Consider the following 72,089-nt stretch of genomic DNA (forward strand, 5'->3'; position numbering starts at 1 on the left):
GCTTACAACAATCATTTGCTTTATGGTTTACATTTCTGTTGTAAATGAATGTCAGTAACAGTGCCAACATTCATAAAGAGTACATCTCCTGCGATGCCATGAAATGTGCAATGTTTCTCAATTTATTAAAAGCATAGCATTTTAACAAACTCACAATTGGTTTACATGCAAACTTTACAAAATATCACAACTGAAAACACCAAATTGTGTTAGGGTGTACATTTGCCTTTATTCGGTTAAACTCTTTCTTTCATACACTAATCAGAACACTGTGCAGTCTTCTTCATTCTGGACTTTGTGGTTTAATGTTTAGGACTAGAATTATTTTTAAAGTCTCAGTAATGACTGGAATTACAAAATTGTAATCAGTGAGAAAGGATGCAGCCTGTTTAGACTGAAAAAATATATAAATGTGGTGGCCACATGTACTCTCATCTTTCTATGCAAAGGTTATGATGAAAGGTTCCGTGCTAAAAAGTTATAGAGATACAAGGGTATATACCAGCCTTCAAGTAGTGAATAGCTCCCACATTCAATAAATGCAAGGTCCTCCATAGTTATAAAATTTCAGGTGCTGCAGCTTGCACAAATGTTCCATATTTACATCAACATATATTCTTGAATGCTTATTTGTTGTACATCAAAAATCTCCATTTAAGATGTATTTGATATATGTTTGGGGTAACTGAGAGAAAATTATGAACTGTAGTTTATGCTCCAAGGAAAACAGCTCCAGCCTAGTCAGCATCTCCCTATAGCTTAAACCCTCCAACCCTGACAACATCCTCGTAAATCTTTTCTGAACCCTTCCATGTTTCACAACTTCTATCCTACAGCAGGGAGGCCAGAATTGAATGCAGTATTCCAAAATATTAGTTTGATAGTGATAGGTTGATATTTTGTGCTGCTGATGGGAGACTTTATTGAATTAGATTCTAGTTTGTATTTTGGTTTTAATCGTTTCATCATTTTGCAGATAATTATTGACTCGGCACTGTTGTAATAGTGGTTTCTTGACAGTGGTCCATCTGGTTAGTTTCACATATATTATGGAGTGTGTAATCTAATTCTCATAATGTCATTGATGGTAGATCTATTAGATTTTTGCAGGAGTCATGTTCAATTGTTTTTGTTCAAATTGTTGGATTTGACTGTTATGGTTAGGCTTTCTTCCAACACTTTAGTTTTGAAGTTATCACATAGAGTGGTTTTCATAAGCGGTTCAAGTGCTTTGAGCTCCTCCCAGGTCTGGTGGGACGATTTGCATGATCCTTTAATCCTGAGAGCTATGTTGGAGGAGGAAAGGTTTGGTTAGTGCCACCCAAGTCAGTGATGGTGAAAAGTAGGGACCAGACTAAACACGAGCATGGAAGAGGGAAGAAGGAGGAAGCAAAGAAGAGGAGGAGTTGACGAGGGATGGAAAAGAGGAGATGCAGGGGAGGGAGAGGACAGGTGAAGTAAAAGGAAGACTTCTATTCATATCATGCTTTTTGAAACCATTGGACATTTCAAAGAATTTTATAGCCAATGAGATGCTTCTAAAGTGCAATCACTCCTGTAATACAAGAAATGTAGCACAGCGAGATTCCACCAACTGCAGTCTGATAATGACCAGATTATCATTTTTTGTGATGTTGATTGAAGGATAAAAATTGACCAGGACACCAAGAATAATTCAACTGCCAATTTTCAAACTAATGTCATGGGATCTTTTCTTTTCATTTGATAGAGCAAATAAGTTTAATGACTTATCTAATGTACCACCTCCAACAGTGCAACATCCCCACAGTATGAGTCTTGCATTTCATTCTTAATCTCTAGAGTGGGATTTAAACCTGAAATCTTGTAATTCAGAGGTAGGAGTGCGACCAACTCAGCTATGTATCCTATGCCAGCATGAGGATCGAAGATGGAGGGAATAGGAAAAGAGCATGGGAAGAAGAAGCGAGCATCAAGAAGAGGAGGGAATGGGAGTGGGTGATGGGATGTACTAATGAGCAAGGTAATGAGAAAACCTAGGGGCTTTGTGCAATTGATTGTAAATAATCAGCATGAATTAGCTGGTTTTGATATTCAATAAACATCATGCCCCCATTTTATTGGAAAATCTTTAGTCTCTTATTTAGGAAATGGACAGTGAATGGAATGCAGTCTGATGGGGAAACTTTTGAAATAAAATGCTGCACAAATAGCTAAACTTTTAAAAATAATGCTGGATGATCTTAACACTGAAATAAAGAGGTCAAAAATGCTGCAGGAATAGCCTAAATCAAATAAGACAAACTGCCATTGGTGTGATATGATCTTAATGTTAGATTATTATGAGAAGGTAAGCTGTGTCATCAAGTGTTTTCTTGGTCCTCAAGGGGGACTAATGCAGTCCGTGTCTAATGGACTCAAGTATCTGGCTTAGGTCACAAAAGGATGTAACTTTCACATCCGTGGCTCATACTATCATTGATTTAGATCAGTGGGAGTTAACCCCCATAAAGGTAAGATGCTCATGCCTCTTTCAGAAGGAATTGATGCTGCTGAATCTGAGAAAGAATTGAAAGCAGACTTGAATTTGAAACAAGCATCTTTAGTATATGGGCCTCCAGGGAACTTTAATATGAATCTGAGGCAGTAATTCAATCTCAGGTTCTGTCCAGTTTCATAACTTACTTGAGCTTTGCTGCTGCAGTTTCTGCTGTCATTGTAGCTGCTCAAAGTTCAATCATGTAACTCACTATCAGCTACGTATAATTATACAGACAAAAAAGGCCATTCATAAGTTAGAAAATATTCTTAATGTTAGCAATTAAAGTAACTTTAATCAAGACTGTGATAGTAATTCATCAAATACAAATTATCATTTTTGTTCTGGTTTTAAATATTTTTCAGAACATTTATCATGAGAAATAGATGTGATATTCTAAATAGTATATTTGATAACTGTCCTGGGAAATCCAAAACCATTTTTCTGCACCTTGTCCAACAATTTCCTCATCTTTTCCTGAAGGTTCTGGCTATTTTTAGGGTTCTAGAACATGGGTTCCACTAATATAACTTGATATGTAAGCCTCACTGATGTGTATTGAACAGATTTTCCCAACAATTAAGTTTTTCTGACTAATCTTGGTCCCATTCCCTCCCCACAGTAGAGAAGTCCTCATTGAGCTGGTCGTAGTTGACGTGTTGCTTTGTCCATGCTATGACATATCAATACTAAAAAGTATTTCTACACAAAAAGTACCAGGTGTGATTATTATGAAAAATGGTACAACTAAAGTTTAGTGAGCTGATGATTGAAATGATTTTTGTTTTGTTACATGTCACACCATTGATGCCTTTGAACACAGCTAGGGGCATCTGATTGATAAACAAGCTGTTTTGTTGTGTGTTTATGATCTAGCTCTGTTTAGTCTCCCAAAATAATGCTGCTAGGGACCATGGAGCTTTCTGTAGGACCTCTTGATTTATAGCTTGATCTACAGACATGTTCGCTTCCAACTCTTCCAGATGTTCCAGCTTTTCAGGTTCAAACCCCTGCTTCCTTTTAGCTCATTCTTTTTCATTATGTAACCCTGACATCATTACATCATTATCATCATGGTGGATGATTGTTCCTCCCATTACACTTGCCATTCATCATAACAACACAGGGACATGTAGTGGGGTAGAGACCACACTGGGTTAGTAGTACAGTGGCCCAGGCCAATGGTCAGGGGGCATGGGTTCTAATATCGTCCTCACCACTGATGGATATTAAATTTAGTTAATAATAATCAGGAATTAAGAAACATAGTATTACAGAAAACAGGTACAGGAGTAGGCCATTTGGCCTTTTGTGCCTGCATCACCATTCAATATGATTATGGTCGATCATACAATTACAGTATCCTACTCCCACTTTCTCTCCATACCCCTTGATCTCTTTTAGCCACAAGGGCCAAGACCAGCTCCCTCTTGAATATATTTAACAAAATCAAAAACAGGCCATTGTTAATGGTAGTCATGAAACTAACAATTATAATTAAAGTCCATATGGTTCACTAAAGCCCTGAATGATCTTTAATGTCCTCCTATCCTTACCTCACCAGACCTACCTGTGATTTTCGATTCATAGTAAATTGGTTGACTCATATCTACCCTGTAAATTAGCTTGACAAGCCTTTCAGTTCAAGGGCATTTTTAGGCTTGGGAATCATATTCTGGCCTTCTGAGCAACACTCACCTCCCATGAAGTAACAAATAAAACAAAACGCAAATAAATACTTAAAGGCAGAGGCTGTGTTGTGAACGGGTTCTGTCCTGGAGTCCGTTCGCAAGTCAATTTGTACACAAGTCAGAATACAATGTAGGACAATGTAAAGCAGCTGGTTGTCAGCACAGGAAATATTTATATGTCAGGTCTTTAAAATTACATCCCTATAGGAGATCAGTTTTGTAAGTATGAGCATTTGTAAGTTGGACATTCATAAATCGGGAACTCCCTGTACAGTTGCATACAAAGGCAATTCCAGATAATCTGACTGCACTGTAAGTAAAAATCCACCTCTTTATTTACAAAAGAGTTGAAGAAAATCACTTTGGTTGAGCATGGTTGGGGTAAATACATTCCATTCCTTTAATTCTATAATTTTGCTGTTTACGTCATGCCCTGATGTGAAAAGTTGAAAGAGCAAGTACATTACCCAAAAAAAAACTCTATGTGAGGCGGATGAACTGACATGGTTCATTGAATCAGTAATGAATAGTTCCTGCAGTAGGTTTTTCGCTGGACTACCAAATTCGTGCTGGTGAATGGAAAAAGTCTGGGAGCAATATGGAACTAATGGGTACAATCAGAAAAAAATGTGAAACAGCAAATTCCACAAAGAGTTTTGCAAAGTTACTGTTTCCATAATAAGAAACCCATGGAATGCACACTGCCATTGTGGTTTGGTCAGTAATTTGATGAGCAAAGATTCAGGAAAGAGGAAGTGAGTGTTTTGTCACAAGATGTGGTTATGATCTTTAAAAAGTAAATCGCATCATTCCATTCAAAATCCTTGACTTTTGAGTGAATATGGAACTTGCTCCTCAGTTTTTCCTTTTCCTCCCCTTCTTTGCTAAAGATTTTGGTATAATGTACAAACACTAGGAGCTTGCCTAAGGGGTGAATCAAGAGAAATAGAAAGATCAGAAATCCAGGGTAAAGGAGCAGGGGGTAGGTGCAGTGTCCTCTATTCCTGATGAAGGGCTTTTGCCCGAAAAATCGATTTTCCTGCTCCCCGAATGTTGCCTGACCTGCTGTGCTTTTCCAGCACCACTCTCATCTCGACTCTGGTTTCAGCATCTGCAGTCTTTGTTTTTACTGCAGTGACCGAAAGCCTGCAAATATGGACTTTGTGAAAGTCCTGTTAACAATTTTTGATTTTACATCTTTTTCTGGCCATAGCCTGATTAAGAAGTGGCTTGTTTTTTGTTTACCTTGGAGACTAAGTGTCAGCTCTCTGACACCCCCTTCACCCTTGTCCATTACCCACCATCAATCATCAGGCCAATGTTTCCCAGTCACCGGCCTCCTCTTCTTGAGAGCTTCCCTGCGTTGCCGCCAACTTCCTGTCCCCCACCACAAATGTGCTGCTTTGAACCACTTCCGAAGATCTACAAACAGGATTGCCTCAGTAGAAGCATCATTTTCCTTCTGTTCTTGATCCATAGAACTGATTGTTCCTGTCTGAACACTTTTATACCTCACTTTTCTAATTTTTTCCCACTTATATCCCTGAATTTTCCAATATATTTTGTTACTTTAAAGGATTCCAATTGACTGCACCTAACCATCTCCATTTCACCAAAGACACCAAATCTCTCTGTAGCTCATTCCCCAGCAGAAGGAAGATCTCCCCACTTTACCTTGAATGGGTGTCTAACCATCCCCCTTCATACTCCTTTCATTTACTGAACATTGAACATTCTTTCCTTTCTCTGAATGAAGGATGTTCTGTGAAACCTGTATGGGTCCAAGGTATGCCTTTGCTGCCACCCTGAATTGCCTTTGAGAAGCTGATGGTGAGCTGCCTTCTTGCAGGAGCAGCGACATCCACAGTGCCACTGGGAGTGGATCTCCAGGATTTTGATCCTGCAACAGTCAAGGAATGCCAATATAGCTGCAACACCTCGTCTATCTTTTAGCTTCTCCATCCAAAGTGCCAAGTGGACCATCAGGTGCAAACTGAGCTTCTTTCAATTTTGTTTCGTGCATTCTCTGCTCACAATTAAGCCTCTTTCACATTGAGATGAAACGCTGATTAAGTGATCACCTTTTGGAATACCTCTGTTCAGTCTTTATGTAAGACTCTTAAGTTGCTTATAATTTTAATTTTCTACCCTCCATCCATTCTGTGCTTTCTGTGCTCAGCCTCTGACAATGAAGCTCAATGGAATCTCAAGAAACAGCACCTCTCCTTTTAGTTCTGCACTTTACAACATTCCAAATGCACAATGACTTCAATAATTTTTTTATGAATGCATGATTTTACTGTCATGCGTATTTTACAGTAAGAAAAACAGTAAAATATAGTGAAAAACTTCTCCACTGTTGCCACAATCCAGTGTCATTTTTAATAGTTTAAGAATAAGAAAATAAAAGAACGATATTACTTAAAGAGAGTCCACCAGCCCTGAGCCAGCTTATCAGCAACAACACCTGCTCTAGGATCCTGCCTCCTCTGCCTCACTGTCCTCTACACTGGACCCAACCAATGTTGAAATTGCCACTTTTCAGGCGCCATGTTTTGCTGCTGGATCATTGTCCACAGCCACTGCCTCGATGCCACCTCTGCCAATTCACCAGTGTCAGATCACATCTCTTGCCACTGGGCCCACCTCAATGTGGCTGTGATGCCCTTCTGCCCCAGTTACAGGTAGCTCTCTTGTACCATCTCAAGGGCAATCATGGATGGATAATAAAAGCTGGCCTTCGTTCTTTGAAAAATATTTTGTAACCTCTTCCCATATTTTTCAGATGGTTGAAGTTGGTAATGATTCTGCCCATTTACCCCTCCTTTGGGCAAATCCTTTTTGATTATCTTTCCTTATCCCAGTACCATCCCCTTTCATTTCATACCATCATACACTTTGCAGTTTAATCTCTCATGTCTTTCTTCTGTCAGAGAGGTCAAAGAAAGTGGATTTTGTAGGGTGGGTGGGCATGAATGACTTTGGTGTGCACTGATGTTCTGATGCAGCAGCCCCTCCAACCCCCAAGATGACAAATCCTGGTGGCAGAGGTCTCAGGTAAAGTCATTTGCATCCTCATCAGGTAACTGCTGTGTCTACCGGTTATCACAACACCCTCTTGGGTATATTTTCAGTTTTGGTGCTTCTTCAGGATAAACAATTCACTTCTAAGTCCATGCTATATTCCTGCAGGGTAGCTGGGAACTGTGTTGCTATCAAACACCAAGCACAGAGTATGTAAAATGAAACTATTTTCCACATTTGTCACCTGAGTTACCTGTTATTTAGTCATTATAAAGTTGTCCTGTGTTTCCCATGGGGTGAAATAGTGCAGAACAATGAAGAGCTGGGAATGATTACAAGGCAGTAATCTAATCAAGAGGTTCAGGTGACCTCCTGAGAAACAGGGATTCAATTACAACCTTGGAATCTGCTTTCATTTATAAAGTATATAGTTTTAATATTACACGGGGTTTTAATTATGTTTTTGACAGCTTTTGTGCCAGCAGAGGATCTTACTTCAGATGCCAACCATCAGTGAAAGGTATATTTCTCAGGAAAGAAAATCAGCCATTATGATATTCATGAGGTTTACTGAAAGATAAACTGTAAGAGGAAGTTCTCTATATACAGTTGTGGAAAATTTATCAGCTCACCAAAGCAAAGAGATTAAACCCTTAGATTGATCTGGTGATGCTATTAGTATAAGAAACATATGAATTGTTTGTCTGTTTCCCCGATGGGTTAGTTAGTGCAGCTGTTGTCCGATAGTTACGAGGCAAATGGAACAAGTCCAGAGTCAATCTTCATTTTTCTGAACCATGTCTTTTCCATGAATTGATGAGCTCAAACTTGAGAGGACAAGTAAAAGAATATATACATCAGTGAGAATGTAACTCACCCTGCCCTGTCTCCTCTGATTTCACTACTCTCTGTCCTTCCTCGCCTTCTAACTCCATTTGAGCTCTTGCATTCAAATTCAAGCCAGTGCTTTGAGATTACCATCTATACAAGTCAAAGGCTGATGTTGTTAGGGTAACATATGAACAAGGTTGGATAATGTTAGCCATTGTTTGATGGAATGGAGCATAAAGATAGGAGAGTCTTACTACAACTGTACAATGCAGTAATGAGACCACATCTAGAATACCATGCATTTCTGACTTACTTATTTAAGGAGGAATCCACTTGCATTAGAGACAGTTCTGCAAAGGTTCATTTGGCTGATTCCTGGAAGGAAGGCATTGTTTTATGAGGAAAAATCGAACAATCCGTATTCATTAGAGTCTAGAAGAGTGAAAGGGTACTGTTGTTGAAACATCAGGATGCCAAGGGGCTTGACAGGATGAATGCTGACAAGATATTCACCCACATGAGGGTATAGAGTCATAGGGTCATAGAGATGTACAAGTATCTAAAATCAGGAGACACAGTTTCAAAATTAGGGGTCTCCCATTTAAAATGGTGATTGAAATAACTCCACAAGGCCAGTATGACAGCACCAAGTCACCCTTTATTTACATGGCACTGATCCAGCTAGCTCAGAGCCAGTTCATAGAGAGCAGAACCCCACACACTCCTGTTTATATCTGTCAGCCAGTGTTCCCTGATTGGACCATATTAACACCCCAATCAGGGAACTCAAATTCTATGAGGTCCACCTTGCTGACTTCGTTACAATCCCTCAAGTGATGAGGAGGAATTTCTTCTGTTAGAGTGTCATTGAATTTTGGAATTCCCTTCCCTAGACAGCAATGGACTTTGGGTCATTTAACATGTTCAAGATTGAGTTAGTCAGAATTTTAATTGACAAGGGAATGAAGCATCATGGAGGGGAGCAGGAACAACAGTGAAGTCAAGGCCATAAATCAAATTAGCCATGATCATACTGAATGGCCACCATATGGCCTACTTCAACGTCATGTTCTTATAATCACAAAGCCTCTCTAATTTTCATTGGTCATATATAAAGCTGATAAATATAATTGGTGACAAAGCTGTCACTGAACCCATCATTGTATTTATTGTATTCTCTCTAACACCATTTGCTTTACATCTGCCTCAAGTCACTTGAAATTGAGATTTTGGTTTTCCAACTGCTTCACCTTTGAACTTCCACAAACAACTGTTGATTTCAACCTCTCTATATCCAAATTGTAACGCCTGTAATCTCTCCGAACCTGGTTATCTCTGCTGAAATAGCTCAATTACCTCTTCTCTGTGTACAACAAGTTCAGATTTGAATCCCTGCTGGTGGTTTAATCATCCAACATCAAGCCTGGTTGGACCACTGCATGGGAATACTATTGCCACCCAGTTCCTTCTATGGTATATACTATCCTAACTCAGACATACGTCATTGTTTCTTCCTTATTTCTGGATAAAAGTCCAGGAAGTCCCTATCTAAAAGCATTGTTGGAGCACTTGATTACAGCACACAGACTGCAGAGTATTAACAGTATTGTCAGATAACAATAAGTACTGACCTTGTCAGTAAGACTGACACTGCAAGAATGAAGAAAAGCAAATGACCAGTTTCTCATGAATTCTCTTCCTCATTTGAACTTGATGTGGAGGAGCCGATGTTGGACTGAGGTGAACAAATTTAAAAGTCACACAACACCAGGTTTTAATCCAGCAGGTTTATTTGGAAGTACTAGCGTTCGGAGCACTGCTCCTTCATCAGGTAGCTGATGAAAAAGCAACGCTCCGAAAGCTAGTGCTTCCAAATAAACCTGTTGAACAATAACCTGATGTTGCATAATTTGAACTTGTTAAGGCCTCCAAACAGAATATTCAATCTCACCTCTTTTCATGGACTAAATATTAACAATTGCCAACACTATAATCTCCTTTCTGTCCTGTTACCCTGATGTGCTTACGCAAGGTATGATTTGTGCGGTTGACATGCAAAACAATACTTTTCAGTGTATCTTAGTACATGTAACAATCATAAGTCAAATAAAATCAAATCCAAACAAATGTGGAATGCAGCAAGATGGGGATGACCTTGATTTGGAACAGAAAGTTTTAACCATCCAGGAAATGTCTATTTGAATAGGTCATGTGCACTCTGTGAATTTTGCAAGATTTATTCATTTCGGTTTTTAAAACATTAGTTCACGAGTTGCAGGCATTGCTGGCTGGCCCAGCATTTATCACCCATTCATAGTTGCCTTTGAGAAGCTAGTGGGAAGCTACCTTTTGGAATGCTGCAGTCCATTTGCTGCAGGTAGACCCACAATGGTGTAAGGGAGTAAGTTCCATGATTTTGATCCAGTGACACTGAAGGAAGGGTAACATAGTTCCAAGTCAAGAATTAGGCTGCAAACATCAGCAGTGTGGATTCATTATGTGTACTGATATTGCCAGGTTGGTTATACTGTGACCACGTCTTAGGAAGTGATGTTACACCACTACAAATCATTGGTCAGACTCACATTTGGAGTATTGGGTTCAGTTCTAGGCACTTCATTTAAGGAAAGACATTAAAGCCCAAGAGACAGTTTGAAAGAGATTTACCGGAATGATACCAGGAATGAGGGATGTTAGATTCAAGGAAAAGTATGATAAATTGGGCGTATTCTCCTTGAAGCAGAGAAGATTAAGAAATGACCTTATTGAGGTGCTCAAAATTATTTTAAAAATTTGACAGGCTAAAGAAGGATATTCTGCTTCCACTAATTGGTATGTCAGTAACTACGGACCACAATTTCAAGATTGTCAGGAAAAGAACTCGGAGTGAGATGAGGAGAAACATCTGTATTTGGAGAGTTGTTAGACTTTGGAATGTGCTGCCTGGGAGAGTGGGGGAGACAGATTCTATAGGACGTTTCAAGTTGAAAGTGATGAATTTAGAGGGCTACACAGTTAGCTTTGGATAATGGGACTAGCTTGGTTAGCTGTTCAGGAGTCAGCACAGGCTCAATAGACTGAATGGCTTCCTCTATAATGTAAAATTCTATAAGAATCAATTAGTATCGGAGAAAGTACAACTTAAGTTTGGAAAAATGATACCTGGACTTCAGGGGTTAAGTTATGAGGAGAGATTATGCAAATTAGGCCTGTTTTCTCCAGAATTTAAAAGGTTAAGATGTGACAGAAGTCTTCAAGGGACTAATAGGAAATGACAGGGGATATAAAGATAAATTGTTTACATTGGCTGGAGATTCTAGGACTGGCTGGTATTGTCTAAATATTCGGGCCAGACAGTTTAGGAGAGGTGTTAGTAAGCATGTCTGCACACAAGGGCTGGCAGATGTTTCGAACTCTCTCCCACAAAGGGCAGTTGATGCTGGATCAATTGTTAGTTTTAAATCTGAGATAAATAATTTTTTTGTGAAACAAAGGTATAAAGGGATATAGGCCATAGGCAGGTCTATAGAGTTAGGCCACAGTTCAGCCAAGGTCTCAATGAAAAGCAGAACAGGCATGAATGGCTGAATGACCTTCTCTTATTCCTATGTTCCTCCGTTCCTCTAATTTAGAATTGCAACCAGCTCGCAGCACCCCAGGAAAGAAACATTAGCATTCTTAGTGCAGACTCATCAGAATCATACCAAAACTAGAGGGGTTAGATTATGTGTACAGTTATCACAGGTCAATGCGACAAAGCTTAAACTTGCTGGAGATACTAGAAAGCTTCCTGATGAAGGGTTGGCCCTGAAATGTCAACTCTCTTGCTCCTCGGATGCTGCCTGACCTGCTGTACTTTTTCCATCGCCACACTTTATCGATATTAGAAAGCATTAACATGCAACTCTAACTCAACATGTGTTGGACCACTGAAGGAAGACACAAAGAAAACCTGAAGAGAGGATATGATATTACAAAAGAAATATGTTAGAAGCATGTAGATTGCAGCTCAAAATAGGCACAAGGTGAAATGAGCTTAATTCTGTCACTGAGTACAGTGGTAACTGTAGACTCTAGAAGAAGGAAGCATTGCAAACCTCAATTTATCCTGGTCGTGAGTGAGTTAAACATTTTTCTTACTGATGACCTTTTTGTCTTCCTGCTGACAATCTTACAATGCAAATTGGGGATCCAAAGTGGTTCAGCATAACCAGTCACCTCAAACTAGTGAGAAGATTTGACATAGACTGCCTAGAGATTTAGTTAAACTTAACTGGATTTCCTTCCTGCTTTAAAATTGGTTTCTCATGAGAGATAAGCAGAGAATGTCCCTTTGATAAAACAAATAGATAACGTGTGGAATGGTAATGCTGATGCAAGCAGGTTATTTTACTTGGACTATGAGCACAGTACTACAAGAGTAAGACCAAAATTAACGAGCCTCAAGCAAGCCTTGAGATTAAAAGGAGTTTTTTTTTCCCATGGAGCTGTAAGTTTCTGAAACAGCAAAAAAAATGTTATGACTGTTAATTAACTCTTTGAAAAAAGGAACTGAATGAACAAATGGTAAGGAATGGAATTTAAGTTTACAAGTATAAATACAGTTGGAGCTAATTGAATGTTATTTGCAACACAATAGCTTCTCAGATGCTACCAAATAGAAATGTCACTTTCTAGGAAGACAGTGAACCTAGGATGTTGGATGGGAGAGCACAATGATATTTTGGAGTTTCATTTGATTTTCCTGGTTTGAGGAGAGAAGTCAGGAAGAAACATCTCAAAACTGTACCTCAGAGGGTTAGCTGCATGGAATCCAACCCACATTTGAATTTGGTCTGTGGAACAACAATCTTTATTTGGTAAAACATCATCTTTCATGTCCAATGTTTTCTTATGTCCTCAGTAAACCTTTTGAAGAAGAGCACTAAGAGCTGTACCTGGGAATATCAGTGAGTTCCACGTGTTCAGCAGCTCAATGTTGAAGTTAAATATGTAACCTCCAGTACACGCACATGTGACACAATGGGATCCTGGCTGACAATCCAAAACTGGTTGGTGGCATTAACTCCTTACACATCCAGGATTATCTGACAAATGGTGCCCAAATGCAGAACCATATTTCTTCTTAGACACTGTGCTGTGAGTTTTCACAATGATCTGTGATCTCGCACCTTGCCAAAAGCCTTCTGGAAACCCAAGTACGGTATGTCTAATGCTTTCTTTTTATCCACAGCACATTACTCCTTCAAAGAAGTCTAATAAATTTGTTAAACATCATCTTGCTTTGTCAAAACCATCCTGATTCTTTCTGATTATTTTGAGGCTTTCACAGTGCTCAGCTATAATCTCTTTAACAATCGATAGTCACCTTCTCTATGACAGACCTCCAGAAAACTAGCCTATAATGTTTTTGTTTCCTGCCTCTTTCCCTCCTTGAATAGATATTTGCTATTTTCCAGTCTGATGGATCATTTCCTGAACATAAACAAATTTTGAAAAATTAGCACCGACACATTTACTACCTTATTAGTCATGAAACCTAAGGACAGAATTAATCTGGACCTGGAGACCTGTCAACCCACACTGCATCAGTTTGTTTCATAACACCTCCTTCACAACTGTAATTTCATTGAGTTCCTCTTTCTCTTCCATCTCCTGATTTATAGCTATTACTGTTACTGTGTAGTGAAGACATTTGTTAATTTTATTTGCCATTTCATTATTATCGACTACTAATTCCTGATTCTCATACTAGAGGATGAACTCTCATTTTATTCCTTTCTAAATGCCAATGGAAATTCTTGCTATCGATTTTTACATTTATAGCAAGTTTCCTCTCATAAACTTAATTTCTTTGTCCTGGCTCACCTTTTAGTCATTATCTGTGGTTCTCTATATTCTGACCAATCATCTGCCTTGGCAGTCTTTTCTGCAGAGTTATATGCTTTTTCCTTAAGTTTTGTGCTTTCCCTAAATTCCTTACTTAACCACAGATGGCTGTTCCTCCCTTTTCTTTATACTAGAAATCTGTAGTGAATTTATATATCAGAGTAACTTGCTAAACCATCTTAGAGGGCAGTTAAGAGTCAATCAATTTGCTGTGGTGGCAGCAATTACATGTAGATTATACAGGGAAAGACAGAAGATCCTGCACACTTTGAAGGACATTAGTGAACATGCTAGAATCTGTTTTTATAACAATCTTGTGGTTTCATTATTATTATTAATGAGACAAGTATTTTATTATAGTTCCATTAATTAATTGAATTTGAATTCTGCCAGCTGGTAGAATTTTAACTATCTCTCCTTAGCATTTCTCTGGGCAACTGAATTATTAATTCAGTGACATTACCACTGTATTACTGTTTTTCCGATATCTGTAATTGTGTGAGTAAATGTTTACTAAAATATGAAAAGATTAACCACTGTGCTTTCTGAAGAATAATGTGGCCATTATCCCTGGTCTTATTTGATTATGTCTTTATGATCCAGAATTTTTTAGAATAGGACAACTCATGATGCAGTTTGTTAGTTAGATATCTTTCCCACAGTTTAGTGCGATTTTGTCATGTGCTCCAAGTGTAAGCTCATAAATGCACCATGAGGAAAATGAGACATCTACGACCTTAGTGAAAGATAAAACTCTAACACTCTATCCCCTTAGCCAATCTGATTTAAGGATTAGAGTAAAAATAGAGAAGCCACAGAAATAGCAATATGATGAATCAGGGAGAAATAAGGGTCAGAAAGTCAAATAAAGAGAGGGAATGGAAGGTTTGGATTAAGAAAGATAAAAAAAAGTACACAAGAGAAAAGAAAGACAGAAACAAAATCACATTTTAAAAATCATTAAAATCTTTGTGTAGGAATGATAGTGCACGGTTTTAGGCATTTCCTTTTTGAGTTGGAATTTGAATACTATTGCAGAAGTGTAAATTGCATTGTTACAAATAACTTGCATTTTTAAGAACCTGCTTTAACTTTATTTGGTGTGCTTAATTATAAATTAATGAATAATTATCGCAATCTAGTGAAAATCAGAAAGTGGTTGAGGGTGAACCGAGTTTATCAATATAAAGATGGAAATTATTCCCTAATTTACGGTGGTTTGCAACTTACAATTATCTCTCTTCTTTGCTACAAATAGGTCTGCATTAATAACAGTACACACAATGAAATTGACAATTATTTTATCAGCAAAGGTCTCTCCCAAATATTACCGCTAGTAACCTAATATTAATTGCACATATTTATCATTGTTTTAAGCTTTAGTGTCAAACGGAGATTGGGAACCTCTGGCCTGTGGGTCAATCTGGATTAGTGGTGCTGGAAGAGCACAGCAGTTCAGGCAGCATCCAAGTAGCTGCGAAATTGACGTTTCGGGCAAAAGCCCTTCATCAGGAATAAAGGCAGTGAGCCTGAAGCGTGGAGAGATAAGCTAGAGGAGGGTGGGGGTGGGGAGAAAGTAGCATAGAGTACAATGGGTGAGTGGGGGAGGGGATGAAGGTGATAGGTCAGGGAGGAGAGGGTGGAGTGGATAGGTGGAAAAGGAGATAGGCAGGTAGGACAAGTTCGGACAAGTCATGGGGTCAGTTACTGAGCTGGAAGTTTAGAACTAGGGTGAGGTGGGGGAAGGGGAAATGAGGAAACTGTTGAAGGCGTTCTGTCCTTGTTACAGTTGGAGGGGTGGGGTCTGAGGGCGGGGGTGTGGGATGTGGACGAGATGCATTGAAGGGCATCTTTAACCACGTGGGACGGGAAATTGCGGTCTCTAAAGAAGGAGGCCATCTGGTGTGTTCTGTGGTAGAATTGGTCCTCCTGGGAGCAGATCCGGCGGAGGTGGAGGAATTGGGAATACGGGATGGCATTTTTGCAAGAGGTAGGGTGGGAAGAGGTGTAATCCAGGTAGCTGTGGGAGTCGGGGGGGGGTTTGTAAAAAATGTCAGTGTCAAGTCGGTCGTCATTGATAGAGATGGAGAGGTCCAGGAAGGGGAGGGAGGTGTCAGAGATGGTCCAGGTAAATTTAAGGTCAGGGTGGAATGTGTTGGTGAAGTTGATGAATTGCTCAACCTCCTCGCAGGAGCACGAGGTGGCGCCAATGCAGTCATCAATGTAGCGGAGGAAGAGGTGGGGAGTGGTGCCGGTGTAATTACGGAAGATCAACTGCTCTACGTAGCCAACAAAGAGACAGGCATAGCTGGGGTCCATACGTGTGCCCATGGCTACCTCTTTGGTCTGGAGGAAGTGAGTTCCATCACAGAACACATCAGATGGCCTCCTTCTTTAGAGACCGCAATTTCCCTTCCCATGTGGTTAAAGATGCCCTCCAACGCATCTCGTCCACATCCCGCACCTCCGCCCTCAGAACCCACCCCTCCAACTGTAACAAGGACAGAACGCCCCTGGTGCTCACCTTCCACCCTACCAACCTTCGCATAAACCAAATCATCCACCGACATTTCCGCCACCTCCAAACAGACCCCACCACCAGGGATATATTTCCCTCTCCACCCCTTTCCACCTTCTGCAAAGACCGTTCCCTCCACGACTACCTGGTCAGGTCCACGCCCCCCTACTACCCACCCTTCCATCCTGGCACTTTCCCCTGCCACCACAGGAACTGTAAAACCTGCGCCCACACCTCCTCCCTCAACTCTATCCAAGGCCCTAAAGGTGCCTTCCACATCCATCAAAGTTTTACTTGCACATCCACTAATATCATTTATTGTATCCGTTGCTCCCGATGCGGTCTCCTCTACATTGGGGAAACTGGGCGCCTCCTAGCAGAGCACTTTAGGGAACATCTCCGGGACACCCGCACCAATCAACCACACTGCCCCGTGGCCCAACATTTCAATTCCCCCTCCCACTCTGCTGAGGACATGGAGGTCCTGGGCCTCCTTCACTGCCGCTCCCTTACCACCAGACGCCTGGAGGAAGAACGCCTCATCTTCTGCCTCGGAACACTTCAACCCCAGGGCATCAATGTGGACTTCAACAGTTTCCTAATTTCCCCTTCCCCCACCTCACCCTAGTTCCAAACTTCCAGCTCAGCACTGTCCCTATGATTTGTCCGGACTTGTCCTACCTGCCTATCTCCTTTTCCACCTATCCACTCCACCCTCTCCTCCCTGACCTATCACCTTCATCCCCTCCCCCACTCACCCATTGTACTCTATGCTACTTTGTCCCCACCCCCACCCTCCTCTAGCTCATCTCTCCACGCTTCAGGCTCACTGCCTTTATTCCTGATGAAGGGCTTTTGCCCGAAACGTCGATTTCGCTGCTCGTTGGATGCTGCCTGAACTGCTGTGCTCTTCCAGCACCACTAATCCAGAATCTGGTTTCCAGCATCTGCAGTCATTGTTTTTACCTCTGTGGGTCAATCTGGCCTGTTGCTAGATTTAATCCAGTCCAGCAGCCCTCTGGAAGATCACTGAGCAAACATTTGCCACAAAGAAGCATTCAACCTCAGAGCACAAGCAGGACTCCTGCACATCAGGGAGAGGACCTTGAGAAGACATACACCAAGCGCAAAGAGCAGTGTGAAAGCAGATCAGAGGGAGGAGCTTGTGAGTTTGAGATCCATGAGCAAAAGACAACGTGCAAGTGTACATCAAAGGAGAGCCGCCTGGAAGGCTGGGATCCATTACCCAATGCAGAGGCCAAGCCTTTGGAGGAGAGCAGTCCATGAGTGTGTGAGTCACCAGCAGAGACGGTGTCAGAAGACCTACCACAGATCAAGCACAAAAACGGCCACCTGCAACCAAAGTGGAAAACTGGATGTGGGGTGTTGTGTTTTAATGAAAAATGGACAACTGACTTTTTTTGTGGAGATGAAATACATGTGCCTGATTTAGTGGCACCAAAAAAAAATCCAAGGTGGAAGGACATTACACCACAGTGCATATTAAATGGAGAAAATTTCTCAAGGGCAGGTGCGTGAAGACAAAATCAGTGTGCACTTGGAAAGAATTTGGACGCGCAGCAAGCAAATTTCATAAGACCAAGAAAGGGGATGGACGGTGTTACACAAGCCAGTTATGTGGTGAATGAACTCATCACAAAAAAACCTAGGCCTCATTTGGAGGGAGAGTGTGTGAAGCAGTGCATCATTGTGACTGCAGCTTCACTGGCTCCAGAGAAACTGAAACATTGTTTCAGCATGCGAGCTTGTCTCACAGGAACATGTCAGATCAAATTATTGAAATGGCTCAGGACACTGAAAAGTCTCTGAAAGGTTCTGCAGCTGATTTCAAATTCTACTCTCTAGTTATTGATGAGACAACAGAACAGAACAAATACAGGCTAATGGATGACTTTGTGCAGCAAATAACAGCAGATTCTGAAGTTCGAACGGATTTGCTTTTTCTGGTAGCAAGGGATGATACCACCAAAGGGGAAGATATTTTTGAGAGGCTTGTATCGGCTGGGCACAGACCTCATTTGAAAAAAATACATGATCTTACTACTGATAGTGCTCCAGCCATTTTCGGATCTAAGAAAAGATTAGATGCTACACTCAAGAAAGAAATGGACAACGTCAATCTTAATCTGAGTGAGTTAATTGTATACCACTGCATTATTCATCAAGAGAATCTGTGCATGCAGCTCTTGAGGCTGAGCAATGTAACGTTGAAAGTAGTATCAAGCATTAATTTTGTTAAAAGTAGAGGTTTAAGCAGCTGTCAGTTCGAAGAGTTACTGAAAGTCCTTAAATCAGATTACAGGGATTCAGTTCACTAGTATGAAGTAAGATGGCTCAGGGGGGAGTATGCTAATGTGGTTTTATGAACTGGGGGACTGAAAGAAAATTTTCATCGAAGCAAATGGAGGAACTGTGGCTGTGCGGATTAAACCCCGTCGAATTTATGCAGTGCCTGACTGAGCTGTTTCATTGCCATTCAATATTGAAGGTGCTGATGTACCTGAAAACCTTCCACTTAAAGGCAAAGAACTGTGAAATGACCATGAATTGAAGGTCAAATACAGTAACCTCCTGGAGCTAGAATTCTGCAGCCTCCTTCTAGGTGTTGCTAACTCCCAAATTTGAGGGGGCACGTGCTAAATCTTGCATTGCTATTTGGAGCAACACACTCCTGTGGGCAATTCTTTTCAGAGCTTTCTTTTAGCGAAGAACCATCTGTAATCCCGATTAACAGGCATAAATTTGGAACAACAGTTGTAAGGAGCAATGTCTTCATTGTCAGCAGACATTGGAAGGCTCATGAAGGCAAAACAATCTCAATCATTGCATTGAAACAGTGGTGAATTGAATGTTTCAGATTTCTCTCTTAAAAATCTAAATTGAGCTGTTCTCCCTGGTGTGTGTTCCTCGATTGATTTTGTCCATGTGTCTCGGGCCCTCGATGAGAGAAAGATCCTCAACCTGCTTTGGTCTGTTAGAAGTGACATACAAATGGTTAACACCACATTTTTATATAGATTTGTTGTCATCAGAAAACTATTAACTCTGAACAGAAATATTGCCTGGAAAGAATGTCTCAAAGTGTAACGTTGACTTAGTCCTTGATCCAAAGTATTAATTGATTAAGTAACTCAGGAACAATTACTTACAATTGACATCATTGTAAGTTTAGCACAGAATTGAATATGCTAGTGACAAAGGGATGAAGTTTGTGACAGCAGCTGACAATGTTGGTTTCAAATATCCAGGTGGCTTAAATGGAAGAAATTACATCTTATTCAAGATTAGATATCAGACATACAGACTGATATTACATATGTAAAATGGTCACATGTCAGTGGATTGAAACAAAATGCCAAAAGTTCTCAGCAGGTCAGGGAGCACTTACGTTAGGAGAAACGGAATTAATGTTTCAATTTGATGATCTTGCATTAGAATTAGAAAATATTAGAGCTACCCAATACATATTAAACAAGTTTAGAGTGTGAAAAATCATTAACTAACCTGAAAGTAGTTGATAATCCCTTAAGATTCTTCCTGAAGCAAAATGTATGCTCATCTGGGAGAGGTTTAGGAAGAATAGTCATTGGAGCATCGAGACACTGTTGGAGTGAAGACAGTGTTGGATGTACATTCCCAGCACCACTAACCAAATCCAAATGGCATCTGGAGCAGTCGTACCAGAAGTATGTGCAGGGGCATGGATGCCATTTTATAACTGGCAGCTGTAGCACTAAAAAAATCTGTCAGATACTGTGCAATCAAAATTTATAGCCAATTTGATACTCAGTGTATAGTAGATGTTTAACAATCATAGGTGCGACACAGAAGAAGGCCAGTCAACCCATTGATCTGTGCTGCCTCACTCCTCTACTCATATAACAATTTCTATATTAGCTGCACAATAATCCTGAATTAAAGTGATTTCCGTATCTTATACATATTTGGATGTACCTGTGCTCTATTTTACAAAAGTTCAGTGCCATGAAATATAGCAATGCAAAGACCATGAAGCAGGGATCAGACCAAGTGTCAGATCACCTCATGGTTCAAGGTGAGGCCTATTCCAGGACATAAAAAGGTTGAGTCTCGAATTTCAGTGTGTGTTATATTCCAGAAGAGATACTAAGCTGTTGGAAACTCTCCACTAAAAGCAAAATGCTGCAGATGTTGGAAATCTGAAGCAAACACAGAAGGTGTTGGCGGAAGTCAGCAAGTATGGCAGAGGTAAGTGGAGTTAACATTCCAAGCTTGCAATAATTCTTTTTCAGAACATGAGGACTCGAAACATCAAATCTGTTTTTCTCACTCCACAGATGCTGCCAGACCTGCTGAATTTCTTCTGCATTTTCTGTGTTTGTTTGAAGTAAAATCTAATTGTTCAGATGAATGTTGCAAGTATCAGTTTGAAGCTTGTTGACCAGAGCTTGATGTTTGATCACCGGTTGTGAACTTTAAAATGCCCTATATTTTCTAGATTTTGAAGAAATTCCAGCGAATTGAAAGGTAGCAAAAGGAACATCGCTACGCAAGAAAGGAAGGAAAGAAATGTTACTTGCTACATGTCAGCCCAAACATAGATATTGTCCAGATCTTGCTGCATTTGTATATGACCTACTTCAGTCTCTCATCTTGAGTATTTCTTCTATTTTCAGTACTCGACCTCCTCAGATCCTTATCCTACACCCTTCAGTAGTCCTCAATTTATTCTCCTGTCCCAATTTTGATGCCCTCTTAGGTAAACTTAACATTAAGTCATAGAATCATAGAGATGTACAGCATGGAAACAGACCCTTCGGTCTAACTTGTCCATGCCAACCTGATATCCTAACATAATCTAGTCCCATTTGCCAGCACTTGGCCCATATCCCTCTAAACCCTTCCTATTCATATACCTGTCCAGATACCTTTTAAATGCTGCAATTGTACCAGCCTCCACAATTTCCTCTGGCAGCTCATTCCGTACAGGCACCATCCTCTGAGTGAAAAAGTTGCCCCTTAGGTCCCTTTTATATCTTTTCGCTGTCATCTATGCCCTCTAGTTCTGGACTACCCCACCCCAGGGAAAAGACTTTGTCTATTTATCCTATCTATGCCCCCTCATGATTTTGTAAACCTCAATAAGGTCACCCCTCAGCCTCCGACGCTCCAGGGAAAACAGCCCCAGCCTGTTCAGCCTCTCCCTATAGCTCAAATCCTCCAACCCTGGCAACATCCTTGTACATCTTTTTTGAAGCCTTTCAAGTTTCGCGACATCCTTCCAATAGGAAGGAGAACAGAATTGCACACAATATTACAAACGTGGCCTAACCAAAGTCCTGTACAGCTGCAACATGATCTCCAAACTCCCATACTCATGCTCTAACCAATAAAGAAAAGCATACCAAACGCCTTCTTCACTATCCTATCTACCTGAAACTCTACTTTCAAGGTACTATGAACCTGCACTCCAAGGTCTCTTTGTTCAGCAACACTCCCTAGGACCTTACCATTAAGTGTATAAGTCCAGCTCTGATTTGCTTTTCCAGAATACAGCACCTTGCATTTATCTAAATTAAACTCCATCTGCCACTGCTCAGCTCATTGGTCCATCTATCTGATCAAGATCCCATTGTACTCTGAGTTAACCTTCTTCGCTGCCTGATACACCTCCAATTTTGGTGTCATCTGCAAACATACTAACTGTACCTCTTATGCTCACATCCAAATCATTTATGTAAATGACAAAAAGTAGAGGACCCAGCACTGATCCTTGTGGCACTCCACTGGTCACAGGCCTCCAGTCTGAAAGACAACCCTTCGCCACCACCCTCTGTCTTCTACCTTCGAGCCAGTTCTGTATCCAATGGTTAGTTCTCCCTGTATTCCATGAGATCTTACTTTGTTAACCAGTCTCCATGAGAAACCTCATCAAACACCTTACTGAAGTCCGTATAGACCACGTCCACCATTCTGCCCTTATCAATCCTCTTTGTTACTTCTTCAAAAACTCAATCAAGTTCGTGAGACATGATTTCCCACGCACAAAGCCTTGCTGACTGTCCCTAATCAGCCCTTGCCTTTCCAAATACATGTAAATCCTATCCGTCAGGATTCCTAACAACAATATTCCCACCACCAACATCAGGCTCACTGGTCTATAGTTCCCTGGCTTTTCCTTACCACCTTTCTTAAATAGTATTACCACATTAGCCAACCTCCAGTCATCCAGCATCTCACCTGTGACTATCGTTGATACAAATATCTCAGCAGAGGGCCCAGTGATCACTTCCCTAGCTTTCCACAGAGTTCTAGGGTACACCTGATCAGGTCCTGGAGATTTAACCACTTTTATGTGTTTCAAGACATTCAGCACCTTTTTCTTAGTAACATGGACATTTTTCAAGATGTCATCCACTATTTCCCCATATTCTATAACTTCCATGTCCTTCTCCACTATAAACACTAATACAAAATACTCATTTAGTATTTCTCCCATCTCCTGCAGCTCCACACATAGGCCACTTGATGATCTTTGAGGGGCCCTATTCTCTCCCCAGTTGCCCTTTTGCCCTTAAAGTGTTTATAGAATTCTTTGGATTCTCCTTAACTCTATTTGCCAAAGCTATCTCATGTCCCTTTCTTGTCTCCTGATTTCCCTCCTACATGTACTCCTACTGCCTTTATACCCTTCTAAGGATTCTCTCGATCTCTCCTGTCTATACATGACACACACTTCCTTCTTTTTCTTAACTAAAACCTCAATTTCTCTCATGTTGATAACTTCAGTTTGGTACCTGTCCTGTGTTCTCACAACTTGAAAATATATTATTGATAGTACATTGCATCACATGTAGTTTACAGCACAAAACCAGTTTATGTATTAATGCTCCTCAAAACCCTCCTCCAAATTTACATAATATAACCCTATCGGCATAGCTATCAGCAAAATGTATTACTTTCTGTATAACATGCATCTCACTATGTGGTGCATGTATTTCAATATTTGAAGCATGCTTGAAAGGATGCAGTGTCTGATTTCACGGTGGGTTAAATTACATTTACATCTGCCAACATCCAGCCAAACTGTAATTCACGATGGCATTGCAGAAAAACACTATTGTTTTGGAAAACCTCAACTTAAAGCCACACCATTAAATCAAAGTTTTACTGGAGTTAAGTTTCTGTGGAGGAAATTAATGACAAATGACTTCAAACATAACCTGACAAGCTTTGACTATTTTCCTTTGAAGCCCAACTTACATTTCGATTGTGTCTTTAACATGGCAAAAATTTCAAAGTGCCTTAAAGGATCGTTATTAGGCAGGAGTCTATCCATAGAACTGGGGAAAACTGTAGAGTCATTAGCCATGTGGTCAGTAAATATGTCTTGTCACTTAGTTGTCTCCTTTTGGTTCCTCATGGTGACTTAGATGTATGTGCCACACTGAACTGCTACAAAATGAAGAATGGATGACTGCTGCCAGGATACTGACCTGCAATATTCTCTGTGTATGGTCATCCATCAGGTTGATGTTGAGACAGTGGAATCTTGTTCAGTTGCTGTGCATCACAGGGTTAGCTTGAGGTGCCCATTAAGCAATGCTTCTGCAGTTCATGGAATCCTGCACATTGGGGAAGATCTACAGATCCCGGTGAAACTTTGTGCTTGCCTCATTTGTCTCTCTCTACGAGGATGATGACTGCGGTTAGCTGTCAACATGAAGATAGCATCAATGACCTCCCTCATGCAGAAGTGGTCAGCAACCCGTGATGTGTTGGAAAGATCCTCAGATTCAGCCAGGAAGGAACTATTTACATTAAGGCTCACTTTCATCGGTCATCTTCACCGTCACCAGCATTGCTGTCCTTGACCTTCTCTGCACTGCATTTGTGACTGCAGCAAGTGGCAGCTTTTAGTGAGGACCTTCTTACTGAAGATCAGACATCTCACACAATGCACTGAATCTTCACCTCTTTGAAGATCCTGCACTTTGGTACCATATGCAAATCATTTGCATATGCCACTTCCTGGATCCCCTTTAAATTAGGGATAGAGAGTACACTCCCATGACGGAGAGCCTGATGCTGCGGATGGTCAGCAATCCCACCGGGAGAGGTGGGCATTGCTGATATCCGTGGGGTACTATGAAATGCCTTAAAGTACAGGAACCTTCTGAAGATTTGTTAGGTAGTGGAAGATAAGTGAGGCCATAACCACCAGGCCAACTATGTAAGGGACAGCCTGTGACTAAATCAGTAGCCCTGCTTCATCCACTCAGGGAGGCTGGGGAATGGGAACTGCTTCAATCACCTGCCGAGCTTCAGTCACAGTGGGTCCTATCCACCATCGTGAAAATGCTGACAGAGTCACCAATTTGTCCTGTTAGATTCCCTACAGTGCGGAAACAGGCCTTTTTGGCCCAGCCAGTCCACACCAACCCTCCGAAGAGTAACCCCCCCAGACCCATTCCCCCTAACTAATGCACCTAACACGACAGGCAATTTAGTATGACCAATTCACCTAACCTGCACATCTTTGGACTGTGGGAGGAAACCCACACAGACACAGGGAGAATGTACAAATACCACACAGCCACCTCAAGCTGGAATTGAACCCAGGTCCCTGGCGCTGTAAGGCAGCAGTGCTAACCACTGTGCCACCGTGCTGATAATAAGTAGCTACCCACTGCTGTCAGGTAGGTATGTGATTCTGGACAGACCATATCTTCAACTAGACTGCTTGGAAGCAGGAATCCCTCAGGAAGACTGTCTCATTAATGTAAATTTATCCCTGTCTTTCTGCAAAACCTGTGTCTGTGTGATTAGGAAGGTTCTGCCCATTTTTCTCCTGTGACTCATTCAAGGGAATTATTGCCTGCATACTCTGGATGGATGTAGCATCCTGATGACTGCCCTTTTCCTCCTCTTTTCTTCCCTCTTTCAGCACCTCTTCCTGCTTTGCATGGTCTCTGTCTATTCTCTGAGTAATGTGTTCTCAGGGAAATTACTACTTGTACATCCAGGTCTGGATGATAGTTTTTGTGCAGATGCTTTGAACTCTGTAAAAGTGTGACTCACCATTAATGGAGGCCTTCAAAAAATTATAGACAACATCAAACACTCTTAAAATTATAGCCACAGCCTGAAGAAATCAACCAGCCATGAAGTTGTAAGTAGTTGGTTGAATATGGCTGGTGGTGGTTTCTTCCTAATATTGAATGTGTGTTCCACTGTGTGAGACTAAGAGACAGTGGTACATTGGGCTTTAAGACGCCACCACTGACATCAAATCAGTATGTGCACTGATACTTGTCATGGCCTGTTCTGCTCTGGACATTTACTGTTTACCGCTAATGCCCTTACCAATATAGTCTCTGGTGCAAGTCTCCACAAAATTGTACCCATAATTTGCAGATGGCATTTGGATAACAAATGATGCCTTCAATATCTAAATGATAGTCACTGCTGATCTCAATTTTACACCAAATGTTTCTTCTGCAGACCACGAACCCAGCTCAGGCAGATTTGGGATACTATTGAGTTAATATATTTCTTGTAACAAGTTGAGAAATTGCTATTTTACCGGGAACCCCATCAGATTGAGGAATGTGCTGCTGCTGCTGTTTAGCCAGAGGTATTTCTGTGTGGGTGTTAAATGGTGGAGAAAGTGGGTCAGAGCTCAAAACATATGTTGAATTTGACAATAGATCACTGCCTGTTTTCCCATGAAGGCCATTTTTACAATGTTCTTTTGTGAAAGCCACTGAAATGTTTGAAAAATGATTTAAAAATAGGTACATCACTCAAGAAGTTATTTTTATTAAATTGAGCCCATCATCCTACAATAAGACTTTATAAATTTGTGTGTAATACAAGCCAGGCTGAAGAGTTGTAAGGTAATCCATGGAACTACCCCTGCTGGTTTAGTTAATAAACTTGGCAATTCTCTCACAAACATACCAGGAAGAAATGGATGCCTACATTCAGAGACACGAGCTTTTTTTGATTTGAAGTGATGGAAGATAGTTAAAGAATAAACTAAAGACATTATAAATGGAAACACTGTTTGCACCAAGAGTGTCTGGTAGAGGACATACTATAAAAGATTTTGGTCTTGTTAGACTGATTAGAAAATATATTTATTTTGATAAATAAAAAACCAAAAGTGCTGGAAACACTCAGCGGATCTGGCAGCACCTGAGGTAACTAGGATACATTTATTCCAAAGGTATCGATGTTATTTTTATGAATTTAATGGAAAATGTAAATTCTTTGGAAATTAATATGTGGTTGATGCCATTGATACTTATATTTAGAGTCCAATTATCTCGTATATTGTTGACTGAATGGCTAAACCAAAGATGGCAGCAGAGAAAATTCAAGTCTCCTAATCTCTTTGACTGCGGGTTGGGGGACTTTAAAAGTTTAGTGAAGACTGAATTCTCATTTGGAAACTGTGTGGTGAATGTGTATTTCCACTGCTATCTTTGATTGTGCCTCTCCACTGCTTTGTTTACAGTCAAGAATTTCTGTTTTGCAAAACGGAAATTCCTGATGACACTGGGGTTTTAAAGGCCATGTGTCACCAGAAGTTTGTGGCTGGAAGCCAAATTCTCTTGCTCACAAAAAAATTAATTGCATGCTGATGTTGCTGCTCACAAGTGTAGCCAGTTCACTAATACCTTGTCTGAAGTGCCAGCAAACTGCGGTCCACCAATGCTTTTAAATTGCAGTTTGATTTAGCTCATTTTTAAAAATGTCTTTATGTTTAAAGTAAAAAAAGAGGCAGATTTAATCTGTCTTCTTTGATGTTATTAAATTGGCTGCCTGAGAAGCAATGTCAGCTTGCAAAGAATTCAGCGAAGAGGAGTTTATGAGTGGAAAACCTAAATTCCAGTCAAGACCATGCCTCTGATTTTTACTGAAACCAAAATTTAGCAATCTAATAGCTTGCACTGGCACTGTACAATTGCCACATTAATACATAACCCTGGTATTTATAGTGGGATAGAAAATTTTTGGAACAGATGCAAATTGCTTGGATTAATATGGTCACATAATGTTGTGAATGCCACATGTGCATCCAAGATACTACCCTTCTGAAACGAACGCTGGAATTGCTAGACAAAGAGAAAGAATCATCTAGCTCACTGTCTTCAGAGTGGACACATAATATACTAGCGTATAAATCTGAGCAATCAATCTCTATCAAATAGTTTACAGAACATCTAGTCAGAAAGCAGGAAAACCCATTGATGGAAAGATTTGGGAAGGTCTATAGATCATATCATAAACATAGATCCTCCTAAGCATAGCACACTTATGATATTCCATGGCTTTAATTATTCCAAGATGCTGTTTTCCAAAATAATGATGCATAAGACCACTTGGTGTTGTGAAATGATGACAACTCAGGGGAAATGTGGTCACCTCTCAGTGGAAAGCCTACCTACATAGGGGAGCATAAGAATATACAATAATGTAGTTGCTGTAAGGAATTAGATAATTGGAGATAGATTGGAATTTTTCCAATCAAGATGTGAATTCTGAAAGGTGTATTGCCTTCCTGGTTCCAGAGTAAAGGGCATCACTGAATTTGTGGAGAACATTCTATGAGGGTGGGGGAAACAAACAGAGTTGTGCTTCATGTTGGAAAAGAATTGCATTCCTAGAGGAAGATTTTCAGAAATATAATTTTAAGAATTCCAAGTTTAAGGAATAGGAATTCAAAGTTTGGGAGAAGATTTGTAGCTCGGGTGCTCGTTGTTGTGGTTCTGTTCGCCGAGGTGGGAATTTGTCTTGCAAACGTTTCGTCCCCTGTCTAGGTGACATCCTCAGTGCTTGGGAGCCTCCTGTGAAGCGCTTCTGTGATGTTTCCTCCGGCATTTATAGTGCCAGAGCCACTATAAATGCCGGAGGAAACAGCACAGAAGCGCTTCACAGGAGGCTCCCAAGCACTGAGGATGTCACCTAGACAGGGGACGAAACGTTTGCAAGACAAATTCCCACCTCGGCGAACAGAACCACATTAAGGAATAGGACTTCAGAGGTAATCAGCTTCTTTCATTTTTAAATGAAGCACTGTTGGAAATTTCTTCTGATTTGAAAGAACTTAGATTTTAATTTAAAAAAGGATTGACTCCATCATCTGGTTGGTCAGTGTCCCATCTGCGGATCCATGTGGCTTTCTGTACACACAGAAGCTGATCCTGCTGATCATCTGAATTCTTTGATGGAAAGCAGGGAGCCTTTAAATTTGTAGTCGTGACTAACTCCCTGTTAATGGTGTAATGCCTCAGTCATTTGAGCAACCTTTACGTCTGAGCAAGGAGACCTCTTCCCACTGATACTTGGCTATCTTGCCTCCAAACAAGGTATGTGAGAAGTAGGAAGACATGGCAGATAAATGTGTGGTTAATGGAATGGTGAGAGGGAAGGTTCAGATTTCTTGGGCCTTGTAAACAGTTCTATGGCAGCTTACACCTAAATAGTATTGAAGGTAATCTTCTCAATAGGGGGTTAACCAGTGCAAGGGGGATGGTCCCAATTAATATGGCAGAGGGAAGGGAACCAGGATGTAAAAGCAAAGAGGGGAGACACAGTGCAAGAAGCGCAAACAGCAAGGGAATAAAGAGTAAGGTACAAAGAACAAGAATTTGATGGAGGTAAAAAAAGGGAATGTGGCTCGTACGGTGTTGGAATGCAAGTGGATTTATGTGAGGAATGTTACAAATAAGATTGATGAGCTGCAGGCGCAAGTTGTCAGATGAGTTTAAGATATATTGGAAACCTGGCTTAAACGCAGGCCACAAAGCATTTAGGAGGAATACGGCGAGAGAAAAGAAAGTAGGAAGGGTGATGGCATTGGTCAGGGATAATGAGCTGGAATTTATGTTCTTCACTGAGATGAGAGAGGCAAAGAAACTACTCAATCCTAGTCCTGCTATCCTAACTCATTAACAGTCAATTATTGGCTGTTTGGTGGCAAGGTGGCCAAGTATCAGGTCTCCTTGCTCAGACGTAAAGGTTGCTCAAATGACTGAGGCATTACATCATTATCAGGGAGTCAGTCACGGCTACAAATTTAAAGGCTCCCTGCTTTCCATCAAAGAATTCAGACAATCAGCAGGATCAGCTTCTGTGTGTACAAACAGCCATATGGATCCTTAGGAGGGACACTGACCAGCCAGATGATGGTGTCAATCCTTTTTTTAATTAAAATCTAAGTTCTTTCAAGTCAGAAGAAATTTCCAACAGAGCTTCATTTAAAAATGAAAGAAGCTGAAGTTGTAAATGTGAGAGACCTGTGCCACTTAATTCTGTCACTTTATTTAAAAGATAAAAAGAACGTAAGTTCCTGCAGTGCTGATTTTTAAAAAGGCAGCAAAATGGTCCTGAAAGTGCAGCTAAAAAGTTCTCCTGGAAGAAAACTAAGCTTTTCAAATACTAAAAATGCATTTTTCTACACTGTGAAGGATGACCTTTGTTGAGACCTTGATTGGTTTGCCATTTGCTTACTTCAAATCACTGTCAAAATAAAAATAATAGCCAGCAAGACACTTCACTCCTGATTTAGTGCAATTGCCATCGAGAGGCTGAAACCTGCTACTACAAGTCTGAAACTTTTCACCTATAAACCTGTAAATGGAAAAACTGCACTTTTAAAGGGGCTAAGACCAGTAATGAAGAAAAGTAAAAGGAAGCAGAAGGAGAAAACCAAAAAATAAAAGAGAGATAAGCAAGATTAGTTATAGAAATAAACAAACACTGCACAACACTCAACTGGTAAAAGGCAAACACTTCATTATGGACTGAGCAGCCAAAGAGATATTACTGTGCTAAAATGTTTAAACACTCCCTTCAGACGTAGTTTATAATCCTGCTTACCATTGTCAAGGAAAAGCTTTGATGTGGAAGTACTGGTGTTGGACTGGGGTGGACAAGGTCAGAAGTCACAAAACACCAGGCTATAGGCCAAAAGGTTTATTTTAAATCACAAGTTTTTGGAGCGTAGCCCCTTGTCAGGTGAAGTGAAAAGCTTACAGAATTGACACATTGGGTTTTTCCATGGATGATCATAAAGATCCAAAACAAAGGTAGAAAGTTCTCAAGGTTCAGCTAAAAGTAATAGAAATAGTGGCAGAAACCCCAGGAGACTATTGACCAATTTGTCAGAAAGTGCTTGAGCCAATTACCACCCTATCAGTCTATTTTTGATCATCAGTAAAGTGATGGAAGGGATCATCAACAGTGCTATCAAGCAGTAATTGCTCAGCAATAGCCTGCTCAATGTCACTCAGTTAGGGTTCCTTCAGGGCCCCTCAGCTCCTGACTTCATTACAGCCTTTGTTCAAACCTGGACAAAAAAACAAACAAACTCCAGAGTGAGGTAAACGTGCCCTTGACATCAAGGCCAAGTTTGACTGAGTGTGGCATCAAGGAGCCCTAGCAACACTAGAAGCAATGGGAATTGGAGAAAACACACCACTGTTTGGATCCATACTTAGCACAAAGGAAGAGGCTTGTTGATGTTGGAATTCAGTCATATCAGCTCCAGGACATCCCTGCAGTAGTTCTTCAGAACAGTGTCAACCATCTTCAGGTACTTCAACAAAAACCTTCTTCATCACTTCATCATAAAGTCAGAAGTGGGATGTATACAGATGACTGCACATTCAGCACCATTGAGAGTCCTCAGATACTGAATCAGTCTATGTCCATATGAAGCAAGACCTGGATAATATTCAAACTTCAATTGACAAATGGCAAGTAACAGTTGTGTCAATCAAATGCCAAGCAATGATCACCTCCATCAAGTGAGAATTTAACTCTCATCTATTGAGCATTCAATGACATTGCTCTTACTAAATCACTTATTATCAATATTCTGGAAGTTCCCATTGACTAGAAATTGAACTGGTCCAGCGATATAAACGCTGTCACCAAAAGAGCAGGTCAGAGGCTAGGAACACCACAGTGGGTAACTCACCTCTTGACTCTCCAAAGCCTGTCCACTACCAGACAAACATCAGATGAGTGATGGAATACTCCCCACTTGCCTGGATGGTTGCAGCTCCAACAATGCTCAAGAAACTTGACAACATCCAGGACAAAGAAACATGTGCAATTGGCACAGCATCCACAATCATCCACTCACTCCACCATAACAGTGTGAACCATGTACAAGATGCACTGCAGAAATTCATTAAGGTTATCCAGATAACACCTTCCAAATTCAAAACCACTACCATCTAGAAGGACCCTTAACTATCCTCTGAAATCGCCCTAGCAAATCACTCTGTCCATTGGTCAAATTAGGGAGATGCTTTGCATGCTGGCCCACCGACCAATGCCCACAGTGCATGAATGTACTCAGCCTTGCTCCGAGGTTAGTATCACAGAATCGTAGAATCCCTACCGTGCAGAAGCAGGCCACACTGACCCTACAAAAAGCATCCCACCCAGAACACCCCTGTTACCTTCCATTTCAGATGGCTAATCCACCTAACCTACACATCTTTGCACTGTGGGAGGAAACCAGAGCACCCAGACCTGGGGACAATGTGCAAACCCCACACAGACAGACACCCAAAGGGGGAATTGAACCTGATCCTTGGAGCTGTAAGGCAGCAGTGCTAACCACTGAGCCACAAAATAAAAACTTCACTGCTTCCTTAGCAGCTTATTAGCCAGAAAACCTGCCAGCCTTTCCTAGTTTGACCAACATCCTGGGCACACATTAAGTACCTGGGCACATGTTTCTTACTCAGCTGGGTGCCTTACAGAGATTGAATATTCAGAAACTTGCTCTGAGTGTTTATTGTACTTACCTTGCTGGAGCAAAGAAGATCATTGAAGTCTTCCTGCACTGGAGCCAGTTCCTCCTCACCACGTGTTCCCACTTTCTCTAAGACATCTAACCAAGCCTGCTCAGGATGGGAAGGCCATCCTCCAACAGGATGCCTTACTTCCCTCCCTCACTGCCTCCAGGTCGGTAACAAATGTTCCAATTCTGTGTCTTTCCTGCATTAAGTTATGCAGCAATTCGATCTATAAAAGAGCAGCCAAGGTAAGATGGTCTGTTTAAATTTGCTCCATTCAGAGTCCAATCTCCATCCCTGTCCCCATGATCACCCGACATTCCAGCCAATTAACTTTCCCATGAGAACCAGGAGTTGTGACTGCTTTTCCTGACTCAGGGGTGGACTCAGAATCTGGGAACAGTCCATTCCGACTCCTGGAAGGGAGATCAAGCCCAAGCTGAACCTTTCTTTTACTGCACCTTCCCTTTTAGATGCGTCTTAAAAACATTAATATTATCAAAAGTATTATCTTCATGGAAATTTAGTTATTAATATTCATTTATGTTTTATAAAAACAAATCCTGGGTTTTCTCAAGTGGGAAAGAAATGAATAATTAACATGTACATCAGTAGAAAAGGGGCGCTGTAGCATACTTCTTGTCATGTTTACATGACTTGTGACCTCCTGCACTCACTTAAGAGGTCAGTAAAGTGGGCTGACAGACTTCAGAGGCAATTAAGTAAAGTTACAGGTTCTATGTATGGCTGCTAGCTAGACCTACTAGTATATTATGATTTCAGAATCCTTAATTTGTAACTGGCTATAACATTAATGAGATTTTTAAAGGTATAAAGACAGTTTTAAAATTGAATTGGCATCTTGTAAGAACATTATAAGGGAAGTAAACTAACTATACTGTAAAGCACTCATTCATCCATTTTATTTTCTGATACTTCAGTCATCATTCCACGTTATACAATGTGAATTTACGACACTGCAAATTTAGTTGCGTATATATTCTTATTTATCAATGTTCTTTTCTCTTTCCGAAATATTGACCTGTGAGATTGTTTTTTTGGCAGATTTGAAATATGGTAAAAATAGAATGAACAAAAAGGCAGTGGGCAATGAAACATTAAAATGTCAGTCTAACTGCATATATTCCAATGCACATAAACTCTTTATGTAAGCAATAAGATTACTGTTTATGACATGCCCTTCCTGTTTCTACTGTATAGAGTCTGTGGTATTGTACACACAGACTTTGTTAGACCGTACCCTTTACATTTTGGTAAGGTCTTTTATGGGAAATTTCAGCTTTCATCTCATTTTGGCTCTGTACCCTGTTAACACAGCTGATGTGAACCTATCATATGCTGTTCTCATCAATCAGATCAAGGGAGCAGCAGAAATGTTTGAAGGGACAGTATTCAGCTACTAAATTTATTACAACATTTTTGTCATATTAGAGCCAGTCTCACATGGTGTGTATAGCACAGCCGTTGTCACTGAGACAAATAAATAGTTTGGCCTTTTGTTAAACTGTTGACTCTGCAAAGGCCTTCTGCCATTTGTTTAAAGTGGAAAAGCTAGACTTGGGTATAGTTTCAAAGAGGCCACCAGGGATGAAAACCAAATTGATGAAACCCCCAAATCTAAAAGTTGCAACAGCTAATCACAGACGGTGTATGACCACGGGATGTCAGCAAGTTGGGAGGACTTCATTTCTCTTGGATAATGATGTTTCTTTAGATGGTGCTGGGAGCACAGTCATGAAAGTACTACAGAAATAAATTGGACAAGACTGGTTTATGTTTTAATTTCTCAACTTTGTTTTCCTAGACAAGACAGGAGCTGCCTGCAGACTGGGTGCAAGCTTCATTTTCCTGCTTGTGTTGAGTTAACTAGGATTATGGCTGATATTGCTATTTGTCTCTCATTAAGAAGGGAAAGATCAATTGGATTTCTTATTCCTTACCAAGAAGACTACTGATAATAAACATACATAGGTATCAGAATGAAGATAGTACAGGAAGGTGGACTTGATGGATAAGATCAGCACAGGAACTATTTAATGGCAAAGTGGACATAGGCTTAAAGAGCTGAAGGCCTGCTTCTAATCTTATATTTTTGTCCTTATGTTTTAATCGAATCTCATACAGGTACCCAATCCTCTTGTGTTGCCAAGAGTATTGTAGAAAGAGGGATTCCTCTCAGTTTTTCTCTTTCCTCCCTTCAGTTGTGCTTACTTCCCATCTTCAACCTCCTCTCTTTGTCTGCTCATGGGGGATACTCCTAGAACTTAGAACTTCTGACACAGTAGCTGCTGTGAAACCAACGCAAAGTTAATGAGCTCTCGGAGACCCAACAATGATAAGGGAAATGTAATCGCGTATAATATGAATAATTTGATCAAGTGTCCTATGGGCAGACATCACATGAAGATGTCATGTGGCCAGAATGTCACATGATAAAACCTCCCAAAGCTGGAGAGAGTTCAGAATAGATTTATCAGGATGTTGCCAGATATGGAAGGTTTGAGTTATAAAGAAAGGCTGAACAGGCTGGAACATTTTTCGCTGAAGCACAGGAGATTGAGAGATGACTTAATGGAAATTTATAAAATAATGACAGTATAGATAGACTTGACGGTAGTTGTCTTTTCTCTAAGATAGGGACACATTTTTAAGGTGAGAGGAGAAAAATTTTTAAAAAGAGGCAATTTTTTTATATAGCGGGTGGTTCGAGTGTGGAATGAACTTCCTGAGGAAGTGGTGGATGTGGGTGCAATTACAATGTTTAAAAGACATTTGGATAGATATGTGAATAGGAAAGGTTTGGAGGTATATGGGCCAGAGTAGGCAGGTGGGACTAGTTCAGAATAGTGCTGTATGACTCTGTGACTCTTTGACTGCCTCAACCAGGGTTGCAACCCTAGATGTTGGTCAAACTAGGTAAGGTTGACAAGTTTTCAGTCTAATAAGTCTCTATGGAAGTAGTGAGGTTTTTATTTTGTTTTTATAGTGATCAATAGCAGATTTCTATTTCTAAATTAAGAGACAATGGTAAATGGAATTCAATCGCCGTACTGAAATGAGAATAGGACTTACTATTAATTCTGTTACTAATTCAGCAACAACCCTACCTGACATGTCAGCATGATGAGCCATTCTGTAGTTGTAGAGATTTAGATGCCTTCCCAAACTGCCAAATGATTGTCTGGAATCAATTTTCCTTTCTACACACGCAAAGGAGCTGACTCATTTTCAACCAATCTATTTTAAACCATTACAGCCACCACGGGTGCTTGTCCAACTTCCAGTTCAGACAATGTGGCCTGGAGATGGCTTCTGCAGGGTGTGGCCCCTCCAGTTGGTGAAATCCAGCTTAGGCAGAAACATTTACAACTGGCACACAAACATTGCTGTCAAGCCACTTGAGCATAGTCATCACGTTCAATTCTTTAACATTCACTGGACACAGAGTTAAACAGCTCCTGGAGAGGCCCAGCTGGCTATGGCAGGGAGTAGCTGGGATAGGGCAGGCCACTAGTGGGATTTAGTTCAACTTGAAATTGGATTTAATATAAAAGTGGACTTGGAAGTATGTTTCATTGAAACTGCTGATGTAACAGCAGCTGTGTACTATTAAAAGTTGCTGATAGTATCAGCCAGAGAAAGGGGAAAGAGTTAATTTTAAAAATAAATCCATCAATGTTAAACACTCTTCTCTCCAAAAGCAATTGATTCATAAGGCATTGATTCATAAGGGGATAGTTTGTTGGTGCAGGCAACAGTTCCTATGAACCTCACAAAGGGGTTAATCTTCAAAAATGATCAAAGACAAAGGGAGTGGTAATGCGACAGCTAATGAAACAAAAGATGAGTTCCAAGGAGGCGTGATTGGCAGGATAGCAGCAATCCAAGCAGTTAAGACATTAAGAACCAAAAAAGAAAACATTGCATTGGCAAAAAAAACACAAAAGAAAACGTGGATAGATGCTAGCATTGTGCTGGGGGTGCAGGAACTAGTCACGGATGCTCCATTAACTGATGGGGCTGCTGGGGTTGAAGGTGAGGTCAGAGAGAACCTTATGCCTATCTGGAAAGGAGATGAGGGGTGAAAGCAGTGGTGCATGAAATAAGACAGACATAGTTGAGGATGTTATCTACCATAGTCGGTGAGTTCTGATGAAGGGTCACCGGACTTGAAACAGTAACTCTGGTTCCATTCTCTCCACAGATGCTGCTACATCATCTGAATTCCTCCAGCAATTTCTGTAATTGTTTCAGATCTCCAGCATCTGCTGTTCTTTGTTTCCTTATAGTAGGAGAGTCCTCAGGTGAGGAGAAAAGACATATCAGAAGTGCTAGCACCAAATGAACAGATGTAATGAAGCCAGGCAAACTGGGAGAAAGGAATGAAGTGGACTGTGAGCAAGTGTTGTCAAGGTAATTGTGGCCTTATAATGATATTGGCTGATAACATCTCTCCATAAATGGAGCCAGAGAAAGTCATGGAAAGGAAGGGAAGGGTTGGAAATGGATCAAGTGAAGGAGTGGAAACTGGAAGCAAGGTCAATGAATTTTCCAGTTTCGGCAATGTATGGCACTGATAAATGTACGGTTCATCAACATAATGAAAAAGAGTGGTGAGGGAGCTGGGCCTCAGTAGGACTGGAAGAAGGAGTGTTCCTGAGAATAAGGGAAATTTCCCACAAAAAAAAAACACAGCATAGCTGGGAGCCTGCAGATACTCAGAGCATCAACCCAGAACAGAAAGAAGTGACTGGAGTTGAAAGAGAAGTTGTTCACTGTGAGATGTTGTTCAGCGAGGAAAGCACTGATGGATGGAAAATTGTGTCTGTCTGTACAAAGAAAAATAGAGACCTCTCAAACTCTCTTGGCAGGGGAAAGAAATGCAGAGGGATTGGACATCCATTGTGACGGAGGGAGAGAAATGGCCAGGAAACTGGAAAGCAATGAAATGATGCAGGACATCAGATGAGTCACAGATGATGCTCAGATGAGATTGGAAAAGTAGATTTGAAATTGGAAGAAATCAGTTCAGTGGTTAGGAACGAGCTGAGAAAATGGTTTATTTAGGGCAGTCCTGTTTATGCACTTTGGGAAGGATGCAGAAGCGAACTGTTTAGAGTTGAGGGACTATTAAATTTGTTGGTCATAGAGGGAAGATCTCTAGAGGTGAAGGGGTCAGTAGCAGCCCTGGAATTGAGGGCTTTCACTTTGATGATTGAGTCATGCATAAAGGGAGGAAGGAGGACATTCACAGAGAGTTGCTTTTAGTCCTTTGTTTGATAGAAGTTAGTACAAATCTCTTGTCAGCAGGTTTAAACATAATGTTGTGGCTAAAACTGAGATAATAGAATGGGGAGAATAAAGCAGAAAGTGACGTGCCATGTACAGACCTCTCAGATTGGAAGAGTGTGTAGGTTAGAGGGTACCATCAATCCATGGCAAGAGTTGAGGTACAAAGCCAAGAGTGGGTCAGAGGGAAGAGAAGGTGGAGAATATTTCAGTGGGATGCTTACCTCCAATAATTGTTGAAGCTTGTGATCCTTCACATCTGAAAGGAGGATAAAAATGTTTTTGTTGAAGTGCTGGATAAAGCACTTTTTGTTTTTCTTTCCCTCCACCCCTTTTCACTTGTTCAAAACATGTTACGTTTGTAATTTTCTCAATTCTCGTGAAAGGTCCTGAAACAATGGGTTGGACTTTTACCAAATCAGGTTGGTAGCCCATGAAGAATGATAGTGGAGACACTATTCAGGGATTCCTGACCCTATTCCCAGATGTCCAATTTTTAGGAGTGCTTTTTAAGAGTTTGTGCTTGTTTGGGCTATACGCCTGTGCTCAGCATTCCTGGCCTGGCCAGCTCGATTGCGGAGATAGGCATAGCTTACTGTAGGCAATGGCTCAGGATACATAAAGAGGCATGGGCTGAGAGCCCAGAGAATCATTAGATTGTTGCAACTCCCATGCTTAGTTGACAGCTTTGATCCCTTTCAATTTTCGGATGTATTTGATTACACAAGGTGAAGTGATGCAGCATCTCTTTTCATTGGGACCTTGTTGGCTTGCTCACAAAGGATTTCTTTCCCTACACCAGAAGAGGATGCCACGAAACCAGATGGAATCGAAAAGGAAGGCTTGTATTTATGTAGCCCTAATACATGATCTCAAAATCCCAAAAGTGCTTTAGAGACAGTGATGCATTTAAATGCAGCCACTGTTGTAATCTTAGAAACATAGCAGCCAATGTATGTATGGTAAGGTCCCATTCAGCACAAATGCTGGTTCAGGGTTTCCAACTGGATCAGTGCAGTCTCAGCAATGTCACTGCCCTTCCCCACTCCACCAGCATAAGTGCCATCATCTTTTTTTCGATATTGCATGCTCTCTGTCAGCTATTGCCACCTCCCAACAAGCCCTACGTTCTAATACTTTCACTATTATCTGCAACATCTTTCCTCGCTCACTGTCACATTCCCAACCCTCAACAGCACTAACCCAACATGACCTCTGTGCTGCCTACTCTCTCACTCAGAAGTTATCAAAAGTAATGCTGTGTCACCCACTTTCATTTTCTGTAATACTCGCCTTTCATTTATTCCATGAGGAAAGCAGCCCATAACAGGGCAGAAAGAGTCATGATGGCTGGTCAGCTGCTGAGATTCAGCTCCTCAGCCTTTATATGGAGAGCATCCTGACTCTGACCACCTCGAGTGGCTGGCTGACCGTGTCCAATCCCCCGAACTAGTATCAGAGACTGTCCCTTATTGCCTGTGCCAAACCCTCCTGATTGAAGGCTATCTCCCTTGACTTGACTGCAGCCTGCTGACAACCAGGACCAGCTCCCAGGCTTGGTGTTTGTGCTAGACGGCAGTACTGTGAGCTAAGTACCTATGCTGAGGGAATGGCAAGGCAATGCAAGTCAGGGATGCTGTGAGAGAAAGTGAGTGCTGTGACAGCAACTGAATATCCTGGAGATGCAGCCCGCTGCAGTCAATAAGCAGATCCTTAACATGTTGGTGTCGGTATCCAACAGAGAGTTCCTTTGCTGTATACAGTGAGCTGAAGTCACCAGGTACTCGCTTGGATTTCAAGCTTTGCCACAAATTCTCTATGTTTTGCTTGTTTAGCCCATTTGGTAAGTAAGTGAGGTGAGTTGTGTCATTAATAACCTGTTTAACTAGTTGTAGTTCCCCTTAATTGGTAGCTTGCTGCTGTCAAGTGAGAAATTCACCTCACCACTTGGAAAAAGCATAAAAGATGCAGTAAGTTGTACCTGGTGTTGAGCTAAGCCTTGCTGGGCTTCTCACCTGATTCTGACTCAAACCTCATCATAGCCCCTGTTACTCAGGTCCCTGTGAGATTCTACCCATAGTGTTTGCAGTGGCTCATGAGACCATAAATGACAAAATAAAAACTATTGCTACAAACTCTGTACATGTTGATATATTTTTTTTTTAACTGAAATATAAACAATTCCTTAGATTACACCAAGACCAATCTGATTACATTGGCACAAAATAAATTAATTCCGTTTTAAAGCAAGTCTTATGTTCTCTAAGTAACAGAGAAGCTCCACTGAGTGTAACGTGGATGTTGGGCATCTAGGGATATTGTAGTGGGATTGTGGGAGGCCATGAGGCCACAGGATTCCATGAATTTAGCTAGAATTTGGATGTTCTCCACCAGGTAAATTTGTTAAAATTATAACATTGTAGAGCTGATAAAAAGGTCAATCATTTGTACCAAGGTGAAAGTGAGGACTGCAGATGCTGGAGATCAGAGCCAAGATTTGAGTGGTGCTGGAAAAGCACAGCAGGTCAGGCAATATCCGAAGAGCAGGAAAATTGACGTTTCGGGCAAAAGCCCTTCATCAGGGCTTTTCCTGCTCCTCGGATGCTGCCAGACCTGCTGTGCTTTCCAGCACTACTCTAGTCCTGATTCATTGTACCAAGCCTACTGTATCCCCAGCTGTGGAGCAATCTGCTCTGTTCTCATCTTTAGCCAGTCTATTTTAACATCCTTAGCAAGCATTCTTGAATCATTTCCTGTTTGCAAAGATAACTCAGCAAAATTCCAAAATACCTCTCTTTTCCTCTCCATCGCTGTAGGCTTGTTATCTTCCTGGAACTTGACACTTACTTGGTGCCAGCAGCTCAGGAACCATCATGTTCTACACAGCATTTAATTAGCTCCATTTGTACTTAGCGTGGTCTAACTGCAGTTTCTTCCTAACTCTATGTTCTCAAGTTCCTCTTTTAAAGGAGTTAATCAACAGCAGTAGCTTATTTTATTTGGAGTTTGACTCTTTTTGTTCTAACTCCATGGGAAAAAAACAATTTCTTTTAATCGCAAGTCTTGTTTGAGATTTGTTAATTTTATGCTTATGTCCTGTAGTTCTGTGCTCACAGTCCAAGTAAAATAACCTGCTCACATCAACATTACCCATTCCTCTTAGCCCTGAATTATGTTTCCTGTCAACGTTATTCTAGTAAAAACAAACTCAATATTATGAATATGACTTGGATCCCCATGTCCCAGAAATGTCCATGTTGCTTTTCTCTGAAGTCTCCAATGGATCAATTCCTGTTAGAAGGTGGGGTGCCCAAAATGAATACATATTACAAATTCCAAAAATGATAAGTGTAAATATAATTTATTTTCATTTAAGACATATGAGTTCAGCTTAAAGTCAGTTTTAATTGAAAGACTTCATATAACAGAACTATATATAGTATACTCTATTGGTTGGAGATTATTACTAATAGTCCTTGTTAATCATTTACATGGTGTAATTAAGAGACAATGTTACTGGTTAGAATAACCAGATTGAAATCTGGCCAGCGTCCATTGTGAATATAGCCACTTCGAGCTCAAAACTATGTTTGGATGGAAATGAATGTGCTACTCTGGTGAGGTGTGTTGGAGTTTCTAGTATTGATGCCTCAAACTTTGGCTTCCATTTACATTGATCACAGGTCAAGTTTCTCAAGCTCATGAAACTCAGCAGCTAAAAGGAGTTGGGAGCAGTTGGATCCCACCTGTATGCTCTTTTCCAGCACCTGTTGTGGGCCAAGAGAAGCAGGAGTGCTCCTCGATGCCCCATGATCAGCAAACCTCAAGTCTTGACCCTCAGGTGGTCTCCATTCACTCCCTCACTCTGGCTATAGTCTCTCCTTCACTGCGATCTTTTCCTTACCTTGGTGCCTCTCCTGGTGGTTGTTTTGAGAGCTTGTTTTCCTGACCTGACGTTTGATAGCTTATCAAATGGTTACAGTTTAGGAGTTGGAAGGTTACTGAGCCTCCACCATCAATACGTCAGCTGACATGGGAAGAGGATTGAGGGAACCTGGCTGTGGATTGCAGTCTCTCAATATGGACCCAACAGTCTAAAATGGCTGACTTGAGTGGCATCAGCAGTATCACTGGTTAAGAAACTGCTGAGGGGAGCAGTTTACTCTCGTGCTGAGAAGTGGCCTCTTATGGAGTCATGACAGACAATCTCCTGACTAAATACCTTAACACACTTTGGACTCTGCTAAAGAACAGGAACCAGGTAATATCTTGAAAGCTCTGTTTTATCCATGGCCCCAAAAGCCAAGATGGCTGCAGTCTGAGCTTTGATGCACCAGTTTGTGAAATCACTCTTTTCAATTGCAGCCAAGTTCCTGGTGCAATACTCCAGCTGAAACAAACTCAGCAATTCTTTCTCACTGTCTCCTCTGTAGATGCCCCAAGGGCTTCATGGGTGAGGGAGATGTCTCTCCACCACTCCATTGTCTGGACAGAATTTCCCAGTACAGGTCAAGAGAACATTGATGCCTGCTTGATCCCTACTTCAGTCATTTGTTCCTCAGTTTGTCCCACTGTCTTTACAGCCAGAATGTGCAGGCCCTTTTATCTAGCTGCCTTTAAGTAGACTTCCGGCCACTCAATATCATTCCTCCAAGTAAGTGTGCAACCAATGGATTTTGCTGCTAATTTGCCGTAAGTAGCAGACAGCACGGGCAATGTGTGCAATCTGCATTGATAGATGTGGGTAGATAATGCCCTCCCTTGCCCCACCTTTGTCAAATCATCCCCATTTTGGGTGTGATCCACTTTCGAGGCAATTATCTCACTGATGGGAGCTTAAGACATAAAGTTAGTAAGTTTGCTGATGACATGAAAATTGGAAATGCAGTGGACAGCAAAGAAGGTTACCTCAGATTACAACAGGATCTTGATCAGATGGGTCAATGGGCTGAGAAGTAGCAGATGGAGTTTAATTTAGATAAATGTGAGGTGCTGCATTTTGGGAAAGCAAATCTTAGCAGGACTTATACACTTAATGGTCAGATCTCAGGGAGTGTTGCTGAACAAAGAGAACTTGGAGTGCAGGTTCATAGCTCCTTGAAAGTGGAGTCGCAGGTAGATAAGATAGTGAAGAAGGCATTTGGTATGCTGTCCTTCATCAGTCAGTGTATTGGGTACAGGAGTTGGGAGGTCATGTTGCAGCTGTACGGGCATTAGTTAGGCCACTGTTGGAATATTGTGTGCATTTTTGGTCTCCTACCTATCGGAAAGATGTTGTGAAACGTGAAAGGGTTCAGAAAAGATTTACAAGAATGTTGCCAGGGTTGGAGGATTTGAGCTAAAGGGAGAGGTTGAATAGACTAGGGCTGTTTTCCCTGGAGCGTCAGAGGCTGAGGGGTGACCTTATAGAGGTTTATAAAATCGTGAGGGGCATGGAAATGATAAATAGACAAAGTCGTTTCCCTGGGGTAGAGGAGTCCAGAACTAGAGGGCATAGGTTTAGGGTGAGAGGGGAAAGATATAAAAGAGACCTAAGAGGCAGGTTTTTCACTCAGAGGGTGGTGCATGTATGGAATGAGCTGCCAGAGGAAGTGGTGGAGGCGAGTACAATTGCAACATGTAAAAGGCATCTGGATGGGTATATGAATAGGAAGGGTTTGGAGGGATATGGGCGGGGTGCTGGCAGGTGGGACTAGATTGAGTTGGGATATCTGGTCAGCATGGACAAGTTGGACCAAAGGGTCTGTTTCCATGCTGTACATCTCTATGACTCTATGAATCTATGCTGAAATGGTTCCAGATGCTATTGCAGTATGCACACATATTCATTTGCAGAAAGATCAATTCTGCTCCAATGCATTTTGCTAACATTTTCTCTCAACAACTAACAGAAGGATCTATAGATACATTCCAGTTGTGAAAAAGCTACCCCGTTGTGCTTTGCAGCTCCCTTTACATTTTTCACAGTTGTTCAGGAATGCTTAAAGTAGCTGAAACACTGGTTTAATGTTTCCACGTTGGAATTCAGATAGGGTCATTTTATCTGAATCAAGCACACTGGATGAACTAACGTTTGGATGTAAATCAGACCAATGTATACACTAAACTCACAAATTAAGATGCATTTAGCATATGTACTTTGAGCAATTTCATTAAAGGAAAGGCGGAAGCTCAAACTTTACCCACTGTGGTAGAATTGCTTATTTTATATTGACTTGGTTGAAGATTTCAACAATACTCTCTCATCATGGAGAGTTTATCATAGGAATTATGATACAAACTGCAAGTCCGATAAAGATTTAACTTTCAGACAGGGGGTATCACTCAATAACCCGTGTGCTTTTTTCTCTTCAGCTTCTTGCGCCATCAAGTCTACATCATTGAACAGCTTTGTAACTGTTTACATTACAGCTAAATAACAGTTATTATTTATGGAATAATTCCTGAATAAAATGCCAAATATTTGTATTTGTTTCCATGGAAATGTTGCAATACTTGGACACTGTGCCCACAGAATCAACAAATTACTCTCAGGAACTTTGCAGTTTTGTTCCTTTGGAGCTTCAGGAGTGTTTTATGAAATAGGAACTTAATGGTTTCAGGCTATCGTGTGAACTTGATTCCCTGTTAGGCCATGCATTCAGACACATGTGCAGAGTGGCAGTGTGACAGGCTTTCTTTTTAGTTTCTTTATTTCTTTTTTATAGCTGGAAGACCCAGCTGTTGAATGGACACAGAGTACCTGAGTTTTAGAAACATGTGTGAAATGCTGACCATGGAACTGTGGCAAGTACGAAAGTGCAGACCATAGGACCAAGTTAGTTGGTTGGAGATGTTTGAGGCAGAAGATTTGGGCTTTGATCTGCTGGTTAGTAAGGTGCTTAGAAGCAGAGGAATGAGCATCTGGGCAGCAGCAATGCTGTTGTTAGCTGTCTTAAACAGCCAGGACCTCGTTCTGAGGAACAGGGATATAAGCAGAAGATCACTGTTTCTCTGTTGGAGAAAAAAAAAGAAGCCAATGAAAGTGTCTCTATAACAGCTGCTTGAGGAGCTAGTGGCTCATTGAAATCCTAGGTGTCAATGATAGCATAGAGTTGGGTCTCAAAGAAGCCCACATGTTGTACTTGCTTGGTGCAGTTTGGGAACCTGGTGTTCAGAGAAGCCCAGTGGTAATGTCAGCTTCATGAAACTGGTTAGCTATGAAACTGTGAAATTTTGCTCATATGTACTAGAGTGCTGCCTGAGGGATTTTGGGCAATATAGTCTCAGTGGAAGGGATTGAGCTACCAAGATGAAAGCAGTGTTTGAGGTAGGTCAAGCTGAAACAGCAATTAAGGAAATTCAGATGGTAGGTCTTTGAAAGCAAAGGTTTGAAAACTCTTGTGAAGGAGACAAAGTTTTAATGATATTTGGTGACCCATAATGTCACTAACATTGGGTGGTTCACTGAAATATCTGTAGGATCTGCCTTGACTACATTTATAAATTAATGTACACTGTGGTGTGTTCAACTACTGTTTTAAGTTAACCCCATAGTTATCTCATATTAGTTCTGGATGTTAGAGTATATTTATATAAACTGTATAATATATATTATTTATTTACATATTATAGAGTCATACAGCACAGAAACAGACCCTTCGGTCCAACTAGTCCATACCAACCATGTTCCCAAACTAAACGAGTCCCACTTGCCTGCATTTGGCCCAAATCCCTCCAACCATGTCCTGTTCATGTACTTATCTAAATGTCTTTTAAATGTTATAACTATACTTGCATTCAGCACTTCCTCTGGCAGTTCATTTCATACATGAACCACTGTCCGTGTAAAAAAATTGTCCCTCGTGTCCTTCCTCCTCTCACCTTAAAAATATGCCCCCTAATTTTGAACTTCCCCATATTAAGGAAAAGATCTTTGGTATTCAGTATATCTATGCTCTTCATGATTTTATAAATCTCTATTGAGTCATCTCTCGACCTCCTACACTCTAGTGAAAAATGTCTCTGCCTATCCAGCTTATTTTTATAACTCAAACCTCCTCTACTGGCAATATTCTGGTAATTGTTTTCTGAACCCTCTGCAATTTAAAAATTTCCTTGCTATAGCAGGTTGGTCAGAGTCGCACACAGTGGTTTACTTGTCTAACTTTGGAGAGTAAACTTTGTTTGTTTATATTTTATGGAATCTCATGGCTTTATTCTCTTGCACATTCCTGAGATTTCAACCTTTGTCTTCTTTAAACATAAAAAAAGTTGCTAGTCCTTAAATGGATTATAGTTGCTAGTCCTTAACAAGAGCCACTTGTAGGACAAGAGTGTTGGGACTTGCTGAGATTAAGGCTGACAAGATTCTGAACAAGTCAATTTTATACTTACTGTAAAGCAAAATATTTTTGAGTTCCGGCATTATTTATGGAAAGGGAAGATTAAACCCCAATTGATTTTCAAAAGTTAATAGTATTAGCATTAGTTATTGTTAAAATTAGGGGCTAAGACGAATTGAAGTGATAGCAGAGCATTTAGAAGTGGATGGAGGAAAAGTTAATCCATGTAGGAATTCATTTGATTTGGCTAGAATTCAGTTCTAAATGAAACAGCTTGAAATGAAAAAAACAAATTAAGCTACACAAGCTAGAAAAAGAACAATGAAATGTAAAAGTGTGAACATGAAAGAGGAAAGCTTGAACATGATCTCCAGAGGAAGAGGAAAAGACAGAACTTCAAATAGAGAAAACGGCCAGACAGCATGAACTTAGTCAAAAACACTTCAGATTAGAGGGCAAATTAAAGGGAAATAGTTGGGATTATGAGTTGCATCCCATTCTAAACTTTACTGTAATGACAAATCTATCTCTATTGTCTAAATTAATTGAGGACATTGTTGAGATATTTTATCTCACTCCAAAAGGTGGCTATTTATGTTAACATGGCCAAATGACACACACAGCCTCTCATTTTATAGACTATTTTTGTCAGGACATCTATTGGCATTTATTTTGACAGAACAACCCTCAGATTATGAAATTGCTAAAACTGCGATGTATGACCTAATATTTATAATCATATTCCTGATGCATATCAGTTAAAAATTGAGACATTAAGAAAATACCAAATTAAACATTGATAGAAGTTGCTTGGAGAAAGAAATGTTGTGGGACCAGTAGTTTCAGGCTATGAAACTTGAACAGATCTTTGAGAATCTGAGAAAGCTAATAACAATGGAAATGTCACGACAATGATCCTAATCGTGAATTGTTTTTTTAAAAAAAAGTCAAGGATGGTTCAGAATGCAAATTCTGAGAGTACAATTTAGTGACTGAAAAATTCCTACATGGATTATACTCAGTCCCAAAAGGAACATGGGATTTCACGCCTGGAGGGAATCAAGGAACTTCAGACAGAGACACTACAAAGAGAGAGATGCAATGCAAAACCTGAACTGTAAATTCCTGTTACTGCAAAGATACTGGAGACTCATTGTGAGATTGCTTGAAACTATCTCCTGTGTGTTATATCCTAGGTCATTGACATAAAAGTGAGGTAAAAGAAAACAGTTCTAGGTGAAAGGCACATTTGAATTTTTCCTTCCTGGAGTGCACAAAAAAAGGGAAACACCTGCAACCTGTGATTTAGTTTACTAGTCTTTGTCTTGTTCTATAGGATCAGTTTGCACTGCAAAAGTTGAAGATTAGAATGGTGCTGGAAAAGCATAGCAGGCCAGGCAGCATCCGAGGAGCAGGAAAATCTTGCAACAGTTGAAGAATACCCTCTCAATACGTTTGCAGGTAAGAAAAAACTGCCTCTCCATCACTGGCTATCAGAAGCAAGAATTGTCATTTTTTTTCAATGGAAAGGATGAAGACTACAACATGACATTGAAGGGTCAATGACACCTGGCACCAAACCAGGGGTGCTTGCAAGTGCTGAAACATAGGATACAACAATAATTTCGTCTGTTAACACATACTTACTTCATGTTAATTTTAGATATTAGAGTTTAGCTTCAATATCATGTTGCTTGTTTAATGCTTTTCTCACTTTATGTACAGATTTCTTTGTTTGATACTGTGGTATGCTGTGACTTTGTTCTTTTAGTGAATACTTGGGATTTCAAACTTTGTCTACTTTAAACAAAAGAAGTTACTAATTCCTAGCCAAACAGTAACATAAATTTGTAGTCTCATCTAAAAATTTAACAAGTGCTATACAACCTATTCATTCTTCTTTATCACAGGGTAAATGTCCTCAGTTTCCATTCTTGTTTTAATATGAGCAATGTTTTATTATAAGAAAATCATAAAAGAAAATTGTTAACTTTCTTGGTCCTCTCTTAATAGTATATGACCATTTTATGTAGAATCAGATAATTCTGAATTATGATTTTTACAGGACCATGACAATTCTGTTTTTAATTATTCCTCTCTCCTGTTGCCCCAAAGTTAAAAAAATTCTATGTATTTCATTCTATGATAATTTAATGGTGTCCTCCATAAAAACACACTTGATCTAAAGCTTTATAATTAGGGTTAGAACTATAGAAGCCACTATAGAAGGTTGAGCTTGAATGATGGATGCAGATCTTGACTCTCTAGTTTAGGAAATTTGCAAAGGTCATATAAAGGTTGGGAATGTTGTGGTTCTGTTTGCCGAGCTGGGAATTTGTGTTGCAGACATTTCGTCCCCTGTCTAGGTGACATCCTCAGTGCTTGGGAGCCTCCTGTGAAGCGCTTCTGTGATGTTTCCTCCGGCATTTGTAGTGATTTGCACCTGCCGCTTCCTGTTGTCAGTTCCAGCTGTCCGCTGCAGTGGTCAGTATATTGGGTCCAGGTCGATGTGCTGAATAGATACACTAAGAATATTCCAGAGATGAAAGGCTTTAATTGTGAGGAAAGAATACGGAAGCTGGGTCTCTTTTCAGGAGAACAAGTGAGATTATGAAATTGAATAGATGTGTTCATCTATTCAAGTTGAATGATTTACATAAGATGGCCAACAAGAAACCTTTCCCATTGGTTAATGGGTTGGTAAGTAGACAAACAATCATTGGGAATTTACTTGGGAATTCTACTGATTGACCATTGTAATTTTGTGTGAAACACCAGATTGAAGAAGGGGCTTCCACCAACCTTCTGATGAAGTTATAGTGGTTATTTGGGACTTGACCCACGGTGTGATTGGTTGAATATCATCACCAAAAGACTAGCATAGTAATTTTTTCTGGAGAATATTGTTGACACATGCAGTACCCAATCAGTGAAAGAGTTGGAAGCAGAATCTAGAAAAGCTACTAAAAGGGAAGTGGGTAAAAATATGAGCAAAAGATCATGAAGATATTGCAAGGAAAAGTGGATACATCAATGTAGATATGTCTCATTTGATGTTTGCTGTATATAAATGAATCTGCAATAATAACACACAAGGTATCTGAAGATGTTTTAACAGTTTGATTTTACACAACAAAAGCAGTGTTCATTGTCTAAGCAGAGCCATGTAAGAAGGAGTGAATTTCAGAATTGCAATATTCTAGTGGTGAAAAATGACTTTTTGAGGTTGAATTATCAGGGGGCCTATCAAAAATATTCAGGAGCTACATTCCTGAATGCCAACATATGAATTAAAGTGAAGAAAATGTGGGCTGCGATCTCTGTGAAAGATTAAAATGATTAAAAAATTTAGTCCTAAAACAAGAATATCAGGACCATAAGCTTCAAATTAGCAGTGGCATATTAATGTAGTTTGCATGGGTCTTTGACTTATGGCCTGTTTATACTGGACTTGGAAGAGGAAATCAGAGATGGCAACCAACCTACATGATTGTAATATTTAGCAGTGACTGAATCCAGAACAGCATTAAGAGTGCCTTCAGTAAAACAGGATATCCTGGATGTGGGTATAGCTGTGGTGAAGAGAGAGACATTAAAAAATGAAACATTTAATTAATAAGATAATTTACTTTCACTGTTATGCAATGTTTTGAGAAATTTATAATTGCTTTAGGTTGGAACATCGTATGTAAGTTTCTGACCTTAGCAGAATGATCACATAATTGTGAACACATTAAGCAAATCATTGTTGCCAAAAAAAAATCCTTTGTATTCAAATCTGTCATTTTAGTTCAGTAGTTTATGCAACCAGCATTTCTGTAAAAGCATATACAAAGGGAAGGAAAGAATATGAAATAGGGGCAGAAATCGGCCATTTTGCAAACCTGCTTTACCATTCATTAAGATCATGGTTGATCCAATTGAATTTCAAATTTTACATTCCCATCGGCACTGCTAATGTTTGTTCCCCTTGCCGAACAACTATCTGTCTACATTTCATCTATGTAATAAAAAGTATTGAATGGCTCCTTCTGCAGTGCCTCCTACAACTGCAAAGTTGCCCATCTTTCGGAGAGAAATCAAATTCTCCTCATCTTGTCCCTAAAAGGGTCACTTTGGATTTTAAAACAGTTCTCTAGTTTTGTACTTCCACAAAAGAGAATATCCTTTCCACACCCATCTTATCAAACTCATTCAGGATCTTAGACAGTTCAATCAAGTTATCTCTTAGTCTTCCAAACTTCAGTAGAATCACACCAACCTGCTCAACTTACCTTCATAAGTCAATTCGCTCATTCTAGGTATCGATTCAACAATCCTCTCTGAACTGCTTCCAATATATCTACATCCTTCCTTAAAGAAGGAGACCAAAACTGCACACTGTATTTGAGATATGATCCCGCCATTGCCCTAAATCACTGAAGCATAATATCCTTTGTTTATGATTAATTCCTTTTGGTATGGGATGGCATTCCATTCGCCGTCTTCGTTATATTCTACACCTCCAGACTAACATTTTGTGATTCATCCACCAGCTCACCTAGATTCCAATGGATCTCAGAATTCCAAAATCATTCTCTGTCTTTCCGTTTTTCCTGCCAAAGTGAACAATTTCACATTCTCCTACATTCCAGTCTCTTAATTCATCTGCAAACTCCTAATGTCTTCTTTATAACATACATTCCACCTGTATTGTGTCACCTGCAAAATTAGCTACCAAGTCTTTGCTCTACTCATTTAAATCATTAATGTAAATTGTAAAATATTGAGGCTTCAGCACAGACCCCCACACAACTCCACTTGTCCAGCTGATCAGATGAGGACCCTTTATGCATACTCTCTGTTTTCTGTCAGTTGGCCGTGAGTTCATATTTGGATCAATACCTTTTAGTGTGGCACCTTATTGAATTCTTTTCAGAAATCCATGTACAATACGTCAATAAGTTATCCTTTGCTGTAAGTACAGCACATTACATTTTTAACAAAGACCTGTCAGTCCACAGCTCCCTCAGTTTGGCAAGGTTATGAAAAAAAGAAAAAAAAAATTTTCCACTGAGACACAGCACTCACTGCCGAGAGCATTTCCATCAGTTGACAAGGCACCTCTGTTTGCAACAAAGGTGAGAACATTCTTTTGATCGATTTATTTTATCATAGTGTCAAAGATTGGCTGTTTGCTAACAATTTCATAATATTGAGCTCCATTCACAACTTTTCTACTAACAAAGCAGCTTATGCCAATTTACAATCGAGTTTGTACAACATTCCAGCTTGATAAGTGTCAGGCAGTGTTCACCTCACATAAGAGATAGGCATATAATGATCTCATCACAAAGTTGTCTACTATCAAAGTCTTGGATTTTACTATTGTTCAGAAGCTCAATTGCACTAGCTGTATAAACATATAATTTGGAGATGCTGGTGTTGGACTGGGGTGTACAAAGTTAAAAATCGCACAACACCAGGTATAGTCCAACAGGTTTAATTGGAAGCACGCTAGCTTTTGGAGTGAAGCTCCTTCATCAGGTGGTAGTGGAGGGCTCAATTCTAACACACAGAATTTATAGCACCCACACACACCCTTACAGACACACACACTCCCACACTCACACATGCACCCCCTCACAGACTTAAGACACTCTGCACTCACTACGCACACACACATACACTTTCTCACACTCACAACCCCCAACCCAGACAGACAGACAGACACACACAGACAGACAAAGACCCACATGCACACATATATTTTGTGGGGTGAATTTGTACTTGCAGGGTTACATTGTACTTTGCTCAAAAACTGCATGCATTCATGTAGAACTCTGAGCCCAAAAACTGCATGAATTTATGTAAAACTCCGTTATCTCACTTTTTAGATTAGAATCAATCTAAACATCATGGCATAGACAGAGAACACAGGAGGCCAACTCCTTCAACATATTGTCTAGCTATCACCATTATTAACAGCTAACCCGAGAATGCAACTTTTTAAAAAAAAGGTTTTGTGATTTACACATGAAAGAAGTGAAACTATCACTGTACTCTAACAGATGAAAGGCTTAACAGACAATCAATTTTTCAATGTATAATGTCAGTTACATCACACTGTAAAGTTTTGCTATAAATTCTGTGTTAGGATTGAGCCCTCCACTGCCACCTGATGGAGTATCGCTCCGAAAGCTAGTGTGCTTCCGATTAAACCTGTTGGACTATAACCTGGTGTTATGTGATTTTTAACTATAAACACATAAAAAAGGGAAACAGAGGCTAGGTAGTGGCTCACCTGCTTGCCTCTCAATGTCTTGCCATCCTCAATGATGCTCGAGGTAGGAAAATGGTAGTATGCCTGGATGAAAGGTGCTGTGTAACCCACAGTAGTTTGTCTGGCCAGCAATATCATCCCTTGCCTCATATTTACCTCTTCAATCACTAGTGCATCATGGTTGCAGAATGAATAGGGTTCATTGCTGGAATTCACTAATGTTGCTTTGATAGCACCTCATTCCTTTGCAACTTCTATCACCAAGTATGACAGTTCTATAGGCATCAGCATCACCTTGAAGTTCCCAATAAATTGACATAACATCCTCAACTGGATATTTATTGTATTTCTTCATTGTTGCTGAGTCAAAAACTTAGCAAATCTTACATGTCAATAGTGTGGAAGCATTTTCATCATAAAGACTTCAGTGGATCAAGAAAAAGACTGACAGATATCTTCCCAGGGCAACTGGATATGGGCACGACCTTCATTCTCATTAGAATCATACAAACAATGAGAACAAATGCTCAAAATGCTAATGTATAATACATTATGTCTTACTCCCACAACGCATCAGGTCTGATCCTGATCCGAAGTTAGGTTAACAGATTTCAGCTGATTGTCCACAGTATCCTAATGCCATCAAAGAGAAAAATGATCTGGCATTTCCACTCCTGCTTACTCTATAGTGATTTTTTTGCTGAAAATGTCCATGTGTTAAGATGCAGAGCAGGATTGATTATTGTTTTTCAGTGAACAAGGTATTAACCCTCACTGGGCCAGTCAGGGAGAAGCATTTAGATTTCTTTTAACAACATTGATACTAATTGGAATGACTCCTTTTCCAATCAATACACAGGTTTTTGGTGAACTTGTTAAGTTACAGACTGAAGAAAATAATATAATTTCATTGAAAGCCATGTTCCTGAAAACCTGGTTTATGGTAATGTAAATATTATTCTCTGGATAAATAAAAACACATGCATAAAATGTGCTCTTGGAGCAAGGAGTGATGATGTCATTATTGCAGACATTCTGACCAGTCCTTCAAGGCCAGGAAAATGAGGAACATGATACCAAATGACCGAATCATCTGGGACCTTGCAAATCTGTGCAACACTACCAACATAACACATATACCATTTGTTTACATGACAGAACTATTAGATTTCTATTCCACTGGGCAAAGTAATAGCCTTTTACAGACCTTTGCTTAATGTCAACTGAGATTAAACAGCTAAAGTTTCAACAATAAAAATGTGGAACCCAGCATGACCAGAGTTGAACCCAGTGTAGAGTTTTTTTGGACAAATAACTTTTACATTACAATTCTTAACTGTAATCTAAATTCAGATAGAATGCAAAAAATGAGAACCTGAGGAAGTTATCAATGATTTAATCCAAATCAAATAAAACTGTACACTTGGATCATTTTGACTTGAAGCACTTCCATCTTAGCACCTGCCATTGTCAGCTATAAAGCAGGCAGAATAGGATAAATAATAATCAACCTGAGTAAAACTAAAATTCCCTTTCCACTTTCTCACATGTCAAGACTTTGCACACAATCAAAATTATTGACACAATTCTCCTTGAGGTTATTGGATCTTTAAAAGAGTGACAAAAAAGGATATCACAAAAAAAGTGAGATTATCTCATTGTTATTTGTGGAACCTTGCTGCACAATTTAGCTATTGTGCTCCTACATTACAACAGGCTACACTATTAAAAGATTCAATTGACTGTAAAGTGCTCTGTGGCCATGAAAGCTTTTATAGAAATGCATGTCCTACATTCTTTTCTTCAATGTATTTTTACTCAGGTGTAGTACCCAACACTGATCACAGTACTCCTCATGTATTCTGAATGAACCTCTGTAAAACAAAAGCATTACTTCTTAATTTTCCTATTTGAAACATATTAAGTTAAAGGTTAACTTTTATCTTTTCATGCAAGTCTTCTACTCTCCTTAGTAGTATGTTTGACGTTGGAAGTGTTGTGGAGAAAGTGAGGACTGCAGATGCTGGAGATCAGAGCTGAAAATGTGTTGCTGGAAAAGCGCAGCAGGTCTGGCAGCATCCAAGGAGCAGGAGAATCGACGTTTCGGGCATGAGCCCTTTGTATAAGGTGATTAGCATTCAAAAGGGTTAACTGAAATCTCAAGATAAACATTCCCCATCAGAATATAAGGCGCTTGTTCCTACATATTAAAAAATACCTTGCAATTTACATATGAAAGAAGTGAAACTAACATGGTTATGTTAATAGATAAGAGACTTAACAAACAATCAAGGTATTTTTCAATCCATAATTTCAGTTACATCACACTATAAATTTTTGCTATAAATTCTGTGCCTTACAATTGTGTCCTCCACAACCACCTGATGAAGGAGCGATGCTCCGAAAGCTAGTGCCTCCAATTAAACCTGATGGACTAAACCTGGTTTGGTGTGATTTTTAACTTTGTACATCCCAGTCAACACAGGCATCTCCAAATCATGTTCTTAGGAGGAGCCAGCCAGTGTGTGGTGTTACCTGTTTGATTGTTGTTGTTCTCATGCTATGTTCTATATAGCTGAACAGTAAGATGTAATTTAATCTTCAGTCTAACCTGATGTCTCACAAGAGACGATCATGCAACTTGAATGTAATGGAACTAGTTGTTTAGTAGTATGTAACAAATATATTCTATTCAACAAGACCAAGCCTTGTTCTTCCAATAATATCTTTTCTCGTGTAGGGATAGTCAACATGGTTTTGTGAAGGGTAGGTCGTGCCTCACAAACCTTATTGAGTTCTTTGAAATGGTGACCAAACAGGTGGATGTGCGTAGAGTGATTGATGTGGTGTATTTGGATTTCAGTAAGGCTTTTGATAAGGTTCCCCTTGGTGGGCTATTGTACAAAATACAGGGGCATGGGATTGAGGGTGATTTAGCATTTGGATCAGAAGTTGGCTAGCTGAAAGAAGCCAGAGGGTGGTGGTTGATGGGAAATGTTTATCCTGGAGTACAGTTACTAGTGGTGTACTGCAAGGATCTGTTTTCGGGCCACTGCTGTTTGTCATTTTTATAAATGACCTAGATGAGGGTGTAGAAGGATGGGCTAGTAAATTTGTGGATGACACTAAGGTCGGTGAAGTTGCGGATAGTGCTGAAGGATGTTGTAGGTTACAGAGGGACATAGATAAGCTGCAGAGCTCGGCTGAGAGGTGGCAATTGAAGCTTAATGAAGAAAAGTGTGAGATAGTTCACTTTGGAAGGAGCAACAGGAATAAAGTGTATTGGACTAATGGTAAGATCCGTGGTACTGTAGATGAGCAAAGAGATCTTAGTGTCCAGGTACATTGATCCCTGAAAGTTACCACTCAGGTTGTTAGGGTTGTTAAGAAAGCATATGGTGCGTTAGCCTTTATTGGTAAAGGGATTGAGTTTCAGAGCCTTGAGGTCATGTTGCAGCTGCGCATAACTCTGGTGTGGCCACACTTGGAGTATTGCATACAGTTCTGGTCACCACATTATTGGAAGATGTGCAAGCTTTGGAAATGGTTCAGAGGAGATTTACTAGGATGTTGCCTGGTGTGGAAGGAAGGTCTTATGATAAAAGGCTGAGGGACTTGAGGCTGTTTTCGTTTGAGAGAAGAAGGTTGAGAGGTGACTTAATAGAGACATACAAGATAATCAGAGGGTTAGATAGGGTGGACAGGGAGAGCCTTTTTTCCTCGGATGGTGATGTCAAGCATGAGGGGACGGTTTTAAATTGAGGAGTGAAAGATATAAGACAGATGTCAGAGAGTTATTGGGGCTTGGAACACCCTGCCTGCAACAGTAGTAGACTCACCAACTTTAAGAGCATTTAAATGGCCATTGGATAAACGTATGGATGAAAATGGAATAGTGTAGGTTAGATGGGCTTCAGATTGGTTCCACAGGTCAGTGCGACATCGAGGGCCAAAGGGGCTTTACTGCGCTGTAATGTTGTATGTTCTATGTAGCATTAGTAACCTAGGCTAATACCACGAAGAAAAACTGGTGACAATGAATCAACGCAAGGTATCTCAGATGGTTCTGGTAGAAACAACCACAACATATACTAGGGAATGCATTTATTGGGGTGGGAGAACCGTGGGTGAGTACTACACTCATGTTTAAATGAGCATAAGCCATAGATCAGACTCTGTCACTACCAGAATGTTTTGAGCATGTGCAAGGCCCATAGCAAGCTGAGATATGGCAGAACTGATGCAGGCAATTGACTTGATACAGGAACAATTCATGGTTGATAGCAAAAATAAGTAAAAACCAAGTCAATACCCTACACTGTGTATTGAAAAAATAGAGGATGATGTTTTACAAGACATGGGTTAAATGAAGAGACAGGCGATTCCAACGAGATTATCAGAGCTTTACATTGCAAAACATTCATTGTAAGATTTGAATTTAATAAACAGAAGCAAAAGCAAGGAGAGGACATAGGTTTGGTTATCAATTATCAAAGCGAATACAAGACTTTAAAAGGTGACTAGATTGAAGATTGGATCACAATAGGAGTTTTGGAGGAAACGCTATTGGATTTCTTACTGTCCATGGAAAACTTAACTTTAATAAATGCAGTGTAATTAGTGAGAGCAGGGAGTCTTCATTCAAGGTGATCGATAGGTCTTATTGGAGCAGTTCAATAAATGGGGCAGAAAATCAACAGTGTACCAAAGCTGAAGCCAGGAACATGTGAAGAAGGGGTGGCAAATGCCATTACACAATGTTCTCACTGTGGCAGGGAGAGGCTACACCATCCTGAAACATACTCCTGCCAAAACCATGGAGTGCCACACTCCTGGGAAGGCTGATCACTTTCAAACAGTCTGTCATAATAAGAGGATTCAACCTAGAAAGGAAAAACAATCAGAATGAGCAGCATTCAAGAGATTGAAGAGCTAGATAGCAGCAAAATTAAGTTCCTGCAGGAAATAAAAACATCAGAAAGGAACAGTTAGAATGCTGATATAGAAGCGAATGGGCACCAATTGCATTTCTAACTTGACAGTGGAGACCCCTCAGATCCAGTGGGAAGACTGAATCAAGAATCCATTCACAGCTTGACTCCAGAGATCAGGAGGAATCCAATTAAAGTAAAAGTGCATTTGAAATCACTCAGTTCCTGAAATATTCAAGACACAATAACAAATATTTTAGGGGAATTAGAAGGTGTTTAGATTTGATTAGATTAGATTCCCTATTGTGTGGAAACAGGCCCTTCGGCCTTCCGAAGAGTAACTCACCCAGACGCATTTCCCACTGACTAAAGCTTCTAACACTATGGACAATTTAGCATGGCCAATTCACCTAACCTGCACATCTTTGGACTAAGGGAGGAAACCAGAGCACCCAGAGGAAACCCGCGCAGATACAGGGAGAATGTGTTATTTGCCACATGGATTTTAGTCCAAGGTAAAACCAAAATAGAGCACATCAATAGGATAAAGGCAGTACTGGAAACCTTGTAGAAAGCAGCACAACCTTTAAGTGAGAAATGTGAATTCTCAAAGTCTACAATCATATTCTTGGGCCATATTGTTCAACAAACTGGCATAACAGCTGATGTAGAGAGGAACGGCGCTATTAAAACGTTTCCATCATTTAGAAATGTCACAGAACTGCAGGATTTTATGGAAATAAGCTGAGCAGGCAAATATTTACCAATCTTGCAAAAATCAATGAACTATTAAGACAAATCCTCAGGCAGGACCAGGCATGGTGTTGGAATGAAACTCAGCAATACTTCGAAAAGTAAAGGAAATGTTGATATTATCAAAAATTCTATTTCATGATAAAAACCAAAATAACTGCAGATGCTGGAAATCAGAATCAAAACCAGAAATTGCTGGAAAAGCTCAGCAGGTCTGGCAGCATCTGTGGAGAGAAATTAGAGTAATGTTTCGGGTACAGTGACCATTTTTCAGAACTGATGGTAACTAGGAAAAGGTTGGTTTTTATGCAGAAGATGAGGTTGGGGAGAAGGGGTAAGGAGTAAACAAGAGGTGGAGATAGAGCCCAAAGAGAGAGAAAAACAGTTGGACAGACGAAGAAATGGATAACAATCAGCCTAGGAGGATGAATAGCTTTGTATCATTAGTAGCTATGGCTACAATGATTATCAGAGTGAAAATACAAACTTGGAGAGCATAGATTCCCAACCACTTCAGAGGGAATTTCCAACAGGATTGGATAAGTGAAAAATACACCCCAACATTTATACTTGTAAAACAGAGATGGGGGAAGATATGAGGTGAGGTAACAATTAGATAAACATACTGACTTAGGAGTGAACACCTAACTGTGGAAAAATATGTCACATATCATAGATCACAATGACAGAGAGACACTGAAGATAGATGCAATAGGGATGTATAGCATAAAAACAGACCCTTCGGTCCAACCTGTCCATGCCATCGAGGCTAAATATATAAAGTTAGTAAGATGCGAAGAAATACTTAATTTGAAAATACCTCAGACTCCAGCAGTCTTCCTTTAGTAATTCATTACACTCAACCTCCTTCAAAACTAGCCCTAAGACTACAAAGATCAAGGACAGGAACAGCATGAGGAGATCGTCAAAAATAAGCTGATGCCAGCTGTGAAAGCCATTAAGCAACTCTCACACCAGAGAGTCATTAACTTGAAAAATGTTTCCACTGCATTATTATCTTCCTTGTGACCTCTTTTATTTAAACTTTCGTACACTGTGCCTTAAGACTTTTACACACTTACATATTTTCCATTAAGGAGACATAATATCAGCCTTTTAAAAAACATTGTCAATTCATATAACAAATGTAGTGCCAGCAGTTATGGGTACAGTTATAGGTCCCACTCCACAGACTTGAGAATATAACCAGCTGCAACTTCAATGCATTTTTTCAGAAAACGTTTAGCACGTTATTAAAATGCACTCCCATATCCTTGGTCAGGTGAACACTACAGATTCCCTGGCAATGTTCAAGAAAGAACAATGGCGTTATAGTCATAGAGTCATCGAGATGTACAGCATGGAAACAGACCTTTTGGTCCATTTGGTCCATGTCAATTAGATAACATAAATTAATGTAGTCCCATTTGCTAGCCTTTGGCCCATATACCTCTAAATCCTTCCTGTTCATGTACCCAGCCAGATACCTTTTAAATGTTGTAATTGTATCAGCCTCCACCACTTTCTCTGCCAGCTTATTCCATGCACGAACCATCACCTGCATGAAAAAGTTGCCCCTTAGGTCCCTTTTAAGTCTTTCTCATCTCACCCTAAACCCATGCTCTCTAATTTTGGACTATCCTGCCCTGGGGAAAAGAACTTGGCTATTCACCCTATCCAAGCCCCTCACGATTTTATAAACTTCTATAAAATTAGCATGGTTCATCAGTGGTTAGCACTGCTGCCTCACAGCGCCAGGGACCCGGGCTAGATTCCAGCCTTGGACGACTGTCTGTGTAGAGTTTGCATGTCTGTGTGGGTTTCCTCCAAGTGCTCCTATTTCCTCCCACAATCCAAAGATGTGCAGGTTAGGTGAATTGGCCATGCTAAATTGCCAGTAGTGTTCAGGGATGAGTAGGTTAGGTGCATTAGTCAGGGGTAAATGTAGAGTGTAAGGGTAGGGGAATTTAATATGGGATACTCTTTGGAGGGGCGGTGTGGACTTGTTGGGCAAAATGGTCTGTCTCCACACTGTCGGGATTCTATAATAAAAAAAAACCCTCAGTCACCAACAGTGAAAGTAGCCCCAGCCTATTCAATCTCCCCCTAAATCTCAAACTCTCCAATCCTGGCAACATCCTTGTAAATCTTTTCTGCATCCTTTCAAGTTTAATACCATCCTTCCTATAGCAGGGAGATCAGAATTGAATGCAATATTCCGAAAATGGCCTAACCGGTATCCTGTATAGCTGCAACATGACATCCCAGCTCCTATACTCAATGCACTGACCAATACTGTTCTTCTTACTCAATATTTATCTTTCAAACAATACCACAAGAACAAATCATTTGTTCATTACTATTTTGCTGTTTGGGGTATCTTGCTGTGGGCAAATTGATTGCTGTTTTTTCCTGCATTATATATCTCTTAACTTTTCTTCAGCTATAAGGCTCACTGTGATATTCAAAAATTAGGAAAGACAATATATAGGTGCAAGTTTTTGTCTTCCTTAACAATTCTGACTCAGAGCGGGGAAGATTAACATGAGCCTGAGATCACAAGCTGGGGTGTGTGTCTTGCTGGATACCAACCCAGTATTTAAAGGCCACAAAGCAACTTGTAACCCATTGGTGCTGTGAAAGCATTTTTAATTTTTGGATTCAGGAGCATAAAACAACCCTGACAACTAGACTATGCTGAAAGCGATAGAGTCAACTAGGCAAAAGTGAGGATTGCAGATGCTGGAGATTAGAGTCGAGAGTGTGGTGCTGGAAAAGCACAGCAGGTCAGACAGCATCCGAGGAGCAGGAAATTGGAATGTGTTGGTGAAGTTGATGAACTGTTCAACCTCCTCGTGGGAGCAGATTTCTGATGAAGGGCTTTGCCTGAAACGTCGATTTTCATGCAGCTTGGACGTTGTCGGACCTGCTGTGCTTTTCCAGTACCATACTGTCGACACTGAAAGCCATAGATAGACCAACAGTTTTCCCAGGAGTCCCCGACATCCTTCTGACTCTACCTTTACTCTAGCGCTGATGTTGGTGGGAGAGTATCCCATGTTATTTGCTCTTGCTCTGTACTGAAAACTTAAAATTGACCCCTATATTCTGTTTTCTATTCACCAGAATTTCCCACAATAGAACTCAAATGTTTCAAGAATGCTATGTTAAAACAATGGCTCTCTCATAACAAAGACATTCCTAGGTTTTAAATGGATGAGCTTGAAAGAGGTAAGTACATAGAAGTAGAAAATGAGACTGGGTGAAGGAAACCATGAATTAAGGACAGTATATATACTTAGCTTTGAAGGCTTACTGAACAGCCTTCCACCAAACATGCTGAATGCTGACTCAGCTGAATATGCACAAGACAAATGGACAGATTCTGGATTCAGTGGGGAGTTGAGACTTGGCTTCATGCCAAGGTACAGTGTGCTGTATACACAACTAAAAGTATTTATTTAGTAATCCTGGAACTTTCAAATATTCTCCACTTCATTTCTCAGCCGGAGGAATTCGTCTTGTAAAAGTTTGGCTGCTTTGAATAATAAACTTTACACTCCAGTAACACACAGGAGAGTGTAGCGATGTGTGGGAGTTAATGTGTATCGTACCTGAACTTTTACATCAAAATGTGGTTTCACAAGGGAAGGGAGACAGACTACCAATTCCAGAGGAAATAAAGTATTTTAAAATTATGCCAGTGTTTCTTATGACTGAAGTAGTTCTAAGTAGTCTTTCCATTCTGCTTCTGTAAAATTCTTTCAACCTCTGAAAATTTGAACTGAAAAATGTACTATCCATATTGTAGAAATATGAATTTTGATTTTTTGATTTTCATTCTGGCCATTCAGATATTATTGCCAGAGTTAAAATAATGCCAAATGGAAATTCCACATGCAAGGAACACTTGGATTTTCAATCAGCAAATTGAAGTTCAAACTTGTCATTCAAACTCTGTTAATTAAGTTGGAAGTTTTATTGGTTCTAGAGCGGGATTAAACAAAGTGCTATAACTAGTAACAAAGCTGCACACATTCACATTCATTTTGCAAATAGTGAACTGAAAATATTTTCTAGCTTAATGGAGGAAAAGATACCTCCCAGCTCAGTTTAGTTGAATTATAGGTTCTACCTGTTGATCACAGAGAGGCAGTGCAAGCAATGTGAAACATTGTTTTTCATCATCATTTTTTTCTACTGTGGTAGTCCCGTGGCATGGAGGGGGACTTGCTGCCATTCTGGTTCAGATTAGATTACCTACAGTGTGGAAACAGGCCCTTCGGCCCAACAAGTCCACACCGACCCTCCAAAGAGCAATCCACCCAGACCCATTCCCCTACACCTAACACTACGGGCAATTTAGCATGGCCAATTCACCTAACCTGCGCATTTTTGGACTGTGGGAAGAAACCAGAGCACACGGAGGAAACATACGCAGACACAGGGAGAATGTTCAAACTCCACACAGACTGTTGCCTGAGGCGGGAACTGAACCGGGTCTCTGATGCTGTGAGGCAATAATGCTAATCACTGTGCCACCGTGCCACCCACAGTTGGCTGAAATGGCTGATGTCAATACATGGTCAGCTGACTGCCAAGTGCGGGGAGGTGGTGCTTGGAGAGTTGGGCTGTTGTCATCTTGTGCACACTCTCAGTCACCACGACTCTGCTTCCGCTTTTCTTGATTAAGTCTTTTGATGTGTTTGTTGCTTTCCTTTTCTATGGATCTTGCTACAGTGCTGCAAGCATTTCAATTATATGAGTGGTCGGGTTTGGAGAATGTAACCAGTGTCAAGCAATGAACATCAACAGTATATATATTGGAGCATGATATAATGACAATGTCACATGATTATGTGGAAATAGCTGGAATGAAGCAGAGACTGGAACAGAGTCTTGAGAGAACGTGCGTGTGTGTAGATCAAGCTGTAAAGAAAAGATTCTTGCAGAGAGTTCCATGGATTTGAGCAACAGTACTTTGGATTTAACAGAGTGAGACAATACACAGAACAAAAAAATCTACAAATGCCTTACTCTACCAAAAGCATCACTAACCTTATACAGCTCAGATCACCACAGCTCCATCATTTATCTTTAATAATCTCTGTCAATCAGAGCTCAAGTGTTTCACTGCGGCCCACACATTGGAACTGCTGAAAGCATACAGTCCCAGTTTACAACTTGCAAACACTTCCAGTTATTCAACCACTGCAGCCAATGCATTCAGATTGCAGAACATGCTGTTAGGACATTCAGGTGTGTTTATCCCTCTCTGGTCAGTCCCTGTTGTCTTCAGTTGCTCAGGTATTCTCCATAACATTGATGGCCAAGGCTATCCCCTCGTAACGGTAAGACTGCACAGCATCAGTAAATCTTTACAAGTTCTGACTCCCACACGTCTGAACACTGCAGGGCTCCTCCAGAACAGGCTGGGCATTGCTTCCGCCTGGATCTTCCCCATCACATTCTTTGTAGCCACACAGCTTTCATTGAATGCACAATGTTCTCATGTGCTTAAATTGTGGCCTCGAATTGTCTGCCATTTTCACTGCTGTCTCCCAGTAGTCACCTTTTGGGTTACCGGGTTTGTTCAAATGCAGGTTATACAATGGACCTTTGCAGATCAAAAGCTACCAGGACACAAAGCATTGATGCACATGATTGTCTGTTCATGGCCACATAACAGCTGAACATTGAAGAAATGGAATTTCTGCAGATGCAACATTGGGCAGAGTTGGTGTATGGCACTTTATGTGGATGCTGTCAGTGGCACCCCGAAATGAAATAATGTCTGTATTGCCATTTGTGTACTTGTTCCTTCTGCTTCTCTCAGGCAAGGAACATTTTAAGTAGCTAAGTGTCAATACAGAGTTATCCAGAGAGCACAGAATGTACCAGGGAACTCTCTCATATGCTGGTGGATAGCAAGCTATAACATGTGGTGGCATAACTCCAGCTAGCTTGCAAGGAACTAGACAGATGAAAATACATCATTATAGTTACCTGCACAGCTACTAGCAATGCAGTACTTGCTCTATTCTAGAATTACAGCTGTAGCTGATGGAAGATTTCAGCAAGGATATAATTAACGAAGCAAAGATATCTATACATGATTGCTTGCTGAGTTTCAAGTAGAACAATTGATTCCTGAATGAACTGGGCATATGTGATCTTCTGTAGAGAGCCCTTGTTTTGCTCTTCTAGCAGCTTGGCCTGGTCTGTGCTGCCACTGTTCTTTTTTCAAGTCTTGCTACAACCTCAGGGGAATGATTACTTTTGTTCCCATGTCTGGGAGCAACTGATTTGTACTGGCGCCCTGAAATCAGCAAAAACTCCTTAAGCACCGGGCAGACCTCTTCCTATAGACTTTACTAATTTTATATATCCAATAAAAACACTCAAAACCCGTTAGACTGAAGCAATGAGCATCTAAGCTGTAAATTATTAGGGATCTATTAAAGTCATGCTTCTGGGAGATCCTCCTGCTACAGAGCATGTGATCTGATGTGTGAGGTTGGGGCAGGATGTTCACAGGAGTCTTGAGCTCCAGAATGATGGCAGTGGTGTCGATCAGCGGTGTACACTGATTGACATCACAAGCTGCCAGCTCAGTGTCCTTCCAACAGCCATTCAGTGCATAAGCACTAACGCTATCACTATGCAGTGTCCAGTGTGATTTACCCCAACAGTGCGCCATGCATGCTGTGATCCGCTTTCAGACATTAAACGGCATCAGTAACATCCAAACAAGAGACAAACAAATTCAAGTTTCCCATTGATCATCTTGCACTATTTTGCTATACACAAAAGCAAACCTCAAACAGAACAGGGAAAGCTTACTGAATAATTACTTGAGGTAGATAATAAAAATATGATAGCTACAAGAACAAATGGAGTTGCTTGTCACATATGAAAGCTAAGTATTTAACAGAGTTGCTTTAACAAGAAAGAAACGTAATTCTGTAATGACTCCTGTGTGGAGTTCCATTTATAAAGAATGTGGTCAAGCTAGTGGTTGGCTCAAATAATATTTTAGTTGTAAAAATGTATGTTCGTTTGGCATTATGGGACATTTCGAGAAATATCAACTCGTTTCTTTTTATACTGTATTTACCAACATGTTGCATGTGCTAGTGCCATTAAACCTCTTTGTGAATCCCCCTTCTTGACAACAATGCCTACAGCATCTACAGTATCCAGCACATACTCCAGATGTTTTTCTCGAATTATATCAAAGGTTCAAGAAAAAACACCAAGAAAAGGAATGAAAGGCCTTGCATGCTTATACTTTATGGAGCTCAGTGGGGCTTATAATCCACTTAACTGAAAAATTCTTACTGAAAATTTGAATCTGCCATGGCAATTATTCAGCTCTGTAAGACCTGGCTGAAAACATCTGTTTTATTTTTTCAACACATCTGGAGTTCAGTAAAGTTGTATCCACCCAGTGAACTTCCAGATACTTTAATCAATTCTGGAGAAAACAACAGCAAAGTCCACAGTTACATCGAGTGTTAGATGGGCCGAGACGGCTGATTAAAAACAAGATTTCATTTTGTGCAACACTGACTGGACCTAGATGGAGTGCTAGTTCTCTACAAGATAATATTGGGAGGAACATTACAATTTGTTACTATTTAAGTTAGAAACTTAACAACAACAGCTGTAGTACAGATTCTATGCCAGCTTAAATCTCAATAGAGGTTACTAACAGTGATGCTCCTCACAGTGTTTCACCTGCTTATGAAACCCTTTCCAATGCAGCATTGCCATCTGATTCCATTATAGGTCAAAGTCCAAATAAGAAAGTCCAAAGTCCATTGCTGTGCAATCAAGATTCCTGGCGCATGTCATCGGCTTTTAGAAATGTCTGCCTTGCAATTGGTGTGCCAGGTCTCTCTGCTGTCAGAATCAAATTCACAAGGCACTCGTCCCCAGTTGCATGAAGTTACTCCCAGTTGCAGTTTAATAGTAAAAAGTGATGCAATTTTGTCAACATTCTTTTACCAATGCCTTCTCAGGTGTAGAGAATATTTGCAGGAATTGATGTGCCAAGACTAACATCATGTCTGACACTTTAGAATGTATGGAAAGCAAAAGATTTTTCACTTATTAGTCTGAAACTGAAAACTAACCCTGAATTTGAGCTGAGGTTTGCAGTTTTTGAAATGCTTATTCACAATCATTAATTGTGACTATTTACGTTACTAACTAATTTTCAAGAACTCTTCAAGTTAATCTGATCTCAACCAGGGCAGAAATTTGCTACTATAAGTATACATTTATATTCATGAGTTTACCACTCAGTGATCAGAAGGTAGTGGAAAAGATCATCCAGAATTCCTATTCCTGATCACAATCCAGTGATTCCTGCTGGAAAATGTGCATGAATGGACAGCAGATGTGAGTGCAATCAAGCTCAACACTGTTCCTTTCCAGAGTGAAATAGTCTGTTGACAAGCATTGTCATGGAGTGTACATGAAGAATAGATGAGATGTTGGTGCATAGAACTGTATCCAAGTAAGTGGAAGGACCTCACAGGTCAGGTAGAGGGGTAAGGTAGGATCTCTGGGAGGAATGGGCAGCGGGAGTGGAAGGAACTTCATCCACTTTTCACAAATGAGTCTGCTTAATCCAAAATTCACAGCAACTGACTGTGGATGTTTGATCCTTGTGGCCTCCCTGAGCACAATTGACAATTTAGATCTTGTGTCAAATTCGAGAAGTTGACTTGAGAGCAAGAAGCTGGATAACATTGATTGGGCAAAGGCACTAAAGATTTGGTGGCAAATGATCAGAGAGAAAGCCTTAATGCAACAATTTCAAACGTTTAACAAAAACACATTTTTATTAAATACAAAAATAAACCAAAAATATGTACAAACATTCATTAAAAAGCAAGAAACTCAGCAAGCAAGACCCATTTATGGTTCACTCAGGAAGTTAAGAACAACATTAGGTTAAAAGAATCAGATTAAAATGCTGCAAATAAAAGCAGGAAGCCTGAGGAGTAGGAATATTTTAGGAACCAGAAAAGGGCTACCAAAACTGAAAAGAAAAGTAGGTCAACCAGCCAGGAATGTAACATCATATTGTAAGAGGTTTAACAAATATTTAAAAAGGAGAGCAACTTTAGGAGCGGAGACAGAAGAAATTATCATGAGGAAATGGCAAAGACCCTGAATAAACATGAACCATCTACCTTCACACACACGGTTGTGAAGGGGATTCAAAGAAGTGAAGAAATTAAAGCACCCAATATTAGCAGAGCAAAAATGCTGGAGAAATTCAAGGGACTAAAATCAAACACGTTTCCAGGGCCTGAGGATCTACAGGGCAATGGAAGAGATGGCTGTGAAGATAGTGGATGTGTAGGTTATAATATTCCAAAACCTGCTAGGTTCCAAAACATCCCAGCAGACTGGAAATTAGTAAATGAAATAAAGTTATTCAAGAGAGGAAGGAGAGAGAAAATGAGAACTGCAAGCCAGAAAGCATAATAACAGTTGTGGGGAAAAGCTGTGAAATATTGTTATGGAAGTGTTAAAATGTTTCAGAAAAGATCATGTTCAGACAAGTCAATGTGGTTTTGAGAATAGGAAATCATACTTGACAAGCTTTTTAAGAGTTTGTTCAGGATGCAATAATAGGGTCAATAAATGAGAGCCAACAGATGTTTTATACTAGAATTTTGAAATGTATTTCCACACAAATGTTAAGGCACAAAATTCAATCTTATGGAATTAGGATAAAACTTATAAATGCTGAGGTTCAGAAGGACTTGGATGTACTCATACAAGGAGAACAGGAAGTTGGTATACATGTATAACAGGGAATTAAGAGGGCAAATGGAATTTTAGCCTATATTTTAAAGGGATTAAAGCACAAGAATAAGAACTCTGGCACAATTTTATGGGGTTTTGGTGATACCATACTTGGAATACTGTGTGCTGCTTTAGTCACTATATTAAGGATGGATATACCTGCATTAGAGGTGACATAGTGAACGTACAGTAGGTTAGTTTCTGGCATGAGGCTGTCCTATGAATTGAGCCGTGTAAATCAAGTGTATATTGTCTGGAGATGAGAAGATTGAAAAATGATCTCATTGAAATATATAGAACTCTGAATTGGCTTAACAGGTAGATACTGAGATGTCGTTTTCCCTCTCTGGGGAGTCTAGAACATAGGAACACAGTGTCAGGATAACAGCCAATCCAATTAGAACTGAGATAAAGTGAACTTTCTTCACTCAAAATGTTGTTAGTTTTTGGAATCTTCTATCCCAATGACTGGTGGATGCTCCATTATTGAATAGAAAGCTGAGATGGACAGATATTTGGTTTCTCAGGGAATCACGAGGTATGAGAAGTTGGCGAGAAGCCTGGTTTGTATCTCAAAAACCTGCAGGAAGCTGGAGTTGAGCCATAATCTTACTGAATGATAGAGCAGATCTGAGGGGCCAAATTGTTTATGCCTACTACAGTTGATTATGTTTTGCACCTTTGATGAAAATAAACTCTATCCCCATTGTGTCAATGCATTTCACTGTAGTACCATATAGCTGGCAAACATGAAAGGTGGTCCTTATCATTGAGAATTAGGAGTTCAATCTGACATTGCAGAAAAATTGTCATGTTAACTCACTGCAACAACTGGCTCAGAAATATAATTATTTATCATTATATTATTGTAAAGTTAATCTTTAAAGCTTTAATCCTAACGAATCACATCTATATATATATATATGGCACCATACACTCCACCCAATTGTAATATTGTACTTCAGGTAGTGGTCAGGATTTAGCTTTGTCAATTAACCCCCGAGCTAGTGGCCAATGCTTTAACTTTCTCCCGAGCAATCAGCTGGGAAAGTGCTTGTATTGCTGACAATATACACATGTGATATCAGTTTCCAACATTTGGAACATGCACAACCAATCAGCAGCAGAGCCCTAGAGGCTTCTATGGAATTCTGGGAAGAAATCTTGATCTTCTTAGGAAAGGTTCGCTGGTACTGACATAAGATGCACTTGACTTTTGACCTTGATTTCAAAGGCACCTGTGTGTGCTTTTAAAATCTGCTTTGACCAATTATCCACTTTTAGCCTAAATTGTTTAAACCCTGGAACACATTAACTAGGCTTAGTACACAGCCATGTCATTCTGGACTTCCTGATGCAAAGAGATCTCTTAACATGGTTAAAAGAGAATGTGGGGATGGGGCATGAGATTAATCGGTTTTCCCGACTGACAGCTTCAGACAAAGCAATCTTTCAGCCACCTGGTTTGCATCTCCCACACCTGCAGTGAAATAGTGGATTGATTCTTTGTATTGTTGCCTTGATCCTTCCACTTACAGGTACATTAAATTCCTTTAAAGTATTGCCTGCAATCGTGAGCACCTCAGTGAATTGTGAACTAAATAAGAGCTTTTCAAGTTTGTCTTCAGATACAGCTCTGCAGCATGCAAGTAAAATACTTAAAGTTAAGATAAGTAGCATGTCTTTCTGTGAAGTATACATCTCCAAATTATGCTCAATTTACCCGAGCATGCTCTGCGATCATCCACATATTTTTAGTCCCATTATTTTTCACATTAGCTACCACAAAGGGATTTAAAAACTTGTTTGAATAATATGAGTGAATAAGCAAAATTCACTAAAAATTGCTTGTGACATGGATTTCAATGTAACTGCTAATATTTCTGCTATGAAAATCAAACCATACTAAGGTTAGAAAATTGTTGTGAATTCAAGCCACAATATTATTTACATTAATTCATCTTTTAATTTAAGAATATATAAACTGAAGTTTGAATCTTACAAAAGTTCCACAAAGTGCTGTTGTTCTTATAGAATTTGATTTTGATTACTCGAGAAATGGCTGACTTTTGTTGGTTTTATTTTTTCAGAAGTGAGAACAGAAATGGTTCTCCTGGCTCCGCAAATGTGCTGTGCTCTGCTGCTAGCTACTTGATGCCCTCCCTGGTCTACAACTCCCCTGCCTCTCACCCTTTACACCCAACACTTGCTTCATTACTGCCCCGCTGGCTTGGGTCAGCTCTCCTAAGCAGCCACTGAACTTCCAGTTGCTGGTGCAGTGAGTTGCCGGCCCACGAAACATGTGGGAGCCTGCTAATGAGGTCAGTACCTGAAAATGGTTCAGTTTTAAGTGAGCAGAGAGGTCGCTCCATTGAGTTCACATCCCATTCTGACAGATGTTAAACACTGCTCCCTTGGTACTTAGCACATGAACTAACTTCTCAATACATCTGATCAATGTCCTCTTTGTTCACAGTACACTAACTTGATTTTTACAGTCTTATGTCATGACAGGACTTAATTAATTAAAGCTTTCAAAATTCAGTGAAGTGTACTAGAAATCTGAAAATGAATATTAAACTTCTAGATAGTTCAATCAGATGTACTGAAGAAAGGATTGACCTGAAAACTTTCACAATAATGGCACTAATTCAAAAGCCCCAGCTGAATATGTTAATATTCTAGATTACAAACGTTGGGTCAGTATAAGGTTAATGCTGTATGAATTATCATTATTTTCGCTTGACTCTGTCTTCACTATTTAGCTTAATTAATTCAAACAACAAATGCAGCACCAATTTGCATTCTTATAGCAACTTTAACAGTGAAATATTTGGTGGTGTTTCACAGCTGAATAATTAGACAAAGTTGACAAATAAAATTTTAGGCATGCTTGATTTAAGACTGTGATAAATGAAAAGTCCTGGTGGAACCCAAACTGTAAATCTGTGAGCAGGTTATTGGTGCGTAATGCTACTTGAAATAGTGTTGACAATATCTCTATCACTTTGCTGATGATTGAGAGTGGACAAATGGGATGGTATATGAGTGAGATTGGATTTGATATGTTCTTTTTGGGAGCACATATCTAGGTCATTTTACACATTGTCAGGTAGATGCCAGCATTGCACTGGACCACTTTATTTAGGGAGTGGCTAGTTCTGGGGCACAAATCTTCAGTATCACTGCAAGAATGTTGTAAGGCCACATAGTCATTTCTATATCCAATGCCTTCAGCTGTTTATTGCTTTCTAATGCATTGAATCAAATTGACTGAAGACTGGCACTTTGTTATCGGGGACTTCAGGAGATGGTTAAGATGGATCATCCAGTCTAATGTATTGGGTGACACTGTCACTGAGGATGGGGATGTTTATACTCCACTCAAGCCTCCTCCCAACATTTTGTGCCTATCTAGATCAGCGTAACTCTATATTCCATGCTCCATCAACTGTTTATCTAGCCTCTTCCTGAATGCATCTTATACTATGTGTCTCAACAGCACTCTGTGATTCTAAGTCCCACATCCTCACTAATCTCTAGTTAATGATGTTTCATTGGGATTTCCTATGTAATTCCTTTGTGACTATTTTATATTAATGGCCTCTAGTTATTACCTTCTACACAAGTGTAAACATTCCCTCTGTACTGTATCAAAAGCTTTCCGAATTTTTAAGACTAACATTAAGTCATCATTAAACCATCTCCTTTCAAGAAACGGAAAGCAGACCTGCTCATCCCTTCCTGACAATTATAATATTGTAGCTCGATAAATCTTTTTTCACCCTTTCCAATGTCTCTCCATCTTTTTCACAATGCTCCAAATGTTGTCTTAACCAAGGTTTGAAACAAGCTTAGCATAACCATTCAACTCCATTCCTCTAGAAATCATTCCTCATGCTTTACTTGCCTTTCTTAAATGACCTTAATAACCCGTAAAATAACTTTTATTGATTTATGCATTTCCCTCTTTGTTCCTAAACCAAGTTTTCGAACATGTCCTCCTTATTTTTCTTGCCAAAGTGTAAAGTCTCCAAAGAAGAGACATATTGGACTTGAAATGTTAGCTGTTTCTCTCTTTGCAGATGCTGCCAGACCTGTTGAGTTTTGACAACATTTTGTTTTTATTTCAGATTTCCAACATTTGCAGTATTGTACTTTATAAAATCTCACTCTTATTTATGCTGAAATTCATCTATCAATTATTTTTTCCATTATGCAAGTTTATTAATGTTTATAATTGGTAGTAGTCTACTATATTCTTGATAACCAATTGATATGAAAGAATCATTGATTGAATCATTCTATTCATAGAGTGATCAAGTGTACATCTACTGACTCCACTCCTGTATTAGTAAATGGCATTTTTATATTAACTGTTCAGGG

The sequence above is a fragment of the Chiloscyllium punctatum genome, chromosome 4 (genome assembly GCF_047496795.1).
Source record: "Chiloscyllium punctatum isolate Juve2018m chromosome 4, sChiPun1.3, whole genome shotgun sequence".
Taxonomy (NCBI): domain Eukaryota; kingdom Metazoa; phylum Chordata; class Chondrichthyes; order Orectolobiformes; family Hemiscylliidae; genus Chiloscyllium; species Chiloscyllium punctatum.